At 36.1% G+C, this 72089-nt stretch overlaps 1 pseudogene; it reads right to left on the minus strand.

The window, feature by feature from the left end:
* Positions 1-3094: 3094 nt before the first annotated feature.
* LOC143640309 (high affinity choline transporter 1-like) lies at positions 3095-23356 on the minus strand (annotated as a pseudogene).
* Positions 23357-72089: the final 48733 nt, after the last annotated feature.

Consider the following 72089-nt stretch of genomic DNA (forward strand, 5'->3'; position numbering starts at 1 on the left):
CCCAAGAAACATGTTACAATCAGTGCAAAATATGAAAATGTGTTTTATTCTAATGCTTTAGCAACAGGTATTGCCTCCAAAGGTTAATATAGTCAGTGTCTAAAATGTTCTGGGTAATTTATTTTCATTGAGGATGAAGTTTGAAGGTACATTGAATGAGGCTGGAAAAAATCAACACCATCTACATTACCCATGATGACAAAACAGAGCCGGTCTCCTCCATCTTCCTTGGAAATTGAAGGGGAGTTTATGCCTGAATGTGCAGATAAATAAAGATCTTGAGATTGTTTCATTCCTTTTGACATTTTGGCACTTTAAAAATCACTTGCTAATATTTAGTGCATTTATAAATCTGAAAATACATTAGTTTTTTATATACCTAGGTTGAGAACAGATGGGAAATAATGGATTAAATGAAAGTCCATTATCTTTTAACCTAAATTATTTAACTGGTTTTAATAGTTGGATAGGTTAAACCTTGTATTTCCCTGTACCTTTCTATTTTTACAAAATGAATTAAATGGGAAGAAATTTTACTATCAATATTAATTATTTTTTCACAGAATTTTAATAAGGTTGTTAGAACAATTGTTACTCAAGAAAATTGTTAAAAGCAATGTCTGTGGAGAGTATGCCCCACTGTTGAAGGCTACAGTGCAGATGATGTGCTTCCTGATGCTAATAGTGTATACCTGTGCCTCAATGAGCTGAGACGAATGTTACAGGATGGAATGGACAGAGTTGCTATTTGGGTGCATGGTACATGTGGAATATCAGTTTTCCAGGAACTGTAGTCCCCATTAGTCAATACTTTTACATGTCATATGTTTTTATCTGTTTTTTTTTTCTAATCAACTTCCTTTCCCTGGCTCTCTTCTCAATCATGTCTCAGTATCTTGGATTCTGAGAGCATACCAAAAGCATACCCCTCACAAGTACTCCACAGTACTAAGTAGATCCTCAAAAAATATATGAATAAAAAATTATCTTCATTTAGGTATATATGGTTTTCAATAAAAAATTTTGAATGCATTGTCATATTTATCATCATGTTTCAATAAAGCACTGTAAATATATAGGACATGACAATATGTAAAATGATTTCATTTCACATTTAACAAACTACCTTGGGAATTTAACTTGTTTTTATAATGAAGAAAATACTTGTTTTGAGATAATTCTAGTTGAAACCTAAAAAAAAAATTCTATTCTATTCATTGTATAGACTTAATGCCAGACATGGAGTTAACAGCATTTTGCTTATGAATCACAAAAAGGAATATTTTTTGAAAAAAAGTGCTTCTGTTTCAAAATTCAGACTAGCTTTCTTTATTGAATAGAATTCCCAGAATATTTTTCAGCTCATAAATTTACTCTGATTTTGTCAATACAGCTCCAGTTATTTCAATAATGTATGATTGGTGGTCAAAGAATTTATAATTCTATAATGGATAAAAACCATTATATATATATATATATATATATATATATATATATATATATATATATATATATAGATAGATAGATATATAGATATATAGATATAGATATAGATATATAGATATATATATGGATATATATATATATATAGATATATATATATATATATATATAGATAGATATATATAGATATTGATATAGATATAGATATATATGTATTTTAACTCCAGGCAAGGAGTAAAATAATAATGACTGACCTCATAAAAACTATGTACACTTCAAGTGTTAAAATTGATGGCTTCTTCCTTTTAGAACTTATTTTTACTTTCCACTTTTGGTCACATTTTAAAATTCAATATAAAATTTCTGTCCAATATCTAAACCTGGTTTATGTAAAAAAGTGCCACAGAGCAGATCCCTTAATACTAGGTCAGCTCATTCATGAATATAAAACAATAAGTGTGATTTGTTTTTCCAATTTTACTATTAGGAGGTGCTTTGGGAACTTCTGTTAATACATGTTAATCTAGTAGTCTGTCTCTCATCAACCATAATGGTATTGCATAGCTACTGCTCCTTACCCATGGCCCATCTTCACTTCCAATCCTGATTTGAATAGTTACCCAAAATACTATTTCTTTTATCATGCAACAAAACTGTATATACTTCAGTTGAAGATAAAAATGTATCTTTTATCTCTTCATATCACTTTTTGTTTAATGTCCTTCTTGATTTATTGCTGTAAATGCGCCTAATAATTTTGCTATGCTCCAGGTATTATTATCTACACACATGTTAGTTATGGATATACTCAAAGTATCCCAGTGTTCTTTTTCCAAAATTATCTCTCTTTTCTATCATCTTGCACATAAAAAAAGTGCCAGTATGAAATAATTTTTGTGTGTTTGCTTTGCCTGTGCTCAGAAAAATACATGCAATTACTCAAAGAATGACAGATTACAGGGCTGGGTGTGTAGTTTAGCAGCAGAGAACTTGTCTAGATGCTCAAGACATTGGGGTGGATCCCCTGCACTAGAGGCGGGGAGTGGAGATTGCATATTCAGCAAATGTTTTAGTTCAGACCACGAAAGAAGGGGTTAATCATCATATCAAGAAAAATCAACTGATTAACTCATTACATCATTCATCAGAGTAGCTGTGAGTTATTCTCAGAGCCTCAGTCTGACAATCTGACTCACCAGTGCATTAACACTGGTCATTAAAAAGTGCATTAACAAAGTTTGGATCAAAATCATCCAATTTCCTTTCTTAGGCTCTTTCATCTGCACACTATTTTTCCATAAAAATGATAAATAATTGGGCCATCTTTTCTTTGGGGCATTTTTATTTTTATATTCCTAACAAAACTATCTAGTGTCAAAATAGAAACTACTATGGATAAGAAATAAAATGAAATCAAAAAATAGAATAAAATTCATAGCTGCTTCCTTCTAGTTTAGTCTGTATTTGTGCAATTGCACATTACTTTTCCTGAATCCCTCCTTTAGTACATATTCATATTTTTTGCAAGGATTTTGTTCTCTTGAACGTTGTTTATAATTTTAATATGTATTATATGTGCCATGAACCATCTCTCCAGGACTATCCTACTATAGTGCTCTGTTTGCAAAAGCAGTATTTTATTTAGATGGTGTCATTGTAAATTATCTTCAGTCCCAGAGCCTTCTGGACTGGAATCGATGTCAAGAAGGGCCTCTTTATTGGTGAAAGTTGAGCTGAGAGTTATGCTCTGTCGAGGCTTCACAGGTGCAAGTTCATTTAATTTAATATTTTCATTTTTGACCAGAATTGTCTTATCCATGTTTTCTTCACTGTGCCTTGCAACAACAGCATCAAATACATCTAATTTGGGTGGCAAGGTTCCACTTTCAAATAGGTATTTGGTTAGATAAGAGATACCGAGGTTAGCTAGGAATGAGGTGACCATGGCAAGTGTTTTAAATGGGAATCTCTGGTTATAGATACCGTTCTTATCAGAGTAATAACCAGGGTAGAAGATCAAGGGCTGTAGGTACAAGTACGGCTCCCCCAAAGTGATTCTCAGGAAAAGCCCAGAAACGTAACCTGCCCCGGCCCCGTACATGTTGGTCCCCTTGACAAAGAGAACACAGAGCAGCTGTGGGAAGATGATGATGTAGACAAGGTCGGAGCTCAGGTACCAGAGCCCATACACAGTCTTCGTCAGCAAGGCCATAGCTGTTGCAGATGCTCCAAACACAAACATGGTGATCCACATGACCCAGACAATTTCTTTGTCTGATGGCTGTAAGAAATTGATGAGGGTCAGCATTGCACCAATATGTGGACTCATGTGGGTGAAGACCAGGATGCATCTTTATTTACCCTTTACAAATGGTCTAAGGAATCCCACAGGGTAAATGATCTTCTCTGTGGGCAAACCCAACCTAACCTACAACACCTGAAGCTACAATCTTGATGACCTCCCAGGTGGTTGGTGGAGTGGGGCTTCTGAGTGCCATATGCATGAAGCTAGATCACCACATCCTTTGCCTGAAGGCACAGGGGAAGAAGATGAGCTAATGTGGTATCATCCAGGGACCATGGGGCAAGGGAGAATTTTGCTTATATATATTCATGAATAGTCTTCATGTGGCACGGAGAGAGCTGTGACTGTCCTCACTTCCTCTCTTTGTAGGAGTACTACTGTCTTTAAGACTGACCACCTTCTGGTGCCACACAAAAGGGCTTTTCCATGACTTTTCCTTGCTAAAACCACTGGGACTACTCTGTAACATGACCTAAAAACACAGAGACCAAGCTCAGTAGGGAAGAAAGGCTCTCCAGAGGTGTTCTGGGTCCCTCGGGACTACAAAAGCCTTCTGTTCTGCAACCACTAGATTCAGTAAAGAAAATTAAATCGAGGGGATATTTCATGACAAAGGTAGACTTGGGAGTCTGAATGAAGAGCAGTTCAGAGTTTACACAAATATGCATAACATAACCTAGAGTGTCCTGCTTCTGCCAGTGTTTCCTGTCTCCCACTGGGCTTAATCAGACCAAATGGTTTGCTAAGATATTTTAAGATGCAGTAATCTTTTGTCAGAAGACAAGAAATTTAATTACGGCAACATGATGAAATATCTTGGAAAATAGTTGTATTGATTTGTTCCTTTAAGTATAACATGAATGATAGGGCTGGGGTTGTGGCTCAGGGATAGAGCACTCGTCTAGCACATGTGAAGCCCTGGGCTCGATCCTCAGCACCACATAAAAATAAATAAACAAAATAAAGGTGTTTTGTACAACTAAGAAATAAATATTTAGAAAAAACATGAATGATAAAATGTATTGTTAATATGCATTTTCAGCACATGTAAGCTCAGTGTCATTTAAACTAGTATGCCTAATCAAAGTTTACAGAATATAGAATTACAGAAAATGGAATTAATATAGGATATGAACACATATATACAGATTAAACATTCCTTAGCTAAAATGCCTAGTATTAGCAATGGATTTCATATATTTTTGGATTTTGGAATATCCACTTATATAATGAAAGATCTTTGGGATGGGGCCCAAGTTTAAAAAAGAAATTAATTTAGGTTTCATATACACCTTATGTACATAGACTGACATGCAGAATTTTTAATAATTTTGTGTATAAAAGTTTCATAGTGTGAAATTCCTGCTTGTAACAACATATCAGTTATCAAAATGTTTCGGATTCTGGAGCATTTCAAATTTCACATTTTGGATTAGGGATGCTGAATCTGAACTTGAGAGGGTAAGATAACTTGAAGTTCAGGTTTGTCTTAGAATATGTAGCTTTTTTACTGCTTGGTTACAGCACAAGTTGAATATAAGGAATCTATAAGCGTACATATTCTACAAAAACATTAAGTATAATGACAGCAGAAATAGCAACAATAATCATAAATTACAAATTAAAAAAAAAAAAAAAAGCGTTCTTACATTTTGTCTGAAGGAAAGCTGGTAGATGTTCCGAGCAAACATTGAACTTGCTGACAAGATGGAAGAATCAGATGAAGACATAACAGCAGCAGACACAGCACCAAGGCCAAAGAAAGAAATGTACACAGGGCAGAGGTACTGCAGAACAATCGGTAAAATCATGTCTGCTTCTTCATTCGCCTTGGGATCTGGAAGCCCATATGCAGTCTCGTTCCAGTCTGTTGAGTAGAAACCACAAGCGTAACAACCAGGAGGCATATCTTCTCTACCCATCTGGGTCATGTTGTTTACTAGGTAGTTTTGAAACCAACTGAGCATCACATACGTGAGCCTGCATAAGTGGAAAGTCCATGTGATGGCCATGTGGAAATGTCTTACATCTTCTGACCTCTAAAGGGTATTGATTACCGTCAGTCTTATTCATGACATCTGCTTAGAATATGATGATGATGACATACATAATCCTTTTCTGCAATGTGGCATTATATTACATAGAATCATAGAAAACAAATGCTCTTAGACTGAACCACAGAATTTTCTCTGGACCACTTCCTTAGGCCTAGTTATCTGTGTGAAAGAGACTACAGCATGGCTGTTGTTACCTCTCATTTTTCCTGTTTATAAGCTTGATTTAGGAGCTATCTTGGCATAATTTTTCTAATTTCATTTAATCTTGTGTAGAATTTTACTTACAAGAAGCAGGAGACTTGCTAGATTAAGAACTGAACCATCTTTACTGAATAAAAATTATACTCATAAAACTGAGATTTTTCAGAAGGATTTTGAACTAAGGTTTTTGAATTAAGGTAAGAGGACTGAAGCATATGTTTATCTTAGAATATGTAGCTTCTTTATTGCTTCCTGTGTTGAAGAACACAAGGAACCTGTAAACACATATTAAAATAATTCCTTTTATTTGCTGAACTTCCTTAATGTCAGAATGATAGGGTGATTACTTTGGATTCTGCTACTTTTTCTTTCCCCATTTTCCATTATGATCAACATTAAAGCCATGCTGAAATGATGCCAACTCTAAAGCCTTAACAGAGATGACATGATACCAGAAATAACTGCTAAGTTACACTCAGTCCAGAAAAAAAATGCCTTTATGCTGTTTTAATCAGTGTTTTCCAACCACCCTCCAAATAATCTCCAGATCTGTCTTCTGCTTGTGAAATAAATCCTGTATTTTTTTTTAATTTTCCACCCCCCAAAAGGCAGACACTGCACATCTTTTTTATCTTTTTGAATGTTCATTTATGTCATGAACCAACAACTGGAATGAAAAGACTATTCTCTGAACCATGACTGCTCTTTCAAAAACTAAAAGATCCAATAAATAGCTCCTGAGTTAAAAGTCAGAACCACCATGTGAGCATCACCCTGGGTCATCTTTAAAAAGTACAATGAGGTAAAAGAAAAATTGTTTTTTAACTGTTTTATTTTTCTCTACTTAGGTTACTCTTTTGAATTTCGTTAATGTGATGTGTTTTAAATGCTCTTAAGAGTTGCATTGCAATCACATTTAGAATAGTCAGAAGTCTGACTCTAAAAAATGGAAAACACTGAACATGCCAAAAATTTCCATCACCATCATTATGTTAGTCAAGGTCTGAAGTTTATGCCCTCCTAGTTTATTTCATTTCTAATCCCAAAGAGTTGAGATTAGGTATTACAGGACGTTGACCGAAGACTGGGTCATGAAGGCAGAGCCTTCCTGCATGTGATCAATGTGCTTACGAAAGAGGCCCAAAGGAGCTTGTTTTTCTCTTCCACCATATAGGGAACATAGGATGAGGAGTGATTAAGTTCAAATTAAAGGTGAGAGTTTAAAGTGTTTCACATAAAGGATAACAGGGAAAAAAAACATTTCTTATTGTGTTCTATCTCTTTCTCTCTCCCTTTCTCTTTTACCATTTAGTTTCTTAGATTATCTTAATCCATACACATACTCACTTATTTCTCCAAGGGGGAAAAAAAAACCTTGAACAAACTATTGAAATCATAGAGGTAGACTCTGAAGTTCAGAGTGGTCTGTGGGTAGTCATGATGAAGACAGGTGAATTTTTCTTAAGCTGGTGCCTCTCAACTTTGGCTTAGCTTTGACTCAACGGTGGGGGGCTGTTAGACACACACACACACACACACACACACACACACACAGACAAACGTACACACACACACTAGTGTTTGGCTCTATCTTTGATTATTAAACACCCTGTGGGGTAGGCCAGGGGTAGATGTTTTGTAGAAAGTCCCTCTCCACTCCTCAGGTGGGGTCACTGTGCACCATGGTTGAGAAACACTGGGGATGGAAGTGGATACAATTGATAATATAGCAAAATTGGGGAGGAAGTGTACTTATGAATGTTTGTCAATGGAGTAAGCAATCAAAAAACGTGGAGATCGCTGAACTGCAATGCAATTTGCTGAATGCTATACGAGGCACATAAGGAACCATGAATGAAGAGGCATTCACTATGTGGGGGTAAAAGGGAAGAAAAACAGGGAAGGCAACCGGTGGTGGAACTGGCAAATTAAGTGACGACTATGGTGAAGCTCCCAGAGATTTACCTGTTGATGCTCCAATGGCCCCAATGAGTATGGCTGGCAGAGCCATCACCAGGCACCCAAAAGCTGCCAAGAAGGACAGCACTGGAGCGTAGGTGGCTGAGGATGAAGAGAGGACTCTCTGGAAGTATGCCTGCCACGGGATTCCACCCAGAATCTGCATGAGAACCCCAAAGATTCAGAGTGAATTGAAGGAATTTCACATTTATTAATATTTTTAAACAAGACATTTATAACAATTGCACCTAGAATAGTCAGAAGTAGGGCCAGAAATCTCAGCTGCTGTGATTATGTTTGTTGTGATATGAAGTTTGTTATTGTCCATGTGTCTATTAAAATTCTAATCTCCAAGGTGATGAAATCAGGTACTAGACAGGGATTTAGTCATGGGTAAAGCCCTGGGAATTGAATAGGTCATAGGTAAAGCCCTCATGAATTCCTTCTACTATGTGAGAACACAACAACAAGTTTTCTGAAAGTACGGTCTTCATCAGACACTAAATTGGCCAGCCCTTTGATCTTGCAATTGCCAGCCTCCAGAACTTTGAGAAATACATTTCTGTTGTTTCTAAGCCACTCACTTTATGATAATTGATCATAGTAGCCCAAGAGAACCAAGACAACATTATTGCGTATTTTTCATTGTGGAAAATTTCTTTAATTTGTTTTCCTTAGTAATTAGACAAGATGATCCTTGTTTTACCTAAATTTTTAAGTTGCCTTAAAACTATGCAGAAGACCTCAGCTGGTTCTCACCCCAAATTTGAACCATAAAAAATTCTATCAAAAAATGATTGAGATTCTGAAAGTATGAAATGAAATCTGAATCATTACAACCCAATAAATATTATAGACTCTGACCCTGCACCAGACATGTAGTGGTCGTATGACACAAACTTGAAAAGGGTATGGTTCCTGCTTCGTAATTTCCATCCTACTGGAAGAGTAAATGCATTACATTGTTTTGCAAAGTGCCCAAGAACATGGAGAATATAGCGGAATGTCAGAGAGAATGTCAGAATTTTGTTTATACTCGTTTTTACCTGACAGCTAAATGTGATATTGGGCTTTAATTAAATGACATAACACATCTTTGCTTACAGTGTGTATGAGAAATCTGTGAATGCACTTTGGAGATGAGCTCAGAAATGGCCATGATGGAGCTTTAGTGGTAAAATTAGCATGTGGTACTTATACAGAAAAGGCCATGAGCCAGCAGGTAAATATTTAAGGATAAATATGAAAATCTTGAAAATGCTTTTGATTGACAATTAGACAACCTTCCTCAGGTCACAGCATCACTTACCAACAACAGAAAACTATGAAGCCGAGTGTAGATTTCATAGGACTCAATGGTCCCCAGCCAGGGCTCCTGGTATTTGGCATGTACAGCAGTAAATCCAATATCAGAGACCATAGGATGTGACAGGGCCAAGGGGACACTGATCCACTGGAACAAAGAGCAACGTTGGAGTCTTAGTCTATGATTTTAAACTTGATTAACATATTGCAAAATTGATACATCTGGTTTATTTTTCTTGTACATGGCATGGCTCAGTAGTTCCCCTATTCAAAGAACATGAAACTATGTTCTTTGTAGGACATCATGGAATACAGATTTAGTAAACCTAAAATAACACATTATCTACTTCTGCTTGATTATGCCATATCATATAAACTATAGGAGCAGTCACCTGAAAACTTTGAGAAGAAAATACTACATTTAAGACATACAGACACACACACACACACACACACACACACACACACACACACACACTTTTATGTTTTGTGTGAATTAGAGAAAGATATCCACCCATTAAGGTGGCACAGAAAGGTTTTAATGAGAAATTTGTTGGTAAAACAAGTGTTGAAGAATGTGCCCAATACTAATAGGTAAAAGAAAAAGAAATCAAAGGGGGAGACCATCTGGAGGAAGCAAAGCAAAGAGTGGAAGAAAACATACACTTCTGGACATACCCCGGGATCACACAACAACAAACACATCATAAGCTGAAAAAATTGCAAAGCTGCATTGAATCCACCCAACCTACCAAGCACCATAGCTTAGCCTCATTGTGCACTATGGAGTGTCAGTTGTTTCCTCATGTGATTATGTAACTGACCAGGAGCAATGGCTACTGCCACTAGAGAAAAGACTGCACTTGCTGTGCCTAGGTAGCCCAGGAAAAGATCCAAAATCAAAATAAAAATTGTGGTTTTTACTGAACATGCTTCATTTTTGCACCATAATAAAGTAAAACAAAAACAAAACAAAAACACAAGTTTCCAAGTTGAGCCACTGGAAGTAGAAGACTAACAGTACAAGTTTTATGTTTTGCGTATGTGTGCATATGCCCACATCTGTTGCGTGACAAAGTTTGCTGGCATGGAAGTAGCTTAGGGAAATGGGAGCAGTAAAGATAGACGTGGAAAGAACCTTGAATTGCAAGCCAAAATATTGATATTTTGCTTTGTATGCAAGTGGAAGCTCAAGGAATTTGCATGCATTTTATGTGGTACCAAGAATTTAACCCAGGGGCCCAGCATGGTGTCTGCATGACTGTATTACCAGAGGCTCAGGAGGCTGAGATAAGAAGATTGCGAGTTCAAATCAGACTCAGGAAGTTAGCAAGCCACTAAGCAACTTAGTGAGATTGTCTCTAGATAAAATACCTTTCAAAAAAAGCTGGGTATGTGGCTCAGTGGTTGAGTACTCACCCCTAAGTTCACCCTGGCACCCACCACCCCAAAAAGTTAATGTAAGGGTGCTCTACCTCTGAACTACATCTCCAACCCTGTTTTCTTTTTTTTTAAATTTTATTTTGAGACAGAGAGTCACACTACGTTGCTGAAGATGGCCTCAAATTTGCAATGGTCCCACCTCACCCCTGGTCACTGCAATTATAGACATGTGCCATGTGCCTGGCTAGAAGAATTTCTTTGGAGTTTTATTTTTAAAAGTCAGTGAAATTTACTCTAAATTTTAACACCATAAATATTAAAAATAAATTTAGAAGAATATAGTAGTATGGAAGGGCCATAGATGGTTTCAGTGGCCCCTGGATAAAGCAGTGACATTAGGAATAGGAAGATACTGGCACTGAACAGGAAAATGAAGACAGTCAACAGAGAAAGGTCAGAAGGAGGTCATCAGGGAGGTCAGAGGAATCTGAAAAGGAAATCTAAAATTTGCTGGGAGCCATCAGCCAAGTAGGTATGACAATTTCCTTGCCAGCGTACTCCCATGCTGTCTAGTGGAAGGACTCCTGAAAGGAGACCTTGCTCAAGGACCAGAGCGGATCCATGTTTAGGGTGTCCCCGGTTTAGCATAATAGGAGATTAGGGTGTTCCCTGTTTAGAATAGGGCGTATCCTGCTGCCTGAGTTCCTCTTGAGTTCTTAGGGTCAGACAGTATATTTGGGAGATTGAAGCCCAGTGGAGGTGTGGATTTGGGCAGAGAACATGGATTTCCCCAGAACGTGTTTGTAGACGGCCGGTGTGAGTTCGGGAATAAAGAATTGCTATTTGAATCTACAAGCTGTGTGGAGGCTTGTGATTTGTGCCCAGCCAGAGACTGCGGCAAAAATTTATAACTTTGGAGCTGCCAGAGTGATGATAAAGTCCAAAGAATTAGAGAAACTGGGAAGAAGAGATGGTTTAGTTATAAGTTGATTAATTAATTACATATGCATGAACAGTAATCAAAGCTTATTTAGTCTTATTTAGCTAATTCAATAGTGATTTCTTAACAATTCTTATCTTAATTTCTTATCAATTTAATTTTGTAGTAAAAAAACATTCTAACATATATCCCTACATATATTTGACCTACCATCTTTACACCTGCTTACTTGATTTATGTACCTGTGTATTTTAAGTTCTGGTATCATGCAATGTAATGAGAAATCACATACATCACTGATGAATAGACTTATCCCCTGTGGCTGTGTATCTTGGAATAACAAGTGCATCAGTTATGAGAGCTGCCATTGTCAAAGGAACCTCGCTTCCTACACAGTGAAAGAAGATTTACTTCTGTTTTCTCTGTTTCATAAAGTTTATGATGATGTTAAGTAAAAATCAGAATTTCTGCACTGTCAACTTGATACTGGCATTTAAAAATAAAAAAGTGGAAGTTATTGAATAAATTAAATACTCTCAAATTCGATTAAAATATGACTGAATTACATTCCACGAAATGCAAATAAAATGTCCAGGAGAAAAAGAGGAAATATAATCTTTGCTAGGGTATATAAATTTAGGGTTAAACTCTAAATCTAATTTTAGTTAATTCTTTTAAATTTTCCTCTAGGATATTATTACAAATGCTAGAAAATTGAAAAAATAGGAATGGGATTCATTCTTCATCTCTAAGTGTCTAGAGTAGAAAGTAAAATAGAGCAAAAAGCTTTTTATTATAAGAAAAATAAAGAAAGCTGAGGAGAATGAAGAGTGCTTTGACTCTCTTTCAGACAATGATTCATCTTCAGCATTGGCTGGCTCTGTCTGTGGCCATTGACCAGGGATCTCTCCCTGCAGAGTCTGTGGCTGACATAATGTATGTGTTTGATGAGATCATGTATGTGAACCCACAGTGACACCTAGAAGAGTGGCCACACCATTTTCTTTATTTTTCTTTTGACATGCCTTAGGTGATGGATATTGTTATATGCATAATTATAATCTCCCTGTTTTAAGATGTGAGTTTGCAAGGAATCAACATTGACTAGAATGCATCTAAGATGTGCAGAGATGCTTTTAATATAAGACACATAGTATTTGTATTTCATAATTGTATAGTACTCTTTCTTAATGCACCAAACCTATATTACCTAATTTAATCCATGACTTAAGAACAATAGATAATACAGTTAATTCCTTATATAATTAAGCCCTTTCTTTGACCCCAGATATTAACCATTATAATTTGAAATCTACAGTTTTTTCAATGGGATATTTTTCTAACAAAATAAGTTTTCAATAGAATTTCCATGTCCTATGAAGAGTTTAATTGATAAACAGTCTCATAGATAAATGAACACAAGGATAGGAGAGAAACTTGTGTGGGGGTACTATCAAAGTTTTAGTTTTCTTAACTGTGGAGAAAGTGTGATATCATCAGTTCTCAAAGGGTGTCACACAAAAGTTTCCATGAAATCTAGACATGAAGAAAACAAAGACCTAGATCTTTCTAAGAATTAGTCATAGCACACATTTTTCTGTCAACCTCTAACGAAATAACTACAGTTTCAATCTAATCAATCCATAGAAAAATACAAAATTTCAAATAGTATACAACTTACAATTTATTACTCATTATGGAAAACATTAATTCCTTTGCTGAGTTGGTATATAACACCACATGATCTTTTGTTAAGAAAGAGAAAGAGGAGGAGGAGGAAGACCAGGAGGCAAATCTGAGGAAGGCTCCACTTACCAGTCCTACAAAAATGCAAAAGAGCTGAACAATGTCTGTGTAGGCCACAGAGTAGAGACCACCCACCAGGGTGTACAGAGTGGCATGAGGGCCGACACAATGACAGAAGCATGCACATCAACGTCAATGATCATGCTGATGGTGGCTCCTGTGGGGACAAAAAAAGAAGTGAGAGTCCTGGCCATGGTCTGGGGTGAGTTCTGGCAAGGACATCCTGTGGGTTCTGTTACAGCAGCTATATTTCCCTGTGTCGTACACCCTGTACTGCATGACCTTGGCTAAAGTGAATTTTTATATTGAGACCTTTGTATGTTATCAAACTGACTATATATCTCTTTTTATATATATTCAGATACACGAGAGACACCCAAAACTTACTATCATTGAACACCCTGAACAACCGAGACATCCAGTTCCATTCCATGAATTCACAATTTCACCCTCTGAAATTCTGACTTAATTATATGCAATGTATTTACTCACATCCATAAGGAAAATAAGCCTTTCTGAGCAATTTGATCAGTCATTTCCAGTTTTACAATGATTATTCATTGGCTCTTTTGCATTTAGTTTGCCCTCCGCTTTCCTGTTATAGCTGGCGAACCCTCCGAGGTGCCAACAATTAAGACAAATTTGTAGAAGAAAATTATATAATTGTTAAAACTTATCTTTCAACTTTTTCTCCCTCAAAGTCATGAAGGATCATTTTATTTTATTTTGCTGGTGGTATATACAAGTTCTACTCCTAAGATATCAATATAATGAAGAACACTAATGATGAATATCATATTTTTAGGTCACTTCCATTATCAAATTTTATATTCTTAAAATTCAAATTTATATTTCTTTTACTTTACAGGTTGTTTATTATGTTTGTCAATGCCTATGTTTCCAGTGACAATTTAATGGTGTAGAAAGTTTGGCCCATTTCTCAGACTAATGGCTTCTTAACTCACTTGCTGCTTCATAACTCATTAATTGCTTTTCCATTTTTTTTCAAAACTATATAGTTTATATTTCATCTTATTATTAATGGCAATTATAGGTATACTAGCAGATATAAAAGAAATCTGTGATTTTTTTACACCATCAATTGTAGCCAGATGCCTCACAATCTTCTTCTCCTCCTCCTCCTTAATTGGCATAACAATATTTACAATCTACATGGATGAAAATCCATCATCCTAAAGAATAATTCAAAGTATTTTGACCCAAGAGATCAATACAAAATATTTTTTGTGTGTATTTTGACCATGATAATAATATAACATTATCTTCCTGGATAAAAAATCAATTAAAAGAAACTTCTACTAAGGAGTTGTAGGATAAAAGACAGAGGAGAGTGGTTAATTATTTACAAGTGACTTTAGGTAATTATCTGAGTTATGACAGTATAGATATTTAAGAGGTTATTTCCCCCTCAAATCCTATTCTTGATAGTTGCCACTCTTTGCCATTCCTCTTTGGGTGTGGTTCTCCACTTTAATAACATGTATGTTATCACCCCATAATATGAGAGGTTCAATTACAGAATAAAAATCACTGGACTGAGATTTGCAGTCCTATAGATGTCATCATTTGGTTGTAAGTTAGTGATCTGAGAGAAGTTACCTTCCTGTTTATTACTGTTAAGATTGGGTTAAGTTTTTTATCTAAAATATTTTCTGAAAAATTATATCAATGGTAGTGAATAAAACAAAGTTATTCTAATAGATCTACTGAGAAATATAGTCTACTTATGTAGATAAGAAAATAAATACACTGTGAATCAAGTTATGAAAAAAATCTCTTAATTTGAGCCATCTGCAGAAGAAGTATACATTTAAAAGGTATAAGGTGTTGACCATTTATACCAAACATAGTTGGTGTAACTTTGCTCTCAGGTCAAGATGGCAAGCATGCCTGTCCTATCAGCATTAGGCCAGTAGCTACATAGTAATCAAACCTGGCATGAGATTTCTGCAGGGTTCATGAAGCCAATTCAATAAACTGCAAAATTTATCAATGTGGGATGATATATCAGGATAAAGATGTCTTAGGCTTCCTGAGAACCTTTATGATGACAGGGTGTTTCAGGTTAAGAGGGCAGTGAACTTGGCCATGAGACCTTGAATCTTGCCTCAAGAGCAAGGGACAAAATACAAGAAGGATAAATTCTACCTTGAACCAAATCCAAAAGAGGTTATTCAGGGGGAAGAAGAAAAAGAGAGACAGGGAAGAATAGGCAAAAATAAAATCACATAGTTGACATCTGTGAATGCAGTTGTCTTCAAAGTATTTTCATGAAATTGGTTATACTTGAAACATACAATTTAAAAATTATTTGGTCTGCAGAAGTCTATCTTTACATAAGTGTTCATTGTAATCATTAAAAAAAAGATTCTCCTATATTTCCGCAGTAAACCATGCATATGCACAGTGAGGTGATAATAAATTTTACACTTGTCTATTCTTAAGTATCCCAAGTTTTTTCTTGTAAACACTAGCTCTGACTTACTCAAGCTATTATTTTTGAAGAATATGGGTGATAATTTAAAAGTACATATTCTGCCACAACACAGATTTCAAGCAAAAGCAATAATATATATTATTTCATATATGCATGTGTTAACATGAAAAAGAAGCATGCTTTACTGAATATACTGAAATACATACACAGACACTTATATCCAACAGAAACTAATTGTAATAAAGTTCTGAGTTTTGCCACTATGCTTTCTATTTCTAAAATACTTTGGAAATATTAGCTCATTAATTCTTTTCCTCTTTCAGGACTGTTATATAAATTGATCCTTATTCAGTTAGAGTGAACATGTTGTATTCTGTTAGATATTTAGCCCACTCCTTTTTTAATACCCAGCAGGTAGTTTGTTCTTAAAACCAAAATTTTCTAGTATTGAAACCAATGACAAATAAACTCCCATTGCTTCTCAGCTAATGAGAGCAAGGTGGGAAGAGAGGTATATTTTTACACATAATTTCATTAGGGTATAAGCTTAGCAATGATTGGGGAGTGTTATTATCTTGCAACAGGGCAGTATGACATTTTCCCATGAGTTATTACTGTGTATTATAACCATCAAATTCTCTTCTTTCCACATCAAGTACCTTTGTTTCTACAGAGACCAAGAAAATAATGTTAATGGGAGTTCGGGAGAAAGGGAGAGAAAGAAGGCCATATGGAATCATAATAATAAAAACTAGAAGGTGGATTTATATTCTAGAACATACAAAATAGGAGGAAATTTATCTTACTTTTGTTCTAACCCCTTAAAGTTTGGTGGTATTTCCATTTGTAAGAAAAAATGGGAAATTACATCTAGATGAATGTATGCCCAGAAGGCAAACACTGACATAGTCCATTGAAGAAAGCTGAGGACCTTCCAACTCTGCTGATTGGCAAGAAGAACCTCAGCACTCAGTGGGATGGTACACATTCGCTCTTGATCAAATGAGCCTGAAGATCTCCCATGGTTCCTCTGAAGTTCCTTATTTTCTAAATCTCACAAGGAAACTGAAAATCCAAAGGCCAAGTACAAGTTCTTAGCATTAGTTGATCTTGGGTCATAAGTTAGACTCTACTGAGTCTAAACTCAGTATCTACCTCCCTAAATGTGTACACAACCCAATAATTTAAGACATAATGGAATTACACTGGGGAGGGGGGAAAAAGTAATATTCATCTTCTTTTGTCAAAAAAGTAGAGCTCAAAACTATTTATTAATTTATTATAGTTATTCAAGGGACACGATTCTTGCCCTAAAGAAATTTATAATCCATCATGTACAGTAAAAATTTGGGCATGAAGTGAACAGGCAAATTATCATACAAAGGGAGATGATGAGCCCAATGAGGAAAAATTGCAGCTGCCTACGAAAGCCTGCAGGAAAGGCTCCTAGCAAGTTTGGAGCACTGCTCCCTGTAAGTGCCAGGGTGCTTGGTAATTAGGGAGGCAAATGGTGAGAGAGGAAAAAAAGAGGAGAAAGGAATCCAAAGCAGGGACACCTGTGCTTGCACCGTGTCAGTAAGAAGCAATAGAAAACCAAAATTCAGACAGAAGATAGACGGCAAGTGGGGTGCAGGGGATAATCAGAGGAGAGAAGACCCAGGTCATAGTTAAGGGCCCTGTTCAAAAGTTTGGTTTTAAGCAAGAAAGGGGACATGATGAGATTAGAATATGAGGTTAGAATTTAGAAGGATGAGTCTGGCTGCCATGTGGCACCCACAGTAGGGCAGACCTGCAAACGTGGAGATGGCTGCATTACATACAGGTAAGGGAGGCTGGGAGTGGTCTGGCTTATGGCAGGGAAGAGGCAGAGGTGGATGGAGGTAGGGGTTGAGTGGGGGGTGGTTGATGGAGGAACCAGGTAGGAGTGCAAGCAATTAAGGATGAGTCTTAGAGCTGAGATGTATAGCCTGCAGAATGAAGGTAGGTCTGCAGCAGGTGAGGTTTGTGTACCTTAATGTGGGCACTACATCTCCTAGCTGCTTCAGCAGCCTCAGTCTGCTCAATCATGATCAATTGGCCCAGTTGGTTCCCCTGTAGGTCTTTGAAGGTGAAGAGGAAGTCAAGGGTGGGGAAACTTTTCATTATTCATTAAGAAGATATTTTACCTAGCAGGCAAGTCCAAGCTACATTCTACCACACTTAAATTTTTCCACTAATAAACCATAGCATTGTGCTTTTTACAAATATCATTTTATTAAAATATCTCAAGTTAGGCGATTGTGCTTACATTACTTGTCATCATGAGAAGGTGGGCAATATTTCTTTGGGAGTATTATTTACAGTCGAGACTCACACTTGTTTTATATTTGTTTTTGATTAGGTATATTTTATGCAAAAAGTCAATATCTCTAGAAATATTAATACTTTAAAAATGATGTGGTACTATTCTTTGAGGAATTTAGATAGTTTCGCCTATGCTTTACATCAATTAACAAGGCAGTTATCAGAAGGAAAAAACAGGGAAGATTAAAAAGTTCACATAAATGAGACTTCTAGAAAAAATGAAAATGGAACTCAACTGATTTATTCATCAAAAGTATTCTCCCTAAACCTGGCTCATGGACAGTAGTTTTTTTTTTCTTTTTCTTTTGTACCACTTAACCACTGAGACCTATTCTCAGTGCCCCCGCCCTTATTTTAAAACATTTTATTTTGTGACAGGATCTCACTAACTTACATAGGGCCTTGATAAATTGCTGAAGCTAGCTTTTAACTTGCACTCCTCCTGCCTCATCCTCCCAAACCACTGGGAATATAGGAAGGCACCATGGCACCCAGTAAATATTCTTTTAGATAAACTGCACTTTTGTTTCTGGTGGTGCTAGGGCTTGAACTCAACCCTAAATAGCACTCTTAGTTTTACTTAATTAATGACGTTTTGTTCAAAATCATATACAACTTACAAAAGCAACCCTGAATCCCTATAAAGTAACTCATGGTTATTGTTCTAATTATGTAATTCAAGTTAAAAACAAATGCACTTGAGATTGAACTTAATCTATACAACAGTATTGCAAGTAAATGTAGAATTTCAGTTGCTTGTAAATATATATATGACTTAGGATATGGTTTTAATAATTTCTAAGACACCAAGACTGAAGAAAGCAAGGTTATTGGTCTGATGTTCAGGAAACTGGAAATGAAGGTAGAACAATGCTCCATTGGTGCTTACCTAGTGCAGAGAAAATTGCTGCAGCCCAGAACATTTCTCCCATTAGCGCAGGGATGAATAGGAGCCCACCCATGCACTTTTCATAGATCTGCTGAAATGGGTCTAGCATGGTCACATATCCCTTGGAACGCATAGGTTTTGCAAAGAACAGACCACCTAAAAAAATTACATGAGTGTTTATGAGAACATTAAAAATTCATAATATAATAGTCTTTGCCAGCTTTTTACTATGCTATAATTTCTTAAGGGAAATAACTTTTTTAAAACACTGTGTATATTGAGGAACTAGTCTGAAATATACTGTGAGTGCATTACCAAGAAGCATTCAGCAACCTAATATAAATTGCTTAGTGCATTTAATAGATGTATACAATGGACAACAAAATGTTATAATTGAGGCATATGAAATTTAGATATATGGAGTAGGATAGTGTTCATTGAGATGGCTTGGTGCATTTGTATCACTCAGTACATTTAGACATTTAAAAAAGCACAAGGTCCAACAGAACAATTTGAGGGGGAAAAATAAAGAAAGAAAATAAAAGAGGAACAATTTTATATAATACTCTTGGTCTTTTATAAGTTTAATTTACAAAAAAAGTCAGGTACAATAAAGTTGATTCATTTTTAATGATATGTCCATAATATTTTTGAAAGAATAAAATATGATTATGCTAAGAAATTCACTGTTTTAAAAGTTATAAGATCAAAGGTTTTTTTTTGTTATTTACATGTTCCATAATCAAGAGATTACCTAAGCATTATTATTCTGTTGCACATCAATTTCTTGTAACACCTACTTAGAACTATCTGGTGACATTTTTCCACAATAGTTATTCACACTGCTTTATTTGCTAACCCACTTGTTATTTAGACTTTTATTCTTTAGGCTTTACTGAATGAGTCAAGGAGATTTAACTTCCCACTTACCTAAAACCAGACTAAGTGAATATCCAATTGGTGCCTGAGCCCAAGCTAGACCATAATCTGGTACATAAACTGCTTCAGCTGTCCCATTGATATACCCTCCTCCAACCCACATGGCTGAAATAGAATGAAAAGAGAGGTCATGACATATGACATTATCTTACATGTCATAACTCTAGGTCTGATTGTCCAACACCAGGCCACTAGTCCCATGAGGTCATTCAATATGGCTACTCCAGACTGAGGAATTCTGTGACACATGTTTTCTTCAGATATATGAAATTTCTATAGAATAATAGCTGAAAGAGGGAGGTCAAGGAACCAAAGAAAGCAAGTTTTTGTTAAAATGAGTTTGGGCCAATAATGATCTACAAACTACTGCTTTCTTTAAAAATGATAATGAAGTATTTGATCCTTGTTGAAAAACTGAGGTTAAAGGAACTCTACATTTCTGCAGCTTATATTCTTCAAAAAAAAAGTCAAAATATTCAAAATGCTATTTATGTAAAATGTATATAAAGTTCTGAGTGTCAAAGGCTGTTAAAAAAGCTTATCAGATATGACACTGAAATTTAGGCTGAATCATCACATAGAAAATAAAATTTGACTTTAAGGAATTTTCTAAACTCTCATAGAGTATAAGTAAAATAATTATGTGTATTTGATACATAAGTACTTGACAGATAAGTGCTTCTGTTGCTTTCATGCCAGAATTTATCTGGCTTTTAATCTAACACAAAGCAGAGATTGTGTCTTGGGGTTAAATTGCTATTTAAAAGATTAATATGAAAAGACTTTCCTGCAGAGTAATTTTAAGTACATTTAATGGAAAATTTACATACAAAATCTTGATGTGGAAAAGATTTGTATTTAGCAAACACTCCCATCTTCAGAGTAGCTTTTACATCTGGTGTTAATAAGTAGCAAACACCATCATTTGCTTTTCTCATTCTAAATCCTGCTGAAATTCTAGAAAGAGTCCCCACCTGATACACACACACTGAGTATGGAAAAAGGGCAGAAGAAAGAATTCTCACAGGCACAGAACCTGAGACTTGGTCTTCCTGCTAGGTACCTGGAGCGCTAACACACCAGCACTATTTTACTGCACAAAATTAATAATCAGATGGTCTTACAAGCACAAAGCTAATTCATGGTTATTTTTTATTGTGTAGCTCTCCTGTCCTTTGTCCAAAAAAAATGGTGTTGAACAATTGTCCCTATTATAATATAGAAGTGAAGACTCCATTACTTACTATGATTAAACTAATTCCCTTCATTTTTTAATCCATCTTGTCCTTTCTATGCTATAATTTATTGTCCATGCCTGTATATTTTATATTAAATTCATGAGTGAGGACTTGAACATTTTAAAACTGTATTTTTAAAGAATCAACATTTTTTGAAATATATAAGTAAATGAAATATATATAAGTAAATGAATCTGATAAGGGTTAAATAACATGGTTCGTATTTTAAGTGAATTATAATATTCATTAAGAATCTTCTGACACAAAAAAAGAGAGAGTGAGTGAGAGAGAGAGAGAGAGAGAGAGAGAGAACTTCACAAACCAAGCTAGACCATGACACTTCATAAGAAATAGTGTTATTTGAATATATTCTATATAGTTTCATAAAATATTACACTGAAAAAATTATTCTATATGGTAAAGGAACAAATCCTGAAATTTCTTTATGACCATATTAGATAGAATATTAAACTAGTGTAATAGGACAGTATTATTATTATTGCAAATAACAATTTGCAATGAGTAAAACACTTTGATATACAGCAGTTCGTGTATTACTTTAGTGGGATTTGCAAAATAAGCAGCTTTATAAAGAAATAGAGTGAGGTTAGTTAATGAGCTCATGTGGTATAGTACCAAGAGCCTGGGGCGTGGCCATCAGAAGACCTGGGTTTGGGCCTGGCCCTGGTCTTGGTTAACAATGTAACCTGGATCTTCACTTAACCACACAGCCCTTTCACAAGGCTATTACAAAAAACAAATGAATCCATCTATAGTTGGTGAAGAGTTAAACAAAGAGACTGTAAATGCCTGGAAGGTAAAATCTAGTGTGTGTATATAGAACATTGTAGATTACAAATGGACAAAATCAAGACTTTCAGAATGCAGATGCTGTCTTTACAGTGCTTTGGTAAACTATTTGATATACAGGGTGAATCATTTCTAAATTGCACTTCAGGATTGAAACTAGACATCATTCAGATATGATTTCCAATGGGTTATTTTTCTAATGAGAACTGAGAGTTCCTGTTAATATAGATTATATTGCTAATGTTTAAATGTTTACTAAGACTCACATAAGATGTGTTATCAGTGAAAGTGTAATTTTAAGTTGTTGTTTTTCAGAATTATTTTCAATGACTAAGATGACTATAAAAAAAGAAAGAAATTGCCCCACATACAAAACCACCTCTGGGCAAAGCAAAGACAGAATACCAGCCCCTCCTAATACAAAGAAGGCTTGAAAGGGAGACAGCTACAGATAGTGGCTAGGGAATTCCAGAAAGGACACACCCTGGCTTTTCCCCTTTTTATCAAGTTTCCTGGAAATTCCTTTTTCATTGTTGTGGAGTCATGATATTGTCTTCCTTTAAGGAAACTAATTACTAAATAGGAAAATTAGGTTTCCAAGCAAGGGATCAATCAGTTTGCTATTGTATTGCCTCCAAATGGATTTATTTAGGCTAAAAACCATCACTAGTTAGTATTCACTGACATTTCTCATTTAAGATAACTCAAAGTCACAACTTCCTGCATGCATTACTGGACACACAGAAACACTATCATATTAATTTACAAATGCATGACTTGTAAGACTAGGGCATGTTTTCATTCCTCCACTTCTTTGTCTTTACTGTTTCCACCCACTAAACAGAACAGAAAGCCCAGACAATTTTCGTTGGTATTAGATTCATTGATTTATTATAAAATCATTTTATGCAAGGACTACTGAATTGAAACCATTTTGTTTTCAAGCAGATATTCATTATTTTCAAAATATATAACCATCAAACCTAAAGAATCCCGAAAGGACAAAGAGCAATATTTGCAATGACACTCACTCTGAGACCACATGCTGTATATTCAGAGAAGCCGAGCAAGGGTGAAGTGCACCAAGCAAGCACTGGAACCTACCTGTCATGGTAAATACACCGACTAACACCAATGTCTCGCCCACCAACTATTATGGCTTCGCTGCGTTCTTCTGCGCTGCCACTGTTTTTGGTCCTCCATGCAGCCCATATTCCAACCAGCAAAATGAGAAGGTAGAATATGATGATAGCTATCAGTCCTTCCACGTGGAAAGCCATTTTTAACTAAGGGTCCAGCTTCTTCCGCAGTTGGCTACTTCATTAAGACTTGTGGAGAAAATACAGTAATGCATTAAGAAATAGCAGCCCAGCACTGTGCCTACACAGGCAGCCAGGAGAAGCCAGCTGGCTCCTGAGCGAACCTGTGCTACTTAAAGAAAGAGTACACTGAAGTCACGTGTGAAATTGGCCATGGCCAACAAGTGTCCACTATATTATCCTACCTCTATTTAACAGTTTAACGATGTCCTGACTTTTCAAGAAACAAAAATAAATAAATAAATAAATAAATAAATAAGGAACTATTGCTTAACAAATAGAACCATAAACACTTTGTGTTTCATGATTTTTTTCAGTTTAACATTAACCTTGAATCTTAACTCAGTAATTCTGTCAAGAAATCATTTCCAAAAATTGTGATTGCATTTGTCTTTTTTTTAAAATATTTATTTATTTTTTTAGTTATCGGCAGACACAACATCTTTGTTGGTATGTGGTGCTGAGGATCGGACCCGGGCTGCACGCATGCCAGACGAGCGCACTACCGCTCAAGCCACATCCCCAGACCTGCATTTGCTTTTTAAAACTAAGTTACTATACTAGAATTATTAGTATCATCAGTGTATCATCAAGCAATATACCAAGAATTTTTAAAAATTTGTTCATTCTCCTACTAGTTCTTTGAAAAGATTTCAGGAAATGCCTCCAAAAGTAATCTGACATGGGGAGGGGCGGGGGACAAACTTTAGGAAAATCTATTTAAAAATGCATCAACTTCACCTTTTCAACAAGTTCCTATGGGTCAAATTTATTGTGTCAACTAAATATGCACTTGTTGTTTAAAGGGTTCCGCCTCTTTACCTGCCATTGTTCTTCCTTCATTTCACACATCCCCATTAGTGGTATCCATAAGAAAATAATTTAAAAATGTGTTGCCTAAAATCATAGCAGAGGGTCAAGGGTATTAAAACGCAAAACTCTTAAAAGACAGATGTCAAGTGCTAAATCCTTAGCGGCCTGGCATTCTTGTTCTCTTTTATTCTGTTAGTCTCATAGCCTGGGCTATTACATGCACCCTGATTTGCACACAGAAGTTTCTGGTGGAAACTCAGATATCTGTGCACAAAAGTGGCAGGTGGGTGATGAGACACCAGAACTACTAACCTCCCTGCAATCCCAAGGAGGCAAAGAACTCCGCAGACCGGGTGGGCTGCGCCATTGAGAAACCCAGTGGGCAAGTGCTTTCTCCAGCTGCCGTTTGGAGCTCCCCTGGCCCCTGCTCCCCTTTCTGGACCCCTCGGGTGGTATCCTGCACCCAGATCAGCAGCCCACACCTGGAGAGCCACAAGTGCCTGGGAGCGGAGCTGCCCCGCATCTCCACCGAGGGGCCCAAGAGCCACCTCCCTTCGCTCTAAAACTGCGGGAGCCGGCGCTCGCAGGGTCTCCGAAGAGCAGCGCAGAGCTCGGGGAGGGACGCTGGCTGCGCTCCCACCTGGGGTCACCGTGGCGCCAGGAAGCGCTCCACCGCCGCTCTCCAGCCGCCCCCCGCCCCCAGCTGAACGGGATGTGAGCGAGGGCGCAGCCAGGACGCGAGGGGACCGGTCCGGGTGCCTGCTGCGGGGCCGGGCCTGGCGCCCGGGGTCACTGGTGGAGGCTGTTCCTCACCGCGTCCCCAGGACCCTGGAGGCCCGCAGAGGCGACAGGTGTGGGACCCGGGAGGGCGTACTGCACAACGAGGTGGCTTCCGGTTCCAGTACTGGGAGAGTCCCCTTGACAGGGCGGCGGGCGGGGGCGACCTCAGGCCCCAGGCGGATGTCAGAGGGGAGTGTGCTGGGGCGTGCGCTGGGGGCCGTGCCTGGATTCCGGCCTGGATTCCGGCCGCCAGGGTTGGCTGTGGTCTCCCTGCCTCCAAGGCAAGCCACTGCCACTGCCCAAGAAAAGAGAGTGTGATTCCCTAAGATCCTTCCTGATCTAACCTCCCCAAAGGTGACCTGAAGCTGAGCACGGACACGGAAACAGGATCCAGAGGAGGCTCACATTCTGGGCTTCCCAGACCCCCAGGAGCCAGGAGCTGTTTCCTGAGGTTCCCAATGAAGGCCAACCCCCTCACTGCACTCCACACCTACCCCACATCCCGCGCACACAACCCGATCTCTGGTGGGCCTCTGTGGAGGCTTATCACAACCTTCCTTCTGATGGAGTCCCTAAGTAGACACTTCAGAAAGATTTGGGAAGTGGTCCTTTTTTTTTTTTTTTTTTAAACATTCATACCCCTTCTCTTAAAAATAAGGTTACAATGAAAAACTCTAGGAGTTATTGATAAATAGGAAATTACACACAAGCTGGACAGGATATCTCTCCTTAAGAGCCAGCTATGTGCTTGCCTGCTAAAACATCCTATTTACTGTATTGCTTTACAATATATCTCTCTATGTACCTGCATCTGTGTTTTTTACCTAGACTAGTTACATATTCACCAATATAAATGCATATCTATAGATGTATTTATATGTCTAGGTATGTATGTATGTATATATATACATATATACATATGTTTTATATATGTGTATATGTGTCTGTAAAAAATATATATTTATATGTATATGTGTGTGTAAAATATATATTTTTATATATGTGTATATGTGTGTAATATATATATTTTTAATATATGTGTGTATGTGTGATATATATATATATATATATATATATATATATATATATTTTGTTTGTTTGTTTGTTTGTTTTTAAGGAAAAAGGGTATGGAAGAGAGAGTAGTATAAAAGAGCCACAAACCACAAATCTACAAGCCCTGGGGCCAATTTCTCACTTCTTTCCATATTCCACTATGACAGTTTATTAAAGAGTGAAATGTGCACATTAAATAACTGATAGAATGAGTAAGAATACATCTTTGCTATTGTCCACCTCCCTCTAGGCTAAATTTCAGAGTAATCTTCCATGGTTTTACACTGGATTTAGAAATGATCTTTCAAATTTATGTAATTATCTTTTCCCTTTGTTCTCTGTATAAATGATCACTGCATCTAGCAGCCTTCTTTGAGTTCAGCAAGTTCAAAACAAGGCAGAAGGCCTGTGTGGACAGTGATATCAGCTGGATTTTGTGATTAGCTTTTCTGGAAGACTGAGCCTTTCAAGATAATCCCATTTGTATACAGGAAGGGCAAAAATTTTTAAGATATTTTAAAGATCTAACAAAGGGAAGACAGAGATGGAATATCATATAATTACTCACATATTTTAAAATAGACTAATTTACTCATTCATTGTTTTGTTTTTGACACTTATAATCAATTTCTGATTCTGGATTTTGGCCATGTGTTTGTTTATATTGTTCCTTCCAGAATGTACTGAAAGATGGTGATTACACAAAGCTTACAGTTATAGCAGGACAGGCTTGGGCGACTGCACAGCTTGGAGTAGAGCGTGGAGCTATGGTCAGGGAGTATGACTCAGGTGCAAAGAGGGACTGAAGAGGTGCCTGTCCTCAGGAATCATCATCAGGCATTTAGGTATGAGAACCCAGAGTGCAGCCTGTGCTCACGCTCTAGGGAAGGGAGGGACGGGGACCTAATCCACTTTGAGAAGCTGGGCATGTCAGACTCTAGACTCAGATCTGAATAGGGACAGTGATTTTGAACATGGCCAAAAAAAAAAAAATCTGGCCTGGCAGAGCCGCTGTCCTTCATGATGAAAAAACACCAATATAAAATGACAACTTCTGATGCATTGAGTCTAGTTCTGGGGAGACATTTCCTCATCTGCCCAGACCTGTGAGCTCCTGTGTCTGACACACAGACGATCCTGCATGTGCATTTATGTCCCAGGGTGTCCCCTCCCAGACACCTTTTTTTTTTTTTTTTTTTGTCTTGAACATGCACCTCTTTCTCTACTACTCTCCTGAGGATATTTGATCATGATAGTAGTTAGGGAAACAGAAGTCAGTGGGAGATCACTTCCAGTCTTAGGGGATAAATAGAAGGTTTTTTGCATTTACAAATCATTTATTTACGCTCATTTTCTAAGTGCCTTTTATGTTCCAAGCACTGATCTAAGCACTGAGAATACATGTAGAAAGTGATATGTAGCCTTTGCTCTTAGCAACTTATCAGCCTTGAAAAGAAATAAGAAACAAGCAAAAGCTTCCTTTCAGTATACTATTATAAATGCTGTTTTAGGGGAAGCAGAGACAAAAGGTCTTAATTAAACTGAGCTGTTCTTCCTGGAGGAGGGAAATATTTGCTCATTCAACAAACATATGGGAGGACCTACTATGTATCAAGAATCATAATAGGAACTGGGTATATATGCACATAAGATTCCTGTTCTTAGTGAGCTTAAAGTCTATGATCTTGCTACACCACATCAAATCTGTTGCAGCATCAGCAACAATTTTTTTCCCAAACATTGGTCATAACTTGAAGATGGTCATAACTTAGTCTATACATTTTGAAAATGTATTTTGAAAATAACTTCAATATAAATCAAAATACATACAGTTTTGAGGACCCACTTTTCCTTAAGTCATTTACCCTTCATAGTGTCCAAGTTTCCCCATACAATTTTAACTTGAACCTTTTATAATTTTGAATCAGTTACATTCTACTTCAATTATAATTGGTTGGTCATTTTCAAACTGGGGAGATCATTGGTTTATACCATGCTTTCAAAATTGCAGATCTTGAGGCCCTACAGAATTTTACAGAATTCTGATTAATCTCAAGCAAACATTTGGGAATATGTTTTTCCTTCAAAATTTCCCAGTGACCCTGATGATAGCTGGTTTGGGGGCAGTCTACTGCATTTCAGAGTAGAAAAAACTTTGAAGTCAAAGCAGAGTAATTTTAGCTCATAGTGATTAGTTATGGAATCTTCACCCAAATATTCTGTCTTCTTTTTGTTTTTAAAATTTTTAATTGTAGATGGACACAATATCTTTTTTATTCATGTATTTATTCTTATGTGTTGCTAAGGATCAAACCCAGTGCAAGTAAACTAACACGTGCAAGGCAAGTGCTCTATCACTGAGCTACAACCCCAGCCCTGATATTCTGTCTTCTTTAAGTTATAATTTTCTTATCTGTAAAGTAGAAATAAAAATGTACAGGTGATTGTTGATCTCATAGCAATATGAGGATTCGCTGAAGTTTATATAGGTAGTCCTAGATTGACAATGTTTTGACTTACGATTTGTAAACTTTGCAAGGGTAAGAAAGTGATAGTTTCATCCACTTTGAAAAGTGATAGAGTACCCTCTCTTGGTCCAGAGGAAGTGCCAGGGAGACACAGTTCACCTGACCATGAGGATAAACAACCTATGTTCTATACTGTTCTGTATAGTATTCAATAAATTACATGAGATATTCAACACTTCATCATAAAATAGGCTTCATGTTAGATGATTTCGCCCAAGTGTCGGCTGCTGTGTTTTGAGACACTCAAGTTAGGTTAGGCTAAGCAATGATGTTCAGCACACAGAGTGTACTAAGTGCATTTTTAACATTTTTAATATGTTGTTTTCAACTCACAATGGATTTATTAGGACATAACCCCATTATAAGTCAAGAAATATCTGTACATTATTTTAAAACACCAAATGCAACGGGTGTTTTCCTAGTGGTGCTCAGTAGTACATGGTAAACAGTTGTTGCTCCTGTCTCCTCTTTTTATTGTTGCTTGGATTCAGTGTTGAAGCTGCTGATGTTCCAGCCTGTGGTGGTAGCTTATTGCACAGCTGGTGTGCTGGGAAAATGTCCCTGCCCACAAAGAAATACTTTGCTAAAAATAACACCAGAGTGTTTTGGGGTTTATACATTCTGTATACCACATCACAGACTAAGGTCATTTTAGCTGATCACAAACTAAATTCAGTGGGTGCCCTTGTAGGTAGGGCTGGGAGATGGATGTGGCAGTGATATTGCATAGAGATCCATGTGGAAAAGACCTGGAGCCGCTGACTTCTCAGCCTCTCCTCCTGCCTCTGCTTGACACTCTGTCCTTGCCAACTGTTCCCAGTCCCCTTGGAGGAACACCCTTTTTGTTTTCTGTGCCATCTCATGTGAAGTCAACCTTTTTTCATGTTTTCAGAATCCTCACAGATATGGATTGGAGAGAACCTTCAAAGATCCTAATTGATGCACTGACTGGGTAGTGTGTCCCTCTGTGGGGCTGCTGGGAGGTATCGATTTTCTGTAGATTGCTTGTCTGTTTCTCTGTTACCCTGAGAACTGTGAAAACAAGAAAGCCATGTTCCATTCATCCTTATATACCAAACACTTAGCACCAGTCCTGGACATAACCAATCAGAAACTTAGATGCATCAAACTGCTTTATTTTCCCAAAGATGAGAGAGAGTAAAAGAGAGAGGAAGAGAAGAGAGAGAGAGAGAGAGAGAGAGAGAGAGAGAGAAAGAAGGAGAGAAGAGAGAGATTCAAAATATAAAAATAGGGCTGGGTTATAGCTCAGTGGTAGAACGCTCACCCTGTACATGTGAGGCCTGGGTTCGATCCTCAGCACCACTTATAAATAAAAAAAAAATGTGTCTACCTACAACTAAAAAATTTAAAAAAATATGTAAATATATGATAAATCATTTAATCAAAAGCTGTGGTAAAAAATAGAAGATGCAGAAGTGGTCATTTTAGTGGTGATGTACATATACATTATTGGGGGTTTAATTTGCATTAATTTTTATAGGTCACACAATCCTTTGGTGACAGATCTCTTGCAACCCAAATAAATGACTTTTAAAAGTTGTGTAATCTAAGCTTCAGCACTGTTTTTTTCTTTTCTTTTCTTCCTTTGGTAGTGGAGATTGAACCCAGGGGTGCTTTACCACTGAACTACATCCCTAGCTCTTTATTTTTGTTTTGTTTTGAGATGGGCATCTAAGTTGCTAAGTTGTTATGGTCTAGATATGTGTTGTTCCCCACAAGCTCATGTGTGAAACAATGCAAGAAACTTTAGGGGTAAAATGATTGGGTTGTGAGAGCCTTAATCTAATCAATGTGTTAATCCCTTGTTAGGGAATATCGAGTGGTGGTGACTATAGGTAGCAGGGTGTAGGTGGAGGAGGTAGGTCATGGGGCAGGGTATATTTGGAGTTTCTATTTTGTTGGGATGTTGAGAGTTCTCTCTCTCTGCTTCCCCAATTTGATGTCCTGACCTGCTTTCCTACACTACACTCTTCCTCTGTGATGTTCTACCCTCACGTCAGGCCTAGAACAATGGAGCCAGCCATCTATGAACTAAGATCTCTGAAATCATGAGCCTTCAAATAAACTTTTCTTCCTCTAAAGTTCTTGTCAGCTTTTCTGAGTAGAGCAGCAAAAAACAGCCCTCACTAAGTTGCTGAGGCTGGCCTCCAACTTGCAATCCTCCTGCCTCAGCCTCCCAAATTACTGGGATTACAGGTGTGTGCCACTCTGCCTGACCCTATGCTCAGTTCGTTATTTCTCTATTCCTAAATTGTACATAGTTTTTATTTAAAATCTTTATATCTCATATTACTTTTGCAATAATTATCATAAAAAGTTGAAGTAGAAAAAGCAAAGATGTAAATGAAAAGAAAATTGCTAAGGAAGATGGAGAAAAAATAGTTTAGGGATTAGAATTTTTAGGGGAGAAAATGTTTTGTTGTTGTTTTGGAAAAGAATCTGTTAATCTGTTACTCAGATCTGAATGTACTATACTAGACCTCCTGTTCTGACAATAACATTAGAATTATTAACTAGAATACAAATCATTTTGATTTAAATGCAATTGCCCAGCATATACTATTTTTTTCCTTCTATCTTTATGATGAATGGCATATGATGACTAAATCTTCAAACTTTTAAAACAAGCAGTTATACATAAACTGTTCAGCTGTATACCCCCATTGAAATCTACAAAATTGTAACAGTGAAAAATAATGTATTTTAAGTTCAATGATTTCTCTCCAGTGGTGGTATCATTACTATAGTTCTTGATAATTGTATGAATTATTTTTCCTTTTGGACATTTTTCTAACATTTGTTATGCAAATATTCAACCAAATATCAAGGTTGAAATGTATCAAAGCTCACACGTGTATTCACACTACCTAGATTCAATCTTTCACATTTTTTTAAATCCCATAACCATCTGCCCATCTTCCATTCCATTTATTAATTAATTCATTTACTTAATTCATTTCAGAGTAAATGGCATAAATACAATTCCCCCTAAATATTTCAGCAAGTATATAATTAGCTAAAGTTCTTATACATGCATGGTATTTTTCTGTTAAATCAGAATTTTTATTAAAAAATCAGGAATCTTAAGATGAAGATATTACATGAACTGATAAATGCAAACATCAGAGTAACTCAAACCCTGACCAAAATATAAAGCATTACTCTTGCCCCAGAACTTTCCTTTTATTCTGAGTCAATCCTCACCTTTATTCCCTCAAAAAAAATGGTGTTTGGATTTTTATTTCATTAATTTTGCTTGTGCTCAAACCCCATGAAATGGAATGATATAGTACATATTTGCACTTAGCATAATAATTTTGAGAATTTTCCAGGTTGTTAAGTGGGTAGATAATTGTTCCTTTTTGCTGTCATATTTCATTGTGTGAATATACTATTTGGTTATTGAAGCTCCAACTAATGGGCTCTTGGGTTCTTTTCAGATTTAAATGATTATGCATAAAGCTGCTGTGAACAAGTATTTTTTGTGGACACAGGTAATGACTTCTACGTGTTTCTTCCAGCTCTTGGTGTTATCATTCTTGTTTTAAAATTATATATGTATATATAATTCTGGTATTTAGAATAGAATATATATGCTATTCTCATAATATCACAATGAAATATATCATTAAGAATTTAATTTGGATTTTCTTGACTCCTTTTTCCATATTCTTGTTGATTTTTGAGTTTATATTTATGTTTTAAATCTTTTATATTTATTGTTTTTTAACTGGGTAATTTTTACTGATCTATCTTTAAATTCACTCTTTTTTTCTGTCATCACTATTTTTGCTACTACCCCATTCAATGTAAATTTTGTATTTATGGGTTGTGGAATTTGTATCTTATCCTTACAAAATGTTCTCTCTGCTAAATTCTCCATTCTTTCAGTCAGCCTGACATTTTTTTCTCACATAATCAAGAATATTTAATGCTTTAATATCCTTGTCTACCCATAATGCCAACTGTGTCAAATTCCTTGTTATTATATTCTCAATTGGGAATTGGTCACGCTTTTCTGTTGGTTCATTATTGAGTCATTTGTCTTGGACAATGGGAACGCTTGGTGTCAGATCCTGTTATATTCTTCCAAAGACTTATTTCATTTATCTACTCTTTTATATTTGAATAATGGCTTTGTTGCCCTAAAACTAATTTCATGGGGTAAAAAAATCACAGAACATAAAATTAACCACTATAAAGTGAGCAATCAGTGGTATCTAGTGCATCTACCTGTTGTGTGGCAACCACTTGTATTTATGTCCAAAATACTCTGAAGTGAACCTCCTCCACAACAGGCACTTCTCTCCACCCCGCATTCCTCTCAGCCCTTGGCAACCACCAATCAGAGGAGCGATCTTTTATTTAATCTGCTCTAACAATCTCTGCCCTTTTTGTTTGGATACTTTAATCAATTTACCTTTAAAGTAATCACTAATAGAAAAGGATTTGCTTCTGACATTTTGCCCCTTGTTTTCTATATTCTTGTAATTTCCCCTTCATTTCCTCCTTTACTGCCCTGTATTCTCTAGTGGCCTTTTCTGTGGTACAGTGTTTCCTACCCCCTGCCCCCATTCAGATGTTAAAGATCTGACTTCCAATGTAACTCTGGAGGTAGTCATTACACAGGTAAGGTTGAATGAGGCCACACAGGTGGCACCCATTTCTAGTAGGACTAGGGAAAGAAACACCAGAACTTCCCTCCCCTCCAATCTCCCACCCATATACACAGAGAGAAGACCCTAGGGGGCACAGTGAAAAGGCAGCTGCATGCAAACCAGGAAGAGAGGCCTCACTCAGAACCAAACCTCTGACACCTGATCTTGGATTTCCAGCCTTCAGAACTGAGGAAAACTGATGTTTATTGCCTAAAGTCATTTGGTCTATGGTTCTTTTATTGTAGCACAGTCTGAATAATACAGATTTCTGGACTAGCATGTGAATTTCTGGTATAACAGTGAGCTGAAAATGTTGAAATAGTGTTGGAAGTATAAAATAGGCAAACTCAGGAAGAATTTAGAGATGTATCTAGAAATATTATATATTGCCTCAGTGAGTTTGGGTAGAAACATGGACATTAAAACTAATTCTGGAAAGAACTTCATTAAAAGAAAAGTAGTAGAAAAGGATTCTTTTAGTTTTGAGAATGCATCTGTCATCAAATAATAAAATGTTGACAGACATATGAAAATTAAAAGTGCTTCTAAGCCGGGCACAGTTGCACATGCCTGTAATCCCAGCGGCTCAGGAGGCTGAGGCAGAAGTTAAAAGCCAGCCTTAGCAAAATTGAGGCTCTAAGCAACTCAGTGAAACCTTGTCTCTAAAAAAATACAAAATAGGGCTGGGGATGTGGCTCAGTGGTCGAGTGCCCCTGAGTTTAATCCTTGGTACCCAAAAAATAAATAAAAAACAAATAGAATAAAAGTGCTTCCGGTGAAGCACCTCTGGCCATGGGAGCAAATATGGCCACTCCTAAAGGGTTCAGCATCAAATCAAAGGGGATTATTTGTAATCCTTAGAACTAGTAAAATTGACCTTGCTAGATTTTGAATTTGCTTGGGACCCATTACCCTCTCCTCATTCCAATTTCTTCTTTTGGAAATGAAAATGCCTACCCTCTGTTTGTCCTACCATTGTATTTTAAAATACATATGTTGTTTGTTTTCACAGTTCTGCAACTGGAAAGGAATTTTTTGAGATGCATTATACTGCAAGTCCTGCTCATACCTGATCACATCATTACTAATAAGACTTTGGATTTAAAATTAAGGTTGGCAAGCATAAAGTCTTTGGGAGTATTGGACAGGGAAAAATGTGAGAAAGGCATGCATTTGCATGGGTTGGGGCAGAGAATGGAATGTTATGGATTGAATTGTGCCCATATTTAGATGCAGCCCCAACAACCAATGTAACTGTACTTGGAAACAGAACTGTTATGGTGGTAATTAAAATTAAATAAAGTCATACAGTGGGATCCTATTATGTCAGGTCCATTGTTCTTATGAAGAAAAGTAGGAGGAACCAGAACTCTCTGTTTCTCTGCATACACATGGAGAAAAAGATGGGAGAGCAAAGTAAGAAAGCAAACATCTGCAATACAGAGAGAGACCCATCAGAAATCAAAACGATTGGCATTCGAATTTTGATGTCCAGAACTGTGAAAAGAAATATAACTCTGTTGTTTAAGCCAGCCAGTCTGTGGTATTTTGCTATGCCTTCCTGATCAGACTAATAGATGTTATTCACTTTGTGATTATCTTGGGAATAACACAATATCCTTAAGTCCTAATTATCTAATTTTCATTGGTAACAAATTCAGTTGGTACCAATGAGCTTTTCTTTCTCATTTATGTTACTATCTCGCAAATTAAATGATCACACATTGTATGCCCAATAACAAAGATCTGTAACTATTTTTATATGTTTGTCCTTTAAATACTGTAGAACACAAAAAGGGGAGCTATAAAACCAAATCACAGTAAGGTATCTATTTACCAATGTGGTTGTTATTGACAGAGATCTTTATATCTTTAAATTCTAGCCTGTATTGTTTCTTCAGGATGTCTGCAGGAATCTCTTTGTAGTGGATTTCTTTGGCTTTGGTTTACCTAGGGATACTTTAATTTTTCTATCATTGCTCAAGATGATTTGCAGGATATAGAATGATCATTTTTTTCTTTCAGCACTTTAAACATATCGTTGAAATGCTTGCTAGTCTCCACATTTTTAGCTGAGAAATCAACAAATAAACTAAATGTGGTTCCCTTGTGCCTGATGAGCTGTTACTTCTTGTTGCTTTCAAGATTTTGTCTTTGGTTTTCAACAGAGTTATTTATAGTATGTCTTGGTGTTGGTCTCTCCGAGTTTAAACTATTCGGTGTCCATTGAGCCTCTTTAATGAGTATAGTTTTGTTCAATCATCAAATTTGAGATGTTTTGGGCAGTATTTATTCCAGTGATTTTTCTGGTTCTTTGCCTCTCTCTTCCTCTTCTGAAATTTACACAGTGCATATGTTAGTTCACTTGGTGGTGTCAGGTTCCTTAAGGTCTGTTTACTTTTATTAATTATTTTTATATGTATTTTTTCAGACTTTGTAATTTAATTTTCATCTTCAAATTTGTTGATTCTTCTATTTAAATCTGCAATTGAACCTCTCTAGTGATTTTTTATTTTAATTATAATACTTTTCACCTTCATATTTTAGTTTAGTTCCTTTTTATAAAGAAACTAAACTAAACTAAAATAAAATAAAATGCACCTGATGGTATTTTCATTTTTGCTGAGTATAATTTTTCCAGTTTCCTTTCATTCTTTGTCTCTGTTTTCCTTTAACTCTGAGATCATTTAAGACAGCTTTTAAAAGCCCTTGTCTAGTAGTGCAGATATCACAAATTCTTCAAGGGCATTTTCTATCAATTTGTGTTTTTTTTTCCCAAATAAAGCACAATTTCCTGTTTCATTGTATGCATATGACCTGTTGTCAAAAATTGGGTAGTTGAAATTGGGAATGGAACCACCATTTAACCCAGCTGTCCTGCTCCTTTCTCTATACCCAAAGGACTTAAAAATAGCATACTACAAGGACACAGCCACATCAATGTTTAGAGCAGCACAATTCACAATAGCTAAACTGTGGAACCAACTTGAATGCCCTTCAGTAGATGAATGAATAAAAAAATGTGGCATATATACACAATGAAATATTACTCAGCAATAAGAGAATAAAATCATGGCATTTTCAGGTAAATGGATGGAGTTAGAGAAGATAATGCTTAAGTGAAGTTAGCCAATCCCAAATAACCAAATGCTGAATGTTTTCTCTGATACAAGGAGGCTGACTCTTAGTGGGTTAGGGAGCAGGAGCATGGGAGGAGTAGACAAACTCTAGATAGGGCAGAGGGGTTGGAGGTGAAGAAAGGAGGCGTGGGGTTATAAATGATGGTGGAATGTGATGATCATTATTATCCAAAGTACATGTATGAAGACACGAATTGGTGTGAATATACTATGTATACAACCAGAGGTACGAAAAATTGTGCTCTATATGTGTAAGAAGAATTGTAATGCTTTCTGCTGTCATATATAAATTTTAAAAATTGGACAGTTGATGATGATTAGAATGTGGCAAACCTGGAAATTAGATTTTCTCTCTTCCAACCTATTTTTCAACACTATGATTCATTATGGATGTTTCTGTAACTTTAAATTATTTTCAGATAATGTTTTGTCAGAGATTTATTTGAATGTTAAAAGCTGAAGCAAGCAATCAAATGAAAATCAACAAAGGTATAAGAGAGAGAGAGAGAGAGAGAGAGAGAGAGAGAGAGAGAGAGAGAGAGAGAGAGACTAGCTCTTGAGAACAATGTGCGTTCTGCTGTTGTTTGGTGGAAGTTCTACATAGTCTTTCTGGTCAGATTTGTATATGATGGTGTTTAAGTTCTCTCTGTTAATCTTACTTTTGTACTTATTGAGAAAGGGCTACTGAAGTCTACATTGTTTCATTTCTCCCTTCTGTTACATTGATGTTTTCTTTATATAATTCGAAATGCTGTTTTTTGGCTTGTATGTGCTTGTTACCCTTCTGTTTTCTGTTTTTTTATTGTTGTTATTTTTTATTTTGAGACAGGGCCTTGCTAAGCTTCTTAGGTCCTCCTTAAGTTGCTGAGGCTGGCCTTGAACTTCTAATCCTCCTGCCTCAGCCTCTGGAGTCACTGGGATTACAGGCATGCACCACTGTGCCCAGATACATGCTAATAACTTTTATATTTTCTTGGCAATTGACAATATTTTAAGTCCTTCTGACCCTTATACTACTTTTTGATTTAAGGTCTATTTTGTGTGACAGTGTACCCATCCCCCATCTCTCCTTTATTCCCATATGCATGGTTACAACAACTTCTTCCATCCTTTGTTTGTTTGTTTATTTGTTGTGGTGGTGCTTTTAAGCATTTTTGGTTGTAGATGGGCACAATTCTTTCATTTTTTTTTTAATTGATGTGGTGCTAGGATCCAACCCAGTGCCTCACACATGGGAGACAAGTGCTCTACCATGAGCCACAACTTGAGCCCTTCTTCCATCCTTTATCTTTCAAACTACTTGTGACATTGGATCTCAATTGTGTCTGCTATAGATAGCATATTATTGGATTATGCTTTCAAAAAGTCCACTCTGCTAATCTCTGTATTTTAATTGAGTTGAATCTATTTATGTGTTAAATATAAGGCATGAGGAAGACTCACCTTTGTCCTTTTGTAAAAGAGTAAAGGTCCCTTATCTGAAGAGTTTGGGAGTAGAGGTGTTTTGAATTTTGATTTTTTTCTTTCGGATTTTGGAATATTTTCACATACATAATGAGACATCTTGGGAATGGAACCTAAGTCTAAACATGAAATTATTTATATATCATATACACTTCCCCCCCCAAATAGCCTCAAGATAATTGTATATGGTATTTCAATAATTTCATTTGTAAAACAAAATTTTGTGGTGTGGAATTTTCCACTTGGGCATTATGTTGGCACTCAAAAAGTTTTAGTTTTTGGACCACTTTGAACTTTGGACTTTTGGATTACAGATGCCCAACCTGTACTTATTTTTCATTTAAGTCTTGTTTCTTCCTCAGTTTCTCTATACCTGCTTTCTTTTTTCTTTACTTTTTCTAGGTTAGCATTTTGACTCCTCTTTCTGTATATATATTTTAGTTATTTTCTTGGTGGTTTTCTGGGAATAACAATTAACACCCTAAATTTATAACAATCTAGCTTGAAATAATATAGCTTGTCTTCAGTAGCATGTAAAAGTTGTGCTACTATATAATAAATAATAAAAAAGTGGATACTACAAAAAAATCAAAATTGCAAATATTTCTCTATACAGCATGTACCTGGTTATTGTTAGCTTTTGTTTTCTAGAGTTCTGATAATTTTTTAAAATTTCTTCTTGTTTTTGAAGTAGTATGTGCCATGACAGGAATTTGAAATTACCTATTTCATTATTTTGCCAACATCTTTTCTTTTCCTATATTTTTTCTGTAGTATACAATTAAAATGTCTAATATACAACTGAAAAATCTCTGAAAACTTTTATTATGCATATAAGAAAATCTCCAAGATACAAATAGTTCTTAGATTTGACATCAAAACATGGACCACAGTAGGTAAGTTGGGCTTCACCAAATGAGAACAAACAATTTTTTTTTTCTCCCATGCAAGACTGGGTTATAGGGTGAGAAGTCAACCTATAGACCAGGAGAGAATTCTTGCAAATCATATCTATCTAACAACCAGTTTGTCGAATGTATTAAAAACAAAGCTCAATACTAAAAATACAAAGAATATAATTGGGAGGAGGCCAAAAGCATGAAGGACATTTCATTGAAAGGATATGTGCTTGCAAGTAAGCACATGAAAAGATGTTCAGCATCACTTTCCATTAGGGAAATGCAAAATCAGACCACACAGCCAATAGAATATCTAAAAAATATTGCTACAACAAATCCTGCAAGACTGTGGAAACATTAGTCCTCACACACTATCATAAAATGGCCAAATTATAAAATGTAAAATTTCCAAATTTGTTGTGAAATGTTAGATTCACCTTGGAAAATAGATGGCATTCTCTTGTAAGATTCATATGTGATTATTTTACATCCACGCATTTGAACTCTTGGTATCTATTGCACAGACAACTTTTATATGAAACCTAGACAAGAATTTTCATACTAGCTATGCATAATAACTCTAAACTATAAATACCCCATATTTCTTTCAATAGCCAAATGTATAAACAGACTGTGGCACATTAATACCATAATGAGGTAGTACTCAATAATGAAAAACAAAACAAAAAAATCACTAAAATATGCAATAGATTGCATGAATTATTGGGAAATTACATGTAGGAAACATCCAGACTATGGGTTAAGGTATTATTTAACTCTATCACATTTTCCATGACAATGTTTTCGAAATGGAGAGAAGAGTAGATGTTTCCAGAGACTGGGGTTGGGATTTGTAGGCTGAGGAAAGGTGGGTATAGTTAAAAAGGTAACTTGAGGAGTCCTTGGGTGTAAGGAACCTGTCTTCTATTGTTTTGGTTCTGCTGGTAAATGCACACAAGTGAGTACAAGTTGGAGCAGATAAATCTGAAATCTGATTAAGATTAGTAGATTCTGTCAAAGTCAATGTCCTATGAGGTACTATCATAGAAATAAACTCGAAAATTGTGACATAGATTTTCCTGTATTGTTTCTTATAACTGCATGTGATTCTACAGTTGTTTCACTAAAATTTCAATGAAAAAATATTTTTTTAAATTGGCAAATTGGCAAAATACTTCAAGAAAAATTTCATCAAAGAAAAACGAAGGGGCCTGGGGATGTGGCTCAAGCTGTAGTGTACTCACCTGGCATGTACAGGTCACTGGGTTGGATCCTCAGCACCACATAAAAATAAAAGAAAGATATTGTGTCCACTGAGAGCTAAAAAATAAATATTAAAAAAAAGAAAAACTAGGAATGCAAATATGATAATATCATGAAAGATGCTTTGCTTAACTTATCATTTGAGGAATACAAACTAAAACTTCAATGAGATACCACTATGCCATTACTAGAGTGGAATTGCAAATACCACAAAATGTTAATTTTAAAATGTAATGAGTTCTTTCAATTTATCTATATCTTTAAATTTTCTTATAATAAATAGTTGGGTAAAACAACCAAATACTTAAGTATTCTTTTTTTTTTAACCTATGTTTTAGTTGTCAACGGACCTTTATTTTATTTATTTATTGCCGCAGTCTCTGGCTGGGCACAAATCATGAGTCTCCACACAGCTTGTAGATTCAAACAGCAATTCTTTATTCCCGAACTCACACCGGCCATCTACAAACACGTTCTGGGGGAATCCACGTTCTCTGCCCAAATCCACACTCTGCCCAAATCCACTACTCCTGGGCTTCTGTCTTCCAAAATATACTGTCTGACCCTAAGAACTCAAGAGGAACTCAGCAGCAGGATACGCCCTATTCTAAAAGGGGAACACCCTATGCTAACCCGCCCTATTCTAAAGGGGGAACACCCTAAACACGGATCCTCCCTGGTCCTTGAGCAAGGTCACCTTACATGCAAAGTCCTGCAAAATGTCCTATTTCCATGAGTCCTTCCACTAAAGAAACATGGGGGTATGCTGGCAAGGAAATTGTCATACCTACTTGGCTGATGGCTCCCAGGATCTGCCCCCTTCTGATTAATTAAACAACAAGTAATGTGGCTTAAGGACCGTGCCTGGTAGGTTGTCCAGTTCAACATATGGTTCTTACCCGTCATTGGAAAACTGACCTTTAGGCGTCAGCCTCCTGTCTTAGGTTGATACCACTGCAACTGGATCATACCCGTCACTGACTACCGGTCCAGCATACAGCCATACTTGTGGATAGGTCTATGCACCAGTGGGGGGGATGAGGTTCTTTGCCTCACCTCTGTATAGCCATTGGCCCCCAAATTTAGACCATCACTAGCAGAAGGGAGGAGGATACAGAAATGCCACGACACCAAGCCAATTGACAGTTCCTTTGGAAAAATTGCATCACTGGTGACACCTTCAGCAAAGATATGCCAGCATTACCACAATTTGCTGCACTAAACGATAGTTACATAGTCCAGGCAAGTTCTGCAAGTGGTTCAAAGTGGAGGAATCTATCAATATGTCTGTCTCCTCCCAAAGTCCGTTGCCTCCCAAAGTAAGTTGACTCCTTGATTGAGCATACTTGTTGAGTTATATTCATTGGGATGAAGATAGGAATTCTGGCAATGATGCTAAAAAGACATTATCCTGAAAAGAATTATTAAATATAATGAAAAGGAAAGGTGAAAGTAAACAAACAGATCTGTTAACCTCCTTAGAAAACAATCCTTAACAGCTATTTACCTGATTTAAATTAGTAAACAAGCAGATCTGTTAACCACCTTTAAAAAGAATCCTTAACAGCTGTTTACTTAATTTAAATTAAGCCATTTAAATCACGTGAATAAAAAAAATAATATGGATCCATATTCTCATGAGTGCTCCTCATATATGAAATATGGACATATGCACACACAGACATACAACACAAAACACAAATGTGCAAACAAACGTACAACACATAAGATAATAATAAAGGCCTTGTAGCTTTACCTAGGTGAAATCTCCATTGCAATGTTTAAAAACTCCACAGTCAAAAAAAATAAAACTGATCAGAAAAACATTAACCTAGGTTTGTATGAGCTCAAAAAATAAAAATAGAGCCTTATGATGTGGAAAAATGCAATAATAAAATAGATATTGAAAAAAGCATCCTGGTTAATCACAGTCACTGATGTAAGAATGGCCAAGCTGGAGTTCTGGATATCAGCTGTTATGGATTTGAGTCAAATCATCTTCTTTTCGATCTGTAGAAATCGTTTTAGTTAGTCTTTCTGGAATCCAAATCGGTTGCTGTTCTCCCTGTGGAAACACACAGACAGAGCCCCGACTCCAGACAATCACTGGGTCAGGACCTTTCCATTGTCCTGTTAGAATATCTTTCCAAAGTACCTTAGGCCTATGTACATTTTTTTGGATACATATGTCTTTCGCAGCACTAAGTCCTGATGAATCCAAATTTAAAAAGTTTAGAGTAAAAAGCATTATTTTAAGTTTATCTTTGGGGGATACATACCCCTTTCCAATTCCCTCTTTTTGCTTTAATAAGTACGTTTTAATAGTTTGATGAGCTCTTTCAACTATGCCTTGTCCCTGTGGATTGTATGGGATTCCTGTTATATGAGTAATACCAAATGATGAGCAAAATTGTTTAAAAGAGGTAGAGGTATAGCTAGGACCGTTATCAGTTTTTAACTGTTTATGAATGCCCACAGTGGCAAAATTTTGTAAGCAATGAGCTATAACATCTTTAGATTTTTCTCCGGCATGAAGGGAGCCCATCAAAAATCCGGAAGAAGTATCAACTGTAACATGTAAATATTTTAATTTTCCAAATTCTGGCAAGTGTGTGACATCCATCTGCCAAATATGGTTAGGTATCAGTCCTCTAAGATTGACTCCAAGATTAACTTGTGGTAAAAAGGTCACACAATTTTGACATTGTTTTATTATATGTCTGGCTTGTTCCTTAGTTATTTTAAAATGCTTTTGTAAAGTATTAGAATTAACATGAAATTTTTTATGAAAATTCGTAGCTTCTTCTAGTGTAGAGAAAATATGTATGTCATGTGTAGTTTTATCTGCTAAATCATTGCCCAAACTAAGGGCTCCAGGCAATCCTGTATGTGCTCTAATATGTCCTATAAAGAATGGATCTTTTCTGTCCCAGATTAGACTTTTTATAGTGGAAAATAAAGAGAAAACCGTAGAAGAAGGGGAAATCCTACCAGCATCTTCAAGAGATACTATAGCATTAACTACATACTGACTATCAGAAAATAAATTAAATACAGAATCTTTAAGCATTAAAAAAGGCTTGTAATACTGCATTAAGCTCTACTTTTTGAGCTGATTGTTTGGGTACTAAAAATGTAAAAGTTTGATCAGGGGTAACTACTGCTGCTGTACCATTATTTGACCCATCAGTGAATATATTTGGAGCATTCATGGTAGGGTTTTTTCTTGTCATTTTTGGAAAAACTACAGGATGCTTAGACCAAAAAGACAACAAAGGATTAGATGGTAAGTGATTATCACATGAAACATTAGATTTACACATGATTATTGCCCAAGTATTTAACTCATTAGCTAACTCATCAATTTGATCCATAGTATATGGAGTAATAATTTTATTGGGAGAAATTCCAAACACTCCCTTCGCTGCTTTTATTCCTTTGAGTATTAATTGTCCTACAGCCTCAGGATGCCTAGTAAGAATAGTGTTAGGAGAATAAGATAAATGTATCCACAATAATGGACCTTCTTGCCAAAATACTCCTGTAGGAATATTTTTTGTTGGTAGTACAATAAATAATAAAGGCAAATTTATATCAATTCTATCCAAATGTATATTTTCCATATATGTTTCAATAATTTTCAATGCCTTTCTTGCTTCAGGAGTTAATATGTGAGGTGAGTTTGGATCTGATGGACCTTTTAGAATATCAAATAAAGGTCCCAACTCTCCTGTTGGTATGCCTAGATAAGGCCTTATCCAATTTATGTCTCCCAATGACTTTTGAAAGTCATTAAGTGACTTGAGTTGATCTACTGGGATTTGAATTTTTGGTGGACGGACCATGGTTGAGGATAATAGAACTCCTAAATAATTAATTGGAAAATTAAATTGTACTTTATCTATTGCTATCTCTAGATTATAATTTTTTAATAAGTTTGTAAGTGTAGCATAATATTCCAGCAATATGTTTTTATCTTTATGTGCCAATAATACATCATCCATATAGTGAAATATTTGTAGTTCAGAATTTTGATTTCTAAGTGGCTGGATTGCTTTATTAACATATATTTGACACATAGTTGGACTGTTAGCCATCCCTTGAGGGAGTACTTTCCACTCATATCTCTGATCAGGACCTTCACGATTTAATGCAGGGATAGTAAATGCAAAACGTGGACTATCCTCGGGATGAATTGGAATTGAAAAAAACAATCTTTAATATCTATGGCTAAAACATGCCAGGTTTTTGGCAAAGCAGACAATTGAGGAATCCCTGATTGAGCAGGTCCCATAATAACCATCTCATTATTAATGGCTCTTAAATGTTGCAATAATCTCCATTTACCAGATTTCTTTTTAATGACAAAAATGGGAGTATTATGGGGAGATATGGAAGGTTGTATATGTCTTTCCACTAAATGTTGTTTGACCAGATCATGGGCTACTTGTATCTTTTCTTTAGTCAGGGGCCACTGAGGAACCCACACTGGTCTTTCTGATTTCCAAGTAATTTTTATTGTCTCAGTGGCCCTTTCTGAAAATCCAACCCATGTCTGTCTGCTCCTTGATCTATTTGAATTGGTGCTGCTATATCTTGTCCTTGTTTTCCTAATCTTTTTTCTTTCCTAAAACCTTGTCTAGCCCTAGTAGTGAGCGCATTAGGATTGATGTTATTTGTTAACGTCAAACCTAATTGATCTAGGACATCTCGTCCCCATAAATTTATAGGAAGATGATCCAATACATATGGCTGTATAGTTCCCTCACATCCTTCAGGATCCTTCCAATCTAATACCATTGCACTTCTATGGGGATTAGTAGCCACTCCTAGGCCACGAAGCATTTGAGTGGCTTGTTGTAATGGCCAATGTTTTGGCCATTCCTGACTAGATGTGATGCTAAGGTCTGCACCTGTGTCCAGTAGCCCATTAAAGTCGTGTCCTTGAATATTTAGTTTTAACATTGGGCGAGAATCTAAATTTAAAGACAACATAGCCCAATCTACACCTGTGGAGCTTTAATCCCCTAGAACCTCTTTTTACACTATGACTAGGAAATTTATTATGTAGGCTGGGTATTATTAACAACTGTGCTATTCTATCTCCAGGTGAAATTACTGATATATCTCTTGGAGAACTAGCTATAATTTTTATTTCACCTACATAATCGAGATCAATTACCCCAGGACTTATCATAAGTCCTTTTAATGTAGATGAACTACGTCCCAATAATAAGCCTACTGTCCCTTGGGGAAGAGGTCCTTTTATTCCTGTGGGAATGATTTGAACTCCCATCTCTGGAGTTAGTACTGCTTGGCAGAGGCGCAGATGTTCAACCATGCGCTCCCTCGGGTTTGTCTGATGAGGGATTTAATGGACAATGTGTCGTGGGCACTACTCTGATGGTGTTGCTGGGTTCCTCCACTGCCCTGTATATTTGTGGTTGTGGGCCCCGGAGCATTGGGCCCCCTTGACTGTTTTTTGGCAATGGAGCCTGATGCCTTTCTCCACGATATCGTGGGTAAATACCTGGTCCTTGTCCATTTTTTGATAAGGGAGTACCCTCTATGGTAGTTTGAGAACGGCATTCATTAGCCCAATGTCTCCCTCTACGGCATCGTGGGCAAATACCCGGTATTCTATTTCTTTGATACCTAGTTTTGTTAAATCCTCCTCCTATGGGGCAACTCCTTTTAAAATGTCCTGTTTGTTCACAATCATAGCATGTTTTTGGCCTGGCATCTAAAGCCTGTTGTACTGCAGCTGCCAAGACTTGCCCTTGTTCATTAATATCTCTATATAATTTAAAATATGTGTTTAAATCTTCATGTCTCCATGGTCTAATAACCTCTCTGCAGCAACGATTTGCTTGGTCATAAGCCAGTTGTTTTATTAATGGCATTGCTTGTTCCGTATCTCCAAAAATTTTGGCAGCCGTTTGAATTAGCCTATCTACAAAGTCAGCGTAAGGTTCATTAGCTCTCTGTATTACCTTAGATAGCTGACCTTGTAAATCTCCATGTCCTTGTAAAGTCTTCCATGCCCTAACTGTGTCTGCAGCAATTTGTGCATATATAGCAGGATCATATTCAATTTGTTGCCGCTGACCCTCATAAGGTCCTTTCCCTAGCAACATTTCTAGATTTCTTTGAGGGTAACCAGCTGATGCATTTCTCCTAGCTGTCTCTGCGCAAAATTCCTCATTGGCAACCTTCCATAAAAAATATTGTCCTCCATTTAGCACAGATTTACACATGCTAGCCCAATCTGCTGGCGTCATGTCCAAGTTAGTAATGGACTCGACCATGCTTACCGTGAAGGGAGCTTGGGGACCATAGGTTGTTACAGCCTCCTTTAACTACTTCACTGTTTTAAAATCTAAAGCACGGTGAATTCGCTGCCCTCCTACCTGTTCAAGTACAGGGCATGCTAATCTTTGAGGTCCTGTCTCAGGATCACAAACTACAGGGTTTGAGGGCCACTCAACTGTCTCTATCGGTGGGGCTATTGGTTGAATTACGCCCTCTTGTGATAAAACGGAGTTAGTAACAGCCTCCTGTTGTGGACTTTTTCCTAACAACCCCTTTTCCTTTAAATTTTCTTCCTCTGTCTGACTAGCTCGAGAGACCTTCTCTTTTGCTTGATCTAAAATGTCTTTCTCCATGTTCTGAACCTCTAACAATTTACTTAACATCTTTTCAGTTTGTTTTAATCTACTATAAAGATAACACAACCCAATAAGATAACACAAAACAAAACCGAAACTGAATGAAACAAAAACAGAATAAAAAATTGTTGTATCAATTTTCTCTTCCTCAGGGCCGACAAACTTCAAGCCTTTAGTCAAGCATTTTTTCCAGTTTGCCTGAGAAATTTCTAGGGATAGGCAGCTTGAAAGAAAAACAAAATAAATCAAAAGAAGAACACATTGTTTTTTGAAATGGTCACCCATTCTCTCGCCTTCCCTCAGGGGCAAGCAATTTCACTTACCCCCAAGCTTCAGGCGTTCCGCATACGAGCCACCAAATGCCGCAGTCTCTGGCTGGGCACAAATCACGAGTCTCCACACAGCTTGTAGATTCAAACAGCAATTCTTTATTCCCGAACTCACACTGGCCGTCTACAAACACGTTCTGGGGGAATCCACGTTCTCTGCCCAAATCCACACTCTGCCCAAATCCACTACTCCTGGGCTTCTGTCTTCCAAAATATACTGTCTGACCCTAAGAACTCAAGAGGAACTCAACAGCAGGATATGCCCTATTCTAAAGGGGGAACACCCTAAACACGGATCCTCCCTGGTCCTTGAGCAAGGTGACCTTACATGCAAAGTCCTGCAAAATGTCCTATTTCCATGAGTCCTTCCACTAAAGAAACATGGGGGTATGCTGGCAAGGAAATTGTCATACCTACTTGGCTGATGGCTCCCAGCAATTTATATGCAGTGTTGAGAATTAACCCCAGTGCCTCACACATGCTAGGCAAGTGCTCTAACACTGAGCCACAATCCTAGCCCAGTATTCTTTTAATTCATCTGTATTTTTGAATGTTCTTAGAACAAAATGTAGGTGAAACAGAATCTAACACGCATGTTCCCACCAATAATAATTGGTAGTGTGTCAGGCGATTGTGTTTAAGATGTGTGTCTTAACATATTTGATGAATTGCAGGGATGCTGCCATTTGTGAAATGGAGCCATTTTTAAATTTTTACAAACTCCTTGATATCACCCAATATATTGTGCGATGCTTTTACTTAAACCATTAAGAAGGTATTATTGCTACTGAATGTCCATACTTTCAGATAAACTATGAAAAGATGACTATGTAAGTAGCAAATGATGTGAAGGCCTACTGGATGAAATTTCAAAATGTTCTACTTGATTTTAATTTTATGCTTCAGTGTTTCTGGTTTATATAATTTAACTAAAGGCAAATATGATACCTGGAACAAGTATTTTGTGGATTACTATTTATTTTTTTTTACCTTTTAAAGTCATTGTCCAATGCAAAAGAAATCTATCATGTAATTATTAAAAAATGCCCAAATTGTATACTTCATTTCATAGTAAAGCTTAAGCATCTAAGATATTTTCTTTTTTAAACCATTTCTAGCCTTCTTATAAAAAATGTATTTTAATAAATTTCAGTGCTGTTGGTAAGTTATAATTACATTTCATTCCACGTCTTTAAGGTTCTTTTACAAGAAGAGTGCTCTATTCTTTTTCAGTTAAAACATCAGGATATAAAGATTTCTGGTATACGTAACAGAAATATTGATTTCTATTCATGTGTGTACATGTGAAGCTAATTTTTATTGTACTGTGTATTACTTTAAAGGCAGAAGAACTTTATTTTTCAAAAGTTTTTTTTGAAAAAGTTATTTTTCATTTTTCTTTAATGTATTTGTGAACTTTTTCCATTAAATTTAAATTAGGCTCTTCTAAGAGCCTAGCGTTACATGTGCCTTTTTATTGATTGCAGAAGGTCTTATTTACAGAGCACATAGATTTTCATGATATATAATGGATGGACTGTCAAATGAATTAAATAAGCTCTTACTAAAGCAACTTCAGAATGAGTCAATGAGTTGCCTGTGCACATTTGGCAAGGACTGGCTTCAGATGGTGATTGAAACACTGGATTTTTTGAAAAATCTTATTTTTTTAGAGTAATTTAAGGTACACAGCAAAATTGGGTAGAAGGTACAGAATTTTCCCACATACCTCCTACCTTACACACTCACAGCTTCATTTTCAACAACTCCTACTAGGGTGGCATTTTTCTTACAATTGGTGATACTACATGAGCACATTGTTCTCACCCCAAAGTTGTGAATTTACATTGGGGTTCACTGTTGGTGTTGCACATTATACAGGCTTGATCAAACATATTATGACTTGTATTCATGATTATAGTCTCATATAGAGTAATTTCACTATCTTAAAATCCCCTGTAATTGATCCATTCACCCTTCCTTCCCCTAGAACCTCTCACAATCATTTTTAATGTTACCATAAACTTTGTCTTCCCCCGAATATCAGATAGTTGCAATCATAATACATAGCATTTTTTGACTGACTACTATCACCTAGTAATATGAATCTAAGTTTTCTGTATGTCTTTTCATGGCTTGTCAACTCATTTCACTCAACTATGTTGGTTACCATAACTTTATAATTAAAGTCTTGAAGTTGGTAATGATAGTCCGCCAACTTTGTTCTCCTTCAAATATTGAATTGTCCATTCTGGGTCTTTTCCCTCCCCATGAAAACTTTAAAGTCATTGTGTTGATTTCCACAATCTAAATTTATAATTTTTATTGAAATCTCATTAAATCCGTTAATCAAGTGGGGGAAGAATTAGCATCTTAATAATATTGAGTCTTCTTATTATGAACATGGAATATATCTGCATTTTTAAATTTCTTCATTGATTTATTTTGTCACATTTTGGTAGTTTTTCTCACATAAATTTTAGAATATGCACTTAAGTTATTTATATTTCCTGGATGTTGTGTTAATCAGCTTTCATCACTTAAACTAAAATAACTGACAGGAACAACATGAAGGAGAAAAAAGTTTATTTTGTCTTATGGTTTCAGAGGTGTCATTCATGGTCAGCTGGCTGCATTTGATTGGACCTGAGGCCAGGCAGAATATCGTGGCTGTCAGGCATGATGGCACATGACAGTAATCCCAATAGCTCAGGAGGCTGAGGCTGGAGGATTTCAGATTTGAAGCCAGCCTCAGCAACTTAATGAGACCTTATCTCAAAAAATGAAAAGGGCTGAGGGGATGTGCCTCGGTGGTTAAGTGCCCTTGGATTCAATCCCTGATATGGAAGGGAGGGGGTAACAGGGAGGGAAAGAAAGGAAGGAGGGAGGGAAGGTGTAATGAAAACAAAAAAGAGCAGAACATCATGGCAGAAGGGTGTGGCGATGGAAGACTGCTCAGTTTGTGCAAACCAAGCACGGGTGAAGGGGCCAGATACCATGATCAGTCCTTCCAGGGCAGGCCCCCCAGTGACTGACTCTCCAACTTGATCCCACCTCCCACTAGTTCATTCATCTATTAATGAATTAATCCACTGATGAGGTCACAGCCCTCATGATCCAATCACTGTCTAAGGCTCCAACTCTACAACTTGCTCCATTATCGACCAGGCCTCTCAATGCATTAGCTTTTAGGAGCCATTCTGTATCCTAGCCACACCACACATTATTTAAATTCAGCCTAAATCTTCATACTTTAAATTCTTACATAGTGAACTGCAACCAAACATAGGCTGTAAACAAGTTGCAATCTAGTTAGTAATACATTCTGTAACACATAGCTGAGTCTCTCAACCATAGCAGTCAAGTTTCAGCCCATCACAGTTAGAAAATTGACCAGACTATGTCCGTATAAGGCAAATTCCTTCAATCTTTACACAAATACTGTATATGCTGCAACCAATCACATAGTTTCTGTAATTTTCTTTAGTGGCAATATCTTTATTTTGTTTATTTAGATTTTCATGTGTGCTAGGCAAACAGCCTACCACTGAGTCACAACCCCTGCTCACGTCTATAAATTCTGTCTGACTACTTTTCTGGGTGGACCTCTCTGAACCTCTACTGATGATGTTGTCCAGTTCATGAATCATTCTTTGCTTGAGTAAATTCTACTAAATTTAATTTGTCTACAGTTTTAACACTTTGTTTCTGATCTTCATGGAAAAGTTTTGAGTTTCTGATCATTGAGTATGATGTTAGCAGAAAGTTTTTTATAATAGTTTTCTATCAGCTTGAGGAAGTTCTATTCCTAGGTTTTTAAAGTTTGGATGAGTCAGTTTTTCTCAAGTGCTTTTTTCTATTGGTATAATCATGATCATGTAAGTTGCATTAGTTGATTTTTAAGTGTTGAACTCGCATAACTGTGATAAAACCAGCTTGGTTGTCATGAAATACTATTTTATATATATATTATTGGGTTCAATTTTCTGTTTTTTAAAAATGTTTTTGTATCTGTATCATAAAAGAAAATGATCTTTAGTTTTTTGTTTGTTTGTTTGTTTCCCCATGAAATATCTCTATTTGATTTTGGCATTAGGGAAATGCTGGTCTCATAGAATGAGTTAGGAAGTATTCATTCTGCTTCTGATTTTTGAAAAGAGATTGTGGAGAGTTGGTATAATTTCTTTCTTATACATTTGGTAGAATTTACTAGTAAATCTACCTTGGTTTTGTGTTTTCTGTTATGGAAACTTATTCTTTATTGATTTAATTTCTTTAAACATATAGACCTATGTAGAGCATTTATTTTTCTGTGTGAATTCCAGTGGGTTATATCTTCAAGGAATTTGATTGTTTTCATCAAGGCTAATAAATTTGTAAGCATATAGTTATTAATAGTTTTATTTTGTTATTCTTTTATTTCTATTGAACTCTATACTGATACCCTGTCTTCTATATCTCACATTAGCAATTTTGTTCTCTTTCCTATTCTCTCAGTTAACCTGATTAGAAGGTTATTGATTTTGTTGACCATTATTTTAAAATTCCAGCTTTGATTTTTTAATTTTTCTCTATCAATTTTCTATTGTCAATTATCATTGATTTCTGCTTTAATTTTTATTGTTTCTTTCCTTTTGCTTACTTTACATTCAACTCACTCTCTTTTTTTTAGTTTCTTAAGTTCTTTCTTATTTTTAATTTATGCTTTTAATTCCATAACTTTCTAAGTACTGTTTTTGCAGAATTTCATAAATATTTATTAAGTTGAACTTTCATTTTGATCTCTCAAAATATTTAAAAATTTCTCAGTTTTCTTCTTTAACACAGAAATGTGTCAATTATTTTCTCAAGTCCATACCTTATTTCAGACTTTCTTGTTTTTTACTCAGTGTTCTTTTCTTCTCCAGGATAACTCCTTCTAGGATACCACATCACATTGAATCGTCATATCCCCTTCAGCTCCTATAATCTGTGATAGTGTGTCAGATTTTTCTTGTTTTTGATTGAGTTGATAATCGTAATGAATAACGATGAGGTATCTTTTAACTATTCCCAATTGCTTTATACACATAAACACACACACACACACACACACACACACACACAAAAACACATACACTCTTTTCTCATGTTTACATTTTAATTAGGGGTTTGGGGGAAGAAAAATGCTTTAATCATGTAGATAAAATGCCATTCTCAATACATGATGTTATAGGTACCTGTTATCAATATGACTTACCACTGTTGATATTGACTTGATTACATGACAGAGGTAGAGTTTTTCAGGTTTCTGTGATTAAAAGTTACTCTCCTCATCTTGCTTTTCATACTGTACTCTTCGGAAGGAAGCCTCTATTATCGATCCACATTTTAAGGGGTTGGGGGCTTTGCTCCACTTTTTTAAAAGAGAGTATCTGCATGAATTACTTGAAGTTCTTTTGTGTGGACAATTTTTCCATTTTCCTAAATTAAATTTGTTCATTCATTCATTCATTCATGCCAGTATGTATCATGGATATAGATTTTACATTTCAGGTTTTAATCCAACATTACATTATTTATTGGGTTGTTTGAATTATTACAGAGTTAGAACTAGGAGATTTTATATTTGGCCTCTGTGCATCTTTAACCATCATTGTAGCTATTATTTGTTTGGTTGATTTTTAAGCATTTTGTGAAAGCCTTAATCCAATTAGTGAATCTCCTAATGAGATTAACTGAGTGGTAACTGGGGGCAGGTGGATTGTGCCTGGAGGAGTTGGGTCTTTGGGGGTGTTGCTTCAGAGTATATATTTGTATTTGGCAAGCAGATCTCTCTCTCTCTCTCTCTCTCTCTCTCTCTCTCTCTCTCTCTCTCCTTCCAGATTCTCATGTGAGCTGCTCCCTCTACCACACAGTTCTGCCTCAACTGGAGCCCCAGGGAATGGAGCCAGCTGTGCTCTATATATGTAATAAGAATTGTAATGCACTCTGCTGTCATATATAAATAAAAAAATTACATAAAAAAGATGATTGAATCTAGATTTTTAGAGCACAAATATTATAAACGTTGGAAACAAAAGATATACCATGTTCTCTTTATTTTTGCTATCAATTATCTTTGTGTTTTAGAGGTTAATGTCTATTAACCTACATTTAATTCAATTTTTACAAAACTCCTATGCATGTGACTATAATGAACCATTTGGTAAAACTGGTAACAGTAAGTGATATTAATCATTCCTTAGTCATACTGGGAATCACCTGGATTAGCCAACATATTCCGCATATTGTAATTGATGATTATAATCTTTTTACTCCATTCATATGAATACATTCTGTTAGTGAATGTTTCTGACAGTAACCACTGATGCTCAGTATGGAACAATATTGAAAATTAACATTACCTTTACCATTATTTGACCAGTGATTCAAAATTTATTGGTATGGATTTTCAGAATATATTTGAGATAAAATATATTTCCTCTTACCAAGCATTGCATGGTAATCTCCTGGACTAGAGCTGAATTTCTCCACTCACTAGTTATTAATACAAAATATATTAACTTTTTGATGGAGGTAGCAATCAACACTCCCAAATTCAAAGGTTATCTCCATTTAAGTCTTCAAAAAGTTCTAATTATTAATGGTGTACATTTGTAAAACCTTAATTACTGACTTGTTAAGGAGAATACTTAATAAATACCTTAATTACTGATTTGTTAAGGAGAATACAATTATTTCTATGGAGGAAAAAATAATTCCTGGTAAAAATTACAGGATAATACCTAGAGGAAAGAAAAATATCCCACCAGAGAAATGAAATCAATTAATCTGCTGTTACTCAAATATCCATCATAGCCAATGTGTTACCATTAATGAATTTACAATATTATAAAGGAGAGAATATTTTTAAACATCCAAACATCTATCTTCTCAAAATAGACTTTTCCATTACTAACTTTCAACTATTTCATTATACACACCAGGGGTTCACAAAAGATGAGTTTCTCTTTCTTAATCCAGCTGCCTGAAAGAGGCCACAGGACAGAAGTCAATTCATAAGTCACAGTGGCGCTGGCTTTAGTTGTTGCTTTTGTAATTTAAAGCCAGAAGTGATAGCTCTGCAGAGAGCTCAGTAATCCTCAGGGTGACTGTGGATTGGTTGTTACACTATTAAAAAAGAAGCCAGAGACTTTCCATTATAAGAAACAGAAGGGGGGCTGTGGATGTGGCTCAAGCGGTAGCATGCTTGCCTGGCATGCTCAAGGCGCTGGGTTCAATCCTCAGCACCACGTACAAATAAGATAAAGATGTTGTGTACACGGAAAACTGAAAAATAAATATTAAAAAAATTCTCTCTCTCTCTTTAAGGAAAAAAAAAAAGAAAAAAACAAGAAACGGAAGGGGCTAAAGGAAAATTACATAGCTTAATTTGGAGATTAGCAGTTAGATAACAACAGCAGAAGTTAGAAAAACGATCAGGAAAGCCAGCACAAATGTGCCTTCTCTGCAACATGGCTGTATTTTCTTTCTGTTTCTCTTTAAACTATTCCTGCTTGAAAATGAACAAGTGTAACAATGTCAGATCAGGTGAGAAAAGCCAACATTTTAATTCAATAGCCTTTAGAAGAAACCAGTCCTGTGACTAAGTTGCTTTTTACTACTGACAGCTGTTTTCTCATTAGAACACAGATCATGTTAATACTTTTTAAAAGTTCGGATTGAAATATCATGTCTCATGTATACAGTTGAAAAATATTAAGAATCATGTAAAGGTTTCATCATCTGTTCTATAAAATCTTTTTTTTCCCTCAACTGCTTTTAACCACACTGGGAAATGGTTTCTTCCCACTTTTCTTAAAACAAATTATTTTGCAAGTAATTTTCCTTTATCTTGGTCTCATCTATAAATTATCTTCCTTTCACAGTGACATTAATTAAGTCATTAGATTTCTGGGTAATGAGCTCAAGTATTACCTGAAGAAAATCTTGTATTAAAATCTTGTATTCACAGCTACTCCAAAAATCCTCCTTAACCAATTTATTCTTCCCTCCCTGAGTAGTATTACAAAACCCTTTGTAGGTTCAACATACTTGCATTCTGTTTCGCAATCATTGGAACTGGATTGAACAATGGTCTGACTTCTCAAGTGATCTGAGCTAGGACATGTCTTGAACTCATTGTTATTCAATGTTCTATGTTAGGGGGAAAGGAAGTAAAGGAACAAGAAGGAAAGAATTTACAATGAATTGGTTGGTTTATCTTCATTCACTTATTTTTTAATCTATCCAAAGCACTGTGAGGTGGTATCATTCTTCTCCTTCTTCAGATGAGACAATCAAGACCTTCTTGAAATAATGATTTGCAGTTAAATGCTCTACAAAGTACATGTATGAAGACTTGAGTTGGGTGTCAACATACTTTATATACAAACAGAGATATGAAAAATTGTGGTATATGTGTATTAAGAATTGTAATGGGGCTGGGGATGTGGCTCAAGCAGTAGCGCGCCCGCCTGTCATGCGTGCGGCCCGGGTTCGATCCTCAGCACCACATACAAAGATGTTGTGTCCGCCGAAACCTAGAAAATAAATATTAAAAAATTCTCTCTCTCTGTTTAAAAAAAAAAAATAAGAAAATGTATGTACAAGAAACTTGTCTTAAAAAAAAAAAAAAAGAATTGTAATGCAAAAAAACAAAGACAAAAGTACATGTATAAAGGCATAAATTGGCATGAACATACTTTATATACAGACATGAAAAACTGTGCTCTATATGTGTAATAAGAATTGTAATTCATTCCACTACTGTTAGAGTCTATAAATAAGTCTGGATGGCGCCTGGCAAAATGCCAGAGGCAGTGGTTTGTGAAGTAACGCCAGCCCAGCGAGAGCCATTAAGTGTGGAGATTCCTTATTGGTTGACTGCTGTATCTAGTTTATGCTAATTAAGATAAGCTGTGTGGAATGTATATATACCCCTCCTGTCCTATAATAAAGGGCTCCCACTCCTGCTGTATCAAAGTACACAAGTTGCTCTTCACCCCCGGTTATTTTGCTGCAGCCGGACTGCGGCACACTACGGTTGTGTATTTAAAAATAATTAAAAATCAATAAAGATAAAAAAATAAATAATGATCTGCCTGAAATCACACAGCTAGTCAGTGATGGGTGGAAACAGGATTTAAATGTGATTCTCCATGACATCAAAGTGCATTGTTTTTCTCTGTGCTTCTGGTGTATTTGAGTGCCTAGCATGGATTCTATTCTTTATTCCTTGGATCAGATGTAATAATTATATTCCATTTCTTGGATCAGATTTGATTACTTCCTGGATCGCTCTTTATTCAAAAAACGGGTTCTAAGATGCATAATATGTGAGTGACTATCATGCTAGCTCCTTGACCACTCTGCAAACATCATATTCAGGGTTTTATTCACATCTCCAGGACAGGACACTCTGGACAGCCTCACAGCACATCATGTGGAACATAGTTGTACTGAGGACTCTAATAAAGCCCTATTTAATGTATAATAAATATAAGCAAAGGAAAAAGAGATAGTGACAGGTATTTAATCTTGGAAAATGATAGTCTAATAGGTATGAGTATATTTAAAATTTTTTTGGTGTTTTTTTAGTCATAGATGGACACAATACCTTTATTTTACTTTGTTTTACTTTTTTATTTTTATGTGGTGTCAGGGATTGAACCCAGTGCCTCACACCTGTTAGGTAAGTTCTCTACTGCTGAGCCTCAACCCCAGCCCCTTGAGTGTATTTCTTTAATGAATATCTGAAAACTCTTAATAAAGTAATTATGTGAAGAGACATTTCCAAAACAGTTGACAATGTAACATTATATATCAATTTTGTTTAAACATTTCAAGAAATTCTTGTTTTCCAATCACTCCTCAGTAAACACTGGTTTATCTTAACAAATAGAATCTGTAAACATTTGTGTATCTTTTCCTTTGACCCACAGTATCCCTACTGTATTCCATTCGATTCTTCTACTCTTTATGACTCTGTTATGGTTCTGGTATGAGGTATCCCCCAAAGCCCCCATTTGGAGGAGAACTGTGAGAGCTGCAACCTAATCAGTTCATCTGAGTTTCAGTGGACTGACTGGCAAATGGGGCATGGCTGGAGGGGTTCAGTCACTGGGGTCATTCCCTGGAGAGGATGCATATCTGCCCCATGGCCCCTGGCCCCTCTTCCCTTCCTTGATGTCATGAGGGGATGGATTTCCCTCCATCACACTTTCCATGACATGCCACTTCACCTTGGGCCCAGAGCAGTGGAGCTGGCTATTTATGGACTGGGACTTTGATACTGGGAATCAACACAAACTTCTCTTTCTCTAAGTTGTTCTTGTGTATTTTGGAGACACAGAAGCTGACACAGCTAACAGACTCTGTTCTGAAATGTGCTTATCACTTCTTACAAGAAGAACAGCTGTGGGGCTCAACTGAAATCTTATCTAATAAACTGCCTTTTGACTAATTGGAGAAGATTTCATCGTATTGGAGTGGCTCCAAAGCTGGCAATGAAACTGCTCCTCTTCACACATGTTCTTTGCATTCATATCTTCCCTCTAATCCCTGTTCTAGTGTGGTGTAGTTGGAGCTTGATCCAGATTTACGTGACTGGTGTCAAAATGTTTTTACTTGTTGAGTAAGGATTGATTGTCAGGGACATAGGGTACCCTTGAAACTAAGCCACCGAAGAAGCTATAATGCCTTCTCAGAACCATCTATCTTCTCAACAGACTTCTTTGACAATGGATAGAAGCACTTTTCTGCTGGTAAGAATAGAGTTTAACCTAAGAAACCTGCTCAATGTTAGAGACTGTCAGAAGATAGCACAAACTCTTAACCTCTATCTTTTACCAAAATGCTGTGTTCAAAAAATTGTTTCACTTTTGGGCATGGTTCAAGATATTGGATATTGTTCTAAAAAGATAAATTTTTCTTTGTTTCATGAGTTAAAAATGTTGTAGCATAAATTGCATAACTGCTTAAAAGTTTAAATTTATGTGCTGGCATATTTTAGAACTGGGATGACTATATAAGTTAGAGTCATAGAGACATTTTTTTCTTTAAGTTTTTAATCATATGTATTTCATCCATAAGGATCACCTTTAATTATCAATGTCTGAATAAGTAACTAACTTGGAAATGACTATCTTAATAATTTATTCACATTATTATCTAAAGGGAGTCTCATATCAGAAATGAAGAACAAGAATATTTTAATGGACAACAAAGATTTTCTCCTAGTGTATAGGCTGTATTCTTATTCTTAATTGTTTCCTTTACTTTACAGAACCTGTGTAATATGAGGTCATTCCACTTATTAGTTCTTGGTTTTATTTCTTGAGCTTTAAGAGTCTTATTAAAGAAGACAATACCTGTGCCAATGTGTTGTGATGTTGACCCTGTTTTCTTCTATCAATTGGCATATTTCTGGTCTAATCAATAGGTCTTTAATCCACTTTGAGTAAGTATTTGTTAAGGATGAGAGAGATCTAGTTTCATTCATCTATATATGGATATCCAGTTTTCCTACCACCGTTTGTTAAAAAGCTGTCTTTTCTCCAACTTTTGTTAAGGACCAGATGACTGAATCTATGAGGATTTGTCTGTGTCTCCTGTTCTCTTCAAACAGAAGAATAATATTCACAGTATATGAAGAAGTCAAACACTTAATATCAAAGAAACAAATAACCCAATCAATAAATGGGCAAATGAAGCAATGTTTATCATCCTTAGTGACCGGAGAAATGCAAATCAAAATTGTACTGAGATTTCATTTCACTCCAGGTAGAATGCCAGTCATCAAGAATACAAATAATAATTGTTGGTGAGGATGTGTGAAAAATACGTACTCATACATTGTTGGCAGAGCTTCAAATTAGTATGACCACTTCACAAAGGCGTACAGAGATTCCTCAAAAGATTAACATTGGAACCATCGTATGACTCAGCTATCCAACTCCTTCTTATTATCTGAAAGAAATAAAATCAGCAAATTTTAGTGATACATTCACACCAATGTTTATAGCAGCACAATGCATAAGTGAAAAGTTATGGAGCAAGCCTGGGTGTCCATCAACAAATAATAGATAGGTGTCCATCAAGAAGTAGATAAAGAAAACGTGGTATATATGCACGATAGAGTTTTATTCAGTCATACAAAAGAATGAACTATATCATTTGTTGGTAAATGGATGGAACTGGAGAATATCATGCTAAGTGAAATAAGCCAGACTCAGATAGTCAAGAGTTCAATGTTTTTTCATATGCAGAAGGTAGAGAGAAATAAGGAATTTTGATAAAAAGGTTGTAGTGGTGAGGATGTCATGAAAACAGTAGGGAGAACAGTTAGGTAGACAAATGGAGGTTTATTGAGCTCACTGCTTTGGAGGCTGGGAAGTCTAATGGTACAGCACTGGCCGGTGCCCAGTCTCTGGTTGTGGCCTCATGCTGTGCCAGAAAATAGCGGAGGCTACCACATGACAAGATAGAGCATGTGTGCCTGCTCAGGTCCCTTTTCTTCTACAGAGTCAACCAGTGCCATCACGGGGCGCCATCTTCACTTACAACCAGATCTAATCCTAATTACCTACTGAGAGCACCATCTCCAAATGCCAATGGCAAACCAATTTAGGGTCACATTGTCTACACATGAACTCCTGGTGGACACACTTGAACACCAGCAAGGGCATGAGTCATAAGGCGAGATCTCACATCCTCATTTCATTAAATGATCAACAAGCATCTCATCACAGTCTATGGCTGGTGTTTCTTTGTTTTCCCACTGATGGTGTCATTTTCAACTGACATTAAAAAGTTTTGATGAAGTCCAATGTGTACCTTCCCCCTCTGTCTTTGCACCAGGGATTAAACCCAGGGGCGAATAACTATCAAGCCGTATCCCTAGTCCTCATTTATTTTTTATCTTTTTTTCCTTTGGATGGCATATCTTTTATATTATTCAACTTTTCATTGCTAAAATGAAATATATGAGGAAGGTAATTTTATTAAGAAAATAGGTTTACTTAGCTCACGGTTTTGAAGTGGGAAGTTCAAACAGCATTATGCAGGCTCTGGTGAGGACCCCCATAGTTTGCATTACATTATGGCAGGAATGTTTGTGTATCTCTCCATCTGTGAGGTCTCTTTCCCTCTCCTCATAAAGTTTCCAGGATTTATCAAGAGGACTTCACCCTAATGATCTTTTCGAATCTAATACTTTCCCAAGAAACCCACCTTCTTACTACCATTAAAATAGACTTTGGGGATTAAATTTCTGTATGATTTTGGGGACAACAATATTCAAACTACAGTATTTTTTGTTTGATCCAAGGACATAGAGTTTTTTCCTTTTAATTTACATTTTATAATTTTTGCTCTTATAGTTAGGTCCCTGCCTCATTTAAATTATTTTTTGCATCTGATACAAAGTAGGATCTAAATTTATGATTTTTCTTGTGACTAACTGACCCAGAACCATTTGCTGAAACGACTGTCTTCATAGCTTGAAACTTTGATTTCCACTATGTCCATTTGTTAAAGTCTTAGTTTCCAGGAAGGTGCTATTAGAAAGCGTTGAAACCTTTAAGAGGCAGGGTCTAGTGGGAGGTCCTTAGGTCATGGGGGGTGTTCCCTTGAGGGGAATTGTGGAACTCTGGCCTCCTTCTGCCCCTTTGCTGCTTCCTGACCATGAGGTGAGAGGTTTTTATCCACCTTACACTCTTGAATGATGTGCTGCCTTAATACAGGCACAAAGCAATGGAGGCAATTGATCATGAATCGATCATATCTGAAACTATAAGAAAAAAAATAAACATTTTCTCTCTACAAGGTGATTATCTCAAGTATTTTGTTACAGCCATCAAAAACAGACTAACATACTGTCCTTTCTCCTATTGAATTCCCTTGGAAAATTTGTTGAAAATCAAGTGACCAGAAATATAAGAATTTGTTTCAACATTCTCAATCTGTTTTATTGATCTGTATGTTTCCTTTTATGCCAGTACAAACATTATTCATTTTTTAAAAAATTTATTCGGGGTTTGCATTATCATATAAAATTCAAATATCAGCTTTAATATTGACAGAGAGAATTGCCATCTGGAAAATATTGAGTCTTCAAGTAGATAAAAATGGGACACTTCTTCATTAATTCAAAACATCATTGATTTGGGTATTGTTTTGTAGTTAGCAGTGTGCATATATCATACTTATTGTAAATTTATTTCTAAATATTTTTTTCTGATGCTATTAGAAATAAATCTGTTTTCTTAATTACATACTGATTCAATCCCTGTGTATGGGATACATTGTTTTTCTCTTTCCTCTCTCAAAATTTTTCTCTTTGCCTTTGATATTTAAGAGTTTGATTATAATGTGTCTAAAGTTGGCTTCTTTATACAAGTATCTATATGAACCTGCAAACCTCAAACATTCTATAAGTTTTCTTTATTATTTTTTTCTCTGTATTTTTTAGTTGGGTGGTTTCTGGTGACCTATATTTAAATAATTCTTTTCAGCATCTTGAATCTCCTAGTGAGTTCATTCTTTCCAGCAAAATTTTAATATTGGTTGTTGTGCATTTTCCTTCTGGAATTTATACTTAGTTCACTTTAAAAAGTTCTTTCTTATAATATCTCTTTTTGAGACATTATCATCTTACTTTCATTCAGTTCTTTAAATGCAATTTTCTGTAGGTCTTTACACACACACACACACACACACACACACACACACACACACACACTCTTAGCCACTGAAAGACAATATCAATTGATTTTATTTTCCAAAGAATATATCAATTTTTTGTTCTTTGAACATCTTGCAATTTTTTTATTGAAAATTCACCATTTTATATAATATACTGTAGCAATTCTTGATTTTCTTTTCCCTTTGTATGTATATATTTTTGTCTGTTTTTCAGAAGGTAACTTACCTAGACAACATCCCCTATGGTATGTCTCTGCATGGAATTTTTTTTTAGTTCTTGTTTTTATTTTTAAGCCTGTTTTTTTTCAGAGCTTGCCCTTGTATCAACACAGCTTAATGGTGATCCAAAGATTGGATATCTCAGCTTTAAAGATTTGGTCTGCTGCTGATGGATGTGTGTAATCTGGAAGGTTCATAAACTTCAGACACTTTTTTCTATCTTTGTGTGTGCACAGATGATGTTACTCAACGATGTATGGTGAGCTTGGTCCTCCTCTGATCTCATACTTGCAAGCAACTTTGCAGAAGGTCCAGGATATGTATAGAACTCATCAAGTCCCATGGTGGCTCTCATTCCCTGAATCCCCCCTATGTGGCCCATTTGCTGAACTTTGTTTTCACGCCAACTAGAACTGCAACCCCAGGCTGGCTGAGTGCTGGCCATTCTCAGTTATTAGAACATGGAGGTTGCTGCTGTAACCGACTGCTCTGCTCTGCTCCAAATTCATTGAACTCCCTTTGGCAGTAAATATTGTGATTTTATAGCTTATTTCTCCCCTGAATAATCAGCAAATTGGCTAGTTTAGGAAGTAAGAGGGAATGTGGGTGCAGTCCTACGCAGGAACATCCTTCTTTCCTTCTTTTCTTAATTTTAAATGATTAAGAACTTGTCAATCTGTTGTGTGACATGGGCGGATTTCTAGAGTGTTGCTATGATTATTTTGCAGGAAACATTACTGGGAGAATTCTTTTTGTTTTCTTTTTTTTTCATTATTTTTCGTGATGTGTTATAGTTGTATTTAATGGTGGAATTTGTTGTTACATATTTATAAATTCATGCCATATAACAATATAATTTGACTAATGTCACTTTTTCTGCCATACCAGCAGTCTTGTCTCTGTGCCTTTATTATTATTATTATTCTTATTATTCTTCTTATTATTATTATTATCAATAGTAGTATCAAGCTTTATAGTTACACATAATAATTGGGGCTATCCTGACAAACTCATGCATGTGTGGCCTCTGTGCTTGAAAAAACTGCTTTATTGAGATTTAATTCACATATAGTATAATCCATTCATTTAAAGTATTCAATTAAATGATGTTTCAAATATTTAAAGAGTTGTGCTACCATCACCGGTCAATTTTGGAATATTTTTGTCACCTCACGAAAATCCAATAAACAAAATCTCACACCCCATAGCTACCATCATTCCATTACTACTGCCGCTGTTCACTAAAAGCCCTAAATAGCTATTAATCTGCTTTCTGACCACAGAGATTTCTTCATTCTGAATTTTCACATGAACAGACTCATATAGTAATGTGTTCTTTTGTGACTGACCCTTCTCTCTTAGCACGTTATTTCCAAGCTTCATCCATGCTGATTTACGACTCAGCACATCATTCCTTTTTTATGACCAAGTAATATACTACTGTGTGGGTGTGCATATTTTGTTTATTCATTCATACAGTGAGGAACATTTTGATTTTTCCACAGTTGGGCTGTTATGAATATGTTGCTATACATGTGTGTACAAGTGTTTGGGTTTTATTTACTCTACCTTTTGCCTGAACCTGAGGACCCATTGATCTTCTCTCTTTTGTAGCAGTTGGTCTCACTATCTTTTAATAATCTTTTGCCCTTTCAGTTTTAGGGGTGGTAAATGCTCCCTATCTTGACAGTTCTGTGGTGATTAACCATGCTCTGTTTTCCTTATCCCTGTTTCTTAAATATAGGAAATAATCTTTACCTTAATCTTTCCTTGATTCTCACACTTTAGTATACCAACTATTTTCTGTGAAGACTCTGGTTGGTACAAGCTCTTGTTAGGCTTGACATAAAGGGGAAACCCATAGCTAATTTTATCATATTGAATGAATCTGCAATTAAACCCCTTTGAGGACATGTTCTCAATGACCTAATGACCTCCCACTAGACCTTACTTCTTAAAGGGCCACACCACCTCCCATTACCAGCACCCTGAGGACAAAGTCTTTACCTGTGGAATTTTAAGAAACCCTTCATCCAAACCATAATGAAGGGCATGCATTATTTTTTCTTTTAATTCATATTGTCAAGTTGTCTTCCAGGAAGAAACTTCACTAATTTAAAACTCCTTTGGTAACGTGCTGCTTCAATATCTTTATAAAAAAGACAATCATCTAGTTTTATATCTTTGTAAATTTGCAGGATAATAGTTTCATTTCCTTAGTATTATGATTTTTTAAAGTATATTCATCTTTCAATTTAAATTCTTCTTTTATGATTAGAATTTTTTTATAACAGGCAGGAGTTAATATTTTACTGTACTTATATTTTCTTCTGATTTGTCATAGTATCTCTTTGCATATGAAAGTTATAACCATTTCTTTTCTGTCTGATTTATAGGAAAATACTTTTTACAATATATTTTTGCATTATAATGTTTCCAATTCAGAGTTTTTTCATTGCATTTATGATTTGAAAGGTGTTTCTCAAAGTCTCATTAAAGAGCCCACTAATTTTCTACCTAATTCTTTATGTTTCCCTTTTTACTATTAATTTCATTATTCAACTGTGTACTATAACTGAATATAGAAAAATATGTAATATCAGACAAACTTAAGAAAATAATTTTATTTTCCAAATATATGGCAAATATTAAAAATCAACATATATTGAGTAAATCATTCTTTCCCCATGAATTTTTGATGTAATCTCTCTGTATATTCTCCCTGCTATTCTATTTTACATCACCCAGTATATATTTTACTGTGTTCTTACTAATATGCCTATTATGTTCATTATCATTGAATACAGTGAATGTTTTTTTATTATTATCTTTTTCCCCAAATTTTCCTATTTATTGCTTCAGGTAAGTTTTGGATTAATTAAAGCTAAATTTGAATTAAAAATTCTGAATTTAGGTAAGGGTGTGATAAATAGAGTAAAGAAATATTGAAATCTCCATAATTTTTACTCTTATCTATTCTACACTGATTTTATGTGTGTGTGTGTGTGTGTGTGTGTGTGTGTGTGTGTGTATTTATTTATTTCTCTCTCTCTTGAATTTCTATCTTTTAAGTTCATATAGGGTTAATCCTAGTGTTTCTTTTTTTTCTATTGTGAATAGAATTGGATATTATCTTCTCATATGGCATTACAGCATGATGATATATAGAAAACACTGTCTTAAATTATGAAACTCAAAACCTAAAGTAATCATGAGTTAATAAGATTTAGCATCTTCTCTGGAGATTTTCATCGGTGTACTAAAGGCACACCAATTTTTTTAATAATATAGTGTTTACTGTAAAGAACTCTATTATCTTTCCAGTTTTCCATCATCATAGAGCTAGAATGAGGGTCAGAAATGGTGACAGGCATTTGTGACCCAATCTCTGTGTGTTTGTTTCAGGACAAAAGTTACCTGCTACAAACTGGCTCTTATACAGTTGTGGTGCTCCATTTCTCAGCCTTATTAATTAGTTCTTCCTTTTACCTACTTGCTCTTTCTGTCAAACAAAATATTTGAAGTGTCCTTTATAATTTTCCAAGATTTCCTGTTGGCTTATTTTTGTTCACACAGCTCTCTTGCTCAAAATTCCCCTTTTGTCATTTTGTATCTAAATCCCAGCTATTTTTTAGGGATTAACTAAAATTACATTTTTCCATGGAATCTTGCTTAATGCTTTTAAATACAAATAACTCTCCTCTCACTTGTCAAAGCACTCTGAGTTCTTATTGTACCAATTTAGGTGTTAAGGTTGTGAGCAACAGAATGGCCTTCTACTTAGGCCAAAAGGAAAAGATTTAAGGCAGCTCACAAATCAAAGGAAGGAACAGAGTTAGACTGTTCTGGAGAGGTAAAATCTAGGAATAAAAGAAGAATTAAATCAGACAAGAGTTTCTCCTAGTTACAAAAATCATCTCAAAATGGATTAAGGACAGATGCAAACTTTAAACTGTGAAACTACAGGAGAAATGCTTCACAATATTGGACTGAGCAAAGATTTTTTGGACAAGACCTGAAAAGTACAGGAATAAAGGCAAAACTAAACAAATGTGCTTATATCACACTGTAAATGGGGTTATATCAAACTCTAAATCTTCTGCATAACAATGGAAACCATCAAGAGCACAGAGACAACCTACACAATGGGAAAAAATATTTGCAAATTAGTCATCTGTAAAGGAGTCAATGCCCTGAGTACACAAGGATCTGCAAAACTTCAGTGAGGAAAAGACAAATAATGCAATTTAAAAGTGGGCAATACAACTCAATAGACATCTCTCAAAAGAAGGATGGCTAACAAGTACATGAAAAAATTCTCAACATTGCAGGGAAAGGCAAATAAAAACTGCAATGAGATATCACCTCCCCAGAGTAAGAATAGCTATTTATAAAAAAAGACTAAAAATATCAAATCCTGATCAGGATGTGGAGAAAAGAAAAGCCTTGCACACTGTTGACAGTAATGCATATTAGATCAGGCATTATGGAAAACAGTACAGTTCTTCAAAATATTAATAGCCTTGCCCTATAATCTAGAAATCCTAGGTATGTAACCAGAGAAAAATGAAATCAGTGCATTGAAAATACTTCTACAGCCCCATGTTGTTTGCAGCACTATTCACAATAGCCAAGAAATTGAAACAAACTAAATGTCCATCAACTGATTTGGATAAAGGAGACATGTTACATATGTACAATGGAATGCTATTCAGCCATATGAAGTACGGCCTTCTTTCATTTGTAGCAACACAAATGGAACTGAAGATCAATATGATAAGTAAACTAAGCCAGGCACAGAATGACAAGTACCATGGGATCTCACTCATGTGGAATTTAAAAAAGTTGATCCAATAGAAATTGAGCATAGAATGATGGTTGCCAGAGCCCTGGGGGAGGTAAAGTTGGAGAAGTTGAAGAAAGGTTGATTGGTGTACTAACTGATAGATAGGAGTAAGAAGATCTGGTGAGAGATTACAGAGCAGGGTGCCTAAATGACAATAACATGCTCTCCATTTCAAAAATCCAGAAGAAAGAATTTTGAAAGTTATCAGCATAAAGAAATGACCAAAGTTGAGGAGACAAATATTAACCCAATTTAAACATGCAATGTATACGTGAATTCAAACAGTGCCCTGCTAATAGGTAGAATTTTTATGTTTTTCTGTATTGGTTAAAAATAAATTTAAAAATAAAACTAGAAGAGGAGAAGAATAAAAGGTAAACTTCTTTAGGATACTCTTGGAAAGACTCAAAGCCAATCATTTTCCCTCCTTGTCAGTAAGTTAAAAATCTCTAAAAATATATCTGATTGTCCTTGCTGGGGGTCAAGCACCCACACCCTGTGTAAAAAAAGACAGGATATCCTGATGGATGGGCCCTCAAGAATGGAGTTCCACCAAAGCAATGGGAAGGAGGTGATTATTTCATGGACTGTATGCCATTCAGTTAATGTAAAAAGGAGAATGAATGCTAAGAAATGAGAGAGAGAGAGAGAGAGAGAGAGAGAGAGAGAGAGAGAGAGAGAGAGAGCCAGGAGATCTTTGGTACTCAATGTCTCTTAGCTTGCATAGATATATTGGTGTCACTTTTTTTTATTTTTATACATTTTTTATTTTTATTTATTTATTTTTTATTAGTTGCTCATGACAATATAATGATTTTGACATATCATACATTTGATTCAAATGGTGTATGAATTCTCATTTTTCCACGTGTACAGTTTGCAGGATCACATTGGTTATACAGCCATGTGTATACGTACAGCAATAGTAGTGCCTATTTTATTCTGCTGCCCTTCCTATCTCCCCCTCCCCTCCCCTCCCCTCCCATCACCTCTCTCTACCAAATCTACTGTGACACATTTCTCTCTTTTTTTTTCTTCCCCCTCACATCATCATACATGTATCTTGTTTTATCTAACTTAGGATCTTTACCACACCAAGAACATCAATACACACACACACACACACACACACACACACTCACAATTGCTTACTAAGCATGAAAATATATAAATCTGACTTGACTTTTTTTTTAGAAGGGGAAACACTAAAAGAAAACCCTAAACAAATTCTTTGAGCAACATAAATAGTATAAAGTTGAAGGAGTTTCCCATTTGTGTTCCCCCAAATTCAAGTGCTAGAATCAAATCTCCTGTGGGATGATGTTAGGAGGTGGCACCTTGGAAGGTGATTGGGTCCTGAGGGCTCCTCTTGAATGGCACTGGTTTCCTGGTGCTGGAGAGCTGTTCAGCCCCTTCCACCACGTGAAGACGCAGTGAGAAGGAGCCATCACTAAGCCAGGAGACAACCCTTACTAGACACAAGCTGTCAGGGCCTTAATTTTGGATTTCCAGCCTCCACAACTGTGAGAAATAGTTTCTGCTTAAATTTCACCTAGCTTGTCATATTTTGTTAGAGAAACTTCAATAATCAAGACACAGCTTCATTTCCATTCATTGTATTCAGTTCTTGAGGTATTTTCTTTTCCTCACCTTTACCTTTCACATTCATTAATTTCCTAAGAATTTTTCTTTATGTTCAAAAAATATTCTCCTTCTTTAGAATTTACCTGAGATTACAAAAAAAAAGAGTTCTTCCCTAATGGACATATCTTTCATATCATCCTCTGTTACCCATTTGTTTGTGACAAATGAGAATAAACTGGAGAAATTATTTATAACCTTATTTACATTGTGGGCTTAATAACTGGCAATACCTGTAGACAAATGTTTTAATTTATTAATTTGAAGAATTTTATTTATTCATTTTTTTCATGCAAATACTTAGAACTTTTGTATGCATCTCTTAATAGAAATCTGGGAGTTTCAGTGGAAGGATCAAGTTCCTATTGCATTGAATTTGCGGTCTAGGAGGGGGCTGTGTGGAAGAACAGTCCAACAGGTCCATGCTGGTTGATGACAACTATATTTGGAACATGTACAAGGAACTATGAGAGTAAATGGGCATGTGTCTCAGCTCAATCTGGAGATGCAGAGCTAGGAAAGTGAGCTGGAGCAGGAAGTCAACGACAACCAACCACTGAAGGTCAGTGCAGTTATCCAGGTACAGAAGGAGTCCAGGAAGAAGGAGCTGGGCCATATACACAGGAGTTATAAGAAGGCATGATGTATTTAGGGAATTTCATAAATTTCTGTTTTTATTTTATTTATTTGTTTTATTCACTTATGTAGAATTCGGTGTCTTCCAGACTGATCCAAGTGTTAACGTGCTGATTCATCTAACATTCTTTCATGTACTTTTAGATCTACAGTTGGCCAATTAATAGCCTGAAGATCGAATCTAACCCACTGCCTGCTTTCCTAAGTAGGGTTTTATTGGAAAGACACGCCCATTTTTTATGTGCTACCTACAGCTGCATTGATGTTACAATGCAAAGGTGAGAAATAGCAAGAGTGATAATATGGCCGCCCTTTACATAAAAGGTTTGCCTAATGCTACTGTGGACCCCAACCTGAGGGGGACACATAAAGCTAAAGTGAAGAAAGAGCAAGCTGTGGAAGCTGCAAATGTAGTGAAGACTAATTTGTTAGGACATTACAATTAAGGGGGTATAACCATACCCCCAAAACCACATAATTAGCAGCGTCCCATAAAATCTGCCCAGGAGGAACTAGCAACTTTTCCATCAGACTGTGGCAATACCTCATGTTCTACTCAGCTCTAAAATGTACCTGCATCTGAGGATTCTGTTGATTTGGGGACTGAAGCAAAACAGTTTCTGGATTCAAAATTTCATCTCATCATAGATAAAAATGATGCTTGCACTGAGAAAAGGGTCATCTTAGCAAAGAGACAAATTTGAGATATGTTATCTGTGTCAGTAATATTAAATGTCTCATGCAGACTTTCCATTGCCACTGAATAATATTTTGACCTTGAGTAAATTATTTAGAATCTTTGCACCCAGCCTCTTCAACTGACTTCAAAATAATGTTTTGAGGAATTGATGAGATAACAAGGAACAATAAACCTTTTACACAGGGAGAGTTCAATATGTTGTGTTTATTATTGGAGACACCATAAAACTTCAGAGACCTCTCTACATAGCTCTGTTCAGCTGATTTCTTGCAATTTCATACTTTTTTCATTAAAGAAACATTTATTGTTGAAAGTCAACAAACTCACAAAATCCAAAATCTCTATGGAGTAAAGAGCTTGAAGCTTGAAGACACAATAAAAGTGTGCAGACAAGTAACATGAATTCATTTTTTTTTCTCCAGAATTTACCTGGACAGAAGGTAGAAATTACCTTTCTGAGAAAAAGGCTTGAATTTCAATGAAGTCTGGAAATTTGATAAGAATAAAATTCATATGTTGTTTTTATCTTAAATTTTCCAGATGCAATATAAATGGTGAAAAATGGGAGTGGGTATGACAGTTTTGATGAGGAGAGTGACAAGGAAACCAATCAAGGTGCCATGGAGTTCCCCCGTTTAGCAACTGACCTTATTTCCCCTTTTTCTCTCCTCCAAAGTGGATCAGGAGAGTGACAGTCTTGGATCTCCAAGCTCACTCACACTTTCCTTCACTAGTCATGAGAAAATCTTTTCCTTCACATTGTCATTTTCTTCTTGAGAATCCCTGGCAAAGTCTCCTAATGGTCATGCCATGTCTTTTTTGTTTTTGTTTTTTAATAAGGAGGTTGACTCATAATTGGGTAGGGAGGGGGAGCAGGGGAGGAATAGATGAATTCTAGACAGGGCAGAGGGGTGGGAGGGAAAGAGGTGGCAGGGGATTAGCAAGGATGGTGAATGTGATGGACATCATTATCCAAAGTCCATGTATGAAGACACAAATTGGGTGTCAACATACTTTATATACAACCAGAGGTATGAAAAATTGTGGTATATATGTGTAATAAGAATTGTAATGCAAAAAAGTACATGTATAAAGACATGAATTGGTGTGAACATACTTTATATACAAAGATATAAAAATTGTGCTCTATATGTGTAATAGGAATTGTAAATGCATTCCACTATCATGTATCTAAAAAATACAATCAATTAAAAAGTAAATAAAGTATTATAAATAAATACATTCAATTTCTAATCAAAGTTGCAAATACAATTTTGGGAATTCTGAAAATTTAAAATTAAAACCTTATATCACTTTAAAATACACCCAAATAAATCTACACAACTCATGATCATTATCGTCAATTTTAAAATCCCAGAATTTTTTACCTCTGTATTTGGAAATTTTATGATATTTTTAAATTTTCTGTTGGATTTATATTTCGATTCCTTCTCCACTGTAGAATTGTATTCTAATGTAGTAGAACAGTTGAACAGTTGAGGTTTCATATATTGTTGGATGGTTATTATATAGGTTAGCACTGTGGTCAACCTATAGGTCATCGAGCCAGCAGATTTCTTGAGTTCAAGTCTTGTTATCTGACAGCTGAATGTGTTGTGGGCCAAACTCTATGTGCCTCGACCAAAAAAGCTCTACTTTACACTGAGACTCCATTTCATATAAAAAATGTTTCTCCCATGTGAAAACCCCGCCTCTGTCATCCAGCTCCTGCTTAGCACACCCTGTTTGGTCACGCAAATGGCTTAAAAATGTTTCTTTCATTCTTGTGCCATGTCTTTTTCACTGAGAAAAATAAAGGCCAGGTTGACTACTTCCATCTTACGCTGTGGTTCTTTGTTTGCTCTGTAACAGCACCACACATCTCTTTCTGTGAGTTTCCATGGCGTCCTATGCTGGTGTTGCTCCAGGCCCTCTTGGCTGAAGTTCCTGCAGGGGTTCCTGGCCAACTCCAGGAACAGATGCCGACACCTGCTGCTTATAAAGTTGATGCGCTGCATCAAAGCTTTGGGTAAGTCTGGCAAATTCGTGAGCTTATTTTGGGTACCAGTTTTCGATTCAGGTTTCTCTGAAGACTATGAACAAAAAGACAGCGGGGCTCCTGAATGAGCTGCAGAGACTTAGAAAGTTCTTCTATCACTTTCTCTGTAAAATTTGTCACTAGCCAAAGGGAAAATAATTCCCATGTCAGAAAAAGAAGTTTAGAGAGGGCAATGGACTTTTGACAGGAAAAAGCACGTGCCCACAAGAAGATATACAGTACAAAGAACGCATTTATAACTATTTGGATT

The sequence above is a fragment of the Callospermophilus lateralis genome, unplaced genomic scaffold (assembly GCF_048772815.1).
Source record: "Callospermophilus lateralis isolate mCalLat2 unplaced genomic scaffold, mCalLat2.hap1 Scaffold_177, whole genome shotgun sequence".
Lineage (NCBI taxonomy): Eukaryota > Metazoa > Chordata > Mammalia > Rodentia > Sciuridae > Callospermophilus > Callospermophilus lateralis.